Below are 72,089 nucleotides of genomic sequence, written 5' to 3'. Positions count from 1 at the left end.
CCTTGGGATTTATTCAGTGATGGGATTCATTTTTTTTTACTACTGGTTCTGTGGGTGTGGAGTCACATGGAGTGGCTTTGTGGGCATGGCAGGGAAAGGATACTTCAAAATCCCCATTCCCTCCCCACCCCACTAACCTGCTTTCCTGATTCATTCTCCTTTTCAGGGCAAAAAAAGAAGGGAGGCTGGGAAGCAGCAGGGAGGCCTATTTGCCAGTTCTCCGGACTATTGAAATGTTCTGCTACTGGTTCTCCAGAACCTGTCAGAATTGGCTGAATACGACCTCTGGATTTATTTGAGTATAGGAAGTTAAGAGGCTGTAGACTTCTGAAGGAATTAAACAAAGAAAAACAGACTTTGGCCAACTTAAGTGGAAGAACACCATATTCCACTTAAAAATACATTATTTCACAGAATTTCCTTTTCATCGAACTGAGTAATATCTGCTTTTCTAAAAAAGATTTTTTTAAAGAAATATTTGTCACTACATCAAGAAGTGAAAGTGAAGTTTTAATACAAATGGCTAGGCAGCCTTGGAAGAAAAAGGTATTAAATAACCTTTTCTTTTGTTCCTTGGAGGGTAGGTTATTAGCATAGGATCAGTTCGGTTTAAACAATTCATGTCTCATGGAATTTAAAGGCTTTATAGTAGCTGCTTTGGTTAAGCTAACTCTTAATGTTCTGAAACAGTTAAATTATTACTAAAGTTTCAGCATTTTTTTTAAAAAAAAAACTAATTTTGGTGTCTAAAAGATGAAAGTAGGAGGAAAAACCCCTTACTCAATCATTTGAAAATACAGCAGCCAAAGTTTCCAACTTTCTGATAATTTAGTCCAGACACTAATATCAAAAAGAAAGAACGAATGAGCGATAATAATTTATACAAATGTTTTTTTCCTCTGCTAAATGGCCACTGTGTAGCCAACCTTATGTAAACTACCCCCCCAAAAAAAAACCATTATCCAAAGCTTGTTTAAATTTGTGATATAAATTTAAAGTTTAAAAATGTAATGTACAGGCTATTTTGGACACACAATTAAAGGCACTGCATGCTTCATCAGCCCTGCTTTCAGATATGAAAAGACAATTATTTTTTCCTATAAGTAATTGAGGAGTATAGGGGATTTCACTCTTCCAATGATATATTCTTGTGGTGGTTTCAGGTTCTTTTCCAATTTTCTGAACTTTGTCTCAACTTTGTTGCTTTAAAAGATGATTCTGATGATCAACATGAAGTTGAAATAACAATTAAAATGGATTAGTGAAAAAGAAAGAAAACTACTGAATTCTTTACTGAATTATTTCAGGGATGGAGATACATAATGTATTTCAAACCTACTGTATATTGGAATAGAATAGCAAGCTTTGGGGTCAGATTCGCTTTTTTTTTCTTTTGCTAAGTCTACTTTTTGGTCCTATCTTTCTCTGTCTGTCAGTTTTGGATAAAGGGATGGCAGATAGAGCCTGCAACACAACTTAATTATACTCTGCTTTTTAATAATAATTTTAAAAAACCTCACAAAATTCACATTTCATTTTCACTCCCATTGGTAGACCAGACCAGGAAATGAACTCCACAGGTTAGCTAAAAATCCTTGATTGAACTTGGATTTAATAGAATCTTCAAATCTGCTTGGTTATAACTTTTTATTATTATATACTAGCTGATAAACCGGCATTGCTTAGTTATTTATTTATAGGAGGTAAATGTCTGGACCAAACGTAATTTCTAATGTTGGATTTTCCCCCCTACCAGAGGGAGCCCCCTTGTGGAGTACTGTGAAGCTGTTACCATGGCAACTCCACAGCACTGTACAGTAGAATCCATTTTATGGCAGTACAGTAGAAGCCAGTTTAAGGCACAACAAGATGTATCTTAACAGAAAATACACCCTGAGGGGTGTGAGGGGTGTCTTACCCCCCACAGTATTCTTTGTACCAAGTAAGAGTAAGTCATCTTTGTACCAAGTTTGGTTGAAATTGTTTGAGGTGTTCCAGAGTTATGCTGGAACATACACACACACAGCCATTTATAGAGAGAGAGATTAGTAAATTTTGGAGGTCTCTGCCTGAGCCACTTCTGAATGTTATCCCATTGTGCACTTTAAAAAATGCTTCAGCCATTTTTGCCCTGGCATATCTTCAGCAAGGTCATCTTCCTTAATCTCTAGTTTGGGTTTGTTAATTAATCAGAATTAGTCTGTATTTTATATGTTTAGTAATTTGCACATCTTTTTAAGAACACTCAACATTTTATTGATAATAATTTGTATTGTTTGCCGGTTTTAATTGACTGTTGTTTACTGATTATATTCTGAACAGAGTCCAGTCTCCACTCTTAATTCACAATGTAACCTTTAGAGCAAACTGTCTATGGAGATTTTCAGTCATCCAGGTTATGGTTGCTTTCTCAGGGGGCAATTGAACTTTCTTTGTTTTTCTTTGAAGACATTTTGCTTCTCATTCAAGAAGCTTCTTCAGTTCTGACCGAACAGTGGAGAATGGAAGGATTTATGTTCCTTGTAGTCATCTGGTTGTTAGTACTTTGTCTGCTCCTTAGAGCATGGATTAATTTAAATCTTATTAAAATAACTCACCATTACACACCTGCTTTATGCATATACTTTGAGAAGTACGAACATCAAATCCTGGGGACACGTCATTTATTTTTCAAAAGAATCATGTAATTTACATACTTTCCATTGTGGCATCATAATGTATCTTCTACTTGGCTCTTCTGACTATAAGAACTTAATTCTTTCTTTTTCCTTTCTTTCTTTTTTTTTGTTTCTGTTTTTCTTGCTGTCACAGAGGTGATAACCCTAATCTCCAAAGCACCTGAGGGCTGGACAAGAAGTAACAGATGGCAGATGACCAAAGAGATCAGTGGTGGGTTCAAAATTTTTTAGAACCTCTTCTGTAGGTGTGGCCTGCTTTGTGGGAATGGCTTGCCAGCCATGTGACTGAGTGGGAGTGGCTTGGCAGTCATGTGATTGGATGGGTGCGGCTAACTTGTAAAATGTGGTGAAACTCACTTAACAACGCTCTTGCTTAGCAACCAAAACGTTGGCATTTGAAGCACGCAAGTCTTAAAGCTGTCAAGTTACAAGACCCTTGCACCCCTAACCCTTTAGAAAAAAAACCCAGGGGTGTTCAAACTTGATAGCTCTAAGACTTGTGGACTTCCTCCTCTCGCTCTTCATCTTGATGATGTGCGAACAGGTGGTGGGAGGGAGCTGAAACCGGTTCTAAATGGAACGGTAGATTTGTGGAACCTCTTCTATAGAAGTGGTTAGAACTGGCAGGAACCCACCCCTGAAAGAGATCCAATTTAAAGTTAAAAAGAAATTTCCGGATAGTGAGAACAATTAATCAGTGGAATTGCTTACCTCAAAAAGGTTTGGATCCTTCATCACTGAGCACCTTCAAGAATAGATTGCCATTTGTTTGGAATGGTATAGGGCCATGACGGCAACCCATGGAACGTGTACCACAGGTGGCCTGCAGAGCCTTCTCTGTAGGCACATAAACCATTGCCCAGTTCAGCTTCACTGTGCATGCTCCTCCCATTGGGGAGCTGGTTTTTGGGTCTCTGGCGTCCATGCATGGAGTGCACATGCAGGAGTCACATGCGTGCAAGGTGTTTCGCACGCATGCAGGGGTTGCACACACATGCATGGAGGCAGGCACATGTGGGTTGCACACATATTGCATTATGGGTGCATGCACGCGCTTTCATGACAAAAAGGTTGCCCATCACTGGTACAGGGTCCTCCAAGGTACCTTCCAACGTTTTTATCCATTCTGTTATTCTCTTCCTGGTCTTCACCATTTCAGCTGTGCAACAACAACTTCAAACGTCTCCTCTGAAATGTGTTAGTGCTTATTTGGTGCATTGTACTACAAGCCAAGTATGCTATCTTACATGAGATCCACCTGTGGTTCATTAGCTCTGCTGTTCATTAGACTTCCATTCTCTTTGGATTAACAGCTCTGCCTGACCTCCCTTTTCACTGGAGATATTACATGCTTACTTAATTGCTTCACCAGAATACTGGAAAGCATTCACCCTGACAGGAGTGCTTAATGCTGATTAAAAATAAATTTTCCAAACAGGATAAACCTAAGAATACAACTTGTGCTCTGTCATAGTGCATTATTAGTAGCATTCAATTATTTGGCCGGGTGTGCAGACACACTGCAATGCAGTGCACAATGCAAAGAGTAAAGGAGATGTATTGTACATAGTGTCTTTAGCTGCTAGATAAACTTATGGGTTAGATATACATGGATTAGGGATAAACATACTTATGGAAGGGGTCTTGTTGTGGATAGCTTTCTCTGTTCCTTCTACAGAGATTTTGGAATGTATCATTATCTTGAACCATTTTAGGAGCAAGGTCCTCATAAAGAAAGCCTCCATTGTTCTTAAAAACAATGTGGCTATTTAAAGCTAGCATTGGATGCTGAAAATTATTGAAATACAAAAATATAATTTAAAACTCTACAATTGGGAAAACTGTTGAAAATTGCCAATATTTTTTCCATCCTTTATATACTCTTTATCATAGTAAGAATATGCAGCAGTAAAATAGGGGGGAAAATCTAGTAATAAAATAAACATGAAAGAAGGCAAAGGTTCCCCTTGCACATATGTGCTAGTCATTCCTGACTCTGGGGGGTGGGTGCTTATCTCTGTTTCAAAGCCGAAGAGCCAGTGCTGTCCAAGGATGTTTCCGTGGCCATGTGGCCCACATGACTAAACACCGAAGGTGCACGGAGCACTGTTACCTTCCCACCAAAAGTGGTTCGCATTTTTCTACTTGCATTTTTATGTGGTTTCAAACTGCTAGGTTGGCAGAAGGTGTCAAGTAATGGGAGCTCACTTCATTATGTGGCGCTAAGGATTTGAACCGCTGAACTGCCAACCTTCTAATCAACAAGCTCAGCATCTTAGCCATGGAAGAAGACCACCAAGCTAAATACTGTTAACTTTTAAATCTACAAGAATAATGTAACTGTATTTTAAAAGGTATACAGTACTCTTTTTAAAAGTACCATTTTCATTATTCTAATGATTTAAGTTGAGTAGGTATAGGCTACTTATTTCATTCATACCTTTCTCTTTCTAAGTATGGTCAAGAAAACTTTAAAATTGTTCTTATTAGCATGATGTTACTAACTACAAAGTGACCTTTTTCTTTTCTAAAGGCTAATTATTAATTTTATAATATCCTATACTCATGTTCTTGATTAGCAATTTGAGAAAATAGTTTTGAGTGGAAAAATTCCCTTCGTCACTTAAGCAGATTTAGTACAGTTAAGCTGAACTAAGATTTGTGTATATGTTTGTTGCAATAATTGCTCTGGGGGAAGCCCAAGACTGAATTCTGGTATCTTGAATTGGAATTGAGTAAATCCTGACTTTGGAAACTCATGTCTGGTAAGTGTTGACAATACTGGGTCTGAAGCACTTATGGGTTCAGCAGTGTTTTAATTTTTGAGTAGTTATGTGCACTATTGATAAAAGTCTTATTTGTATTTTCCTACAATGTGCAGAAGCTTATTTACTTGGAACCTAATTTTAGTGTTTTCAACATACTGAATAACAAAGCCAACCAGATTTTAGCCTAGCATTTTGTGGGAAGCCAGCTTATAATTCAGTGTGTCAGGTAAATATAGGAAATGATTTAATTTCATAAACCATAGTTAGGCCAAGCATGTTTTGCAAAAACAGGTGCTTTCTCCAAGTAGTTTATTCCAGTTGTCTTCTTTCAGTGGTTAAGAATCATAATAATAAAAAAATACTGATGGCACACTTTAGTGCAATGGAAAAGGAAGAATAAGAAAGTTGGAAGGTTTCCCCAATTGCCATTTATGGCATTTAGAGTTTTCAGGCTTACAGTTCTTTATTGCCAGTTTTTCTGAAAACAAAGAATTTTCCTTAAATCTCGTGCAAATATGGTTACTTTGCATCCTTCGTTTGCACCATATTTTAAGTCTGATTTGTCCCTGGATTTTATTGGATGAAGAAGACAAAAAGAGAAAAGAGGATATCAGCAAGAGAGACAGTTTCAGTGGATCAGTTTTTGGCTCTGGAATGATTCAACATTTGGTATGGTCCTATTCATAATTGGCCTGCAGTGTGGAGCAGAGCAGATGATTCTTGGAAGGATGTTATCTTTGATAGAGAACAGATTGCTCACTGTTCCTCTAATAGAATAGTCTGGCTATTCAGTGGTATGGTATCCTTTTATTTTTATTTTTTTCATATTCTTCCTGTCAATGTTGCCATTCTGCTTCTGTTGTTATAACAGTGTGGATTATTCTTTGGATTGGGTCATACATGTCCATTACAAAATAACTACATCTCACCACTTTTACTTAAACTACATCAGAAATCAAGTTGTTCTAACTGTTGCCCTAAGCATGGTACAATATAGAAATTCCATTTTAACTATTTTCAACCTCCCCCCCCTCAAATGCCTATATGTATTTGTATGTATGCATATATTTTGTGTATGAACAAAAAAGGCAGTAGATATTAAAGTTCTACTTCATATTGGAAGTCTGGAAGTCTTTAAGAAGATGTTGGATAGCTATTTGTCTGAAACGGTATAGGGTTTCCTGCCTAGGCAGGGAGTTGGACTAGAAGATCTCCAAGGTCCCTTCCAACTCTACTATTGTATTGTATTGTATTGTATTGTATTGTATTGTATTGTATATTCTCTCAGCATAATTGAATTAAGTCAGTCAAGACTGAAATGTATAGAAGTTGACTGCTTCAAGCATCTATAGATTTGATTTTCAGATCAGACAAGGTTGATTAGAACACAGTTGCCATGAGTTCAGTCTTTTCAGAATTCAGGGCACAAACTCATTCTTCAATTAACCAAGTGAGAAGGTTTAAGATGGAAAATGTGTCCTATTGTCTTAATCCCAGTTCAGCCACTCCCATCAGAGGAAACACTAAAATACATCTCTGAAACATTCAAAACCAATAGTCCTATAAATTAAAGATAAACAAATAAGCAAGAACAGCAGAATGGGAAGAATATCTTGATGATTTAAATTTATAGATACCAATTATACATTTTCCCCTTTCGAAAAGAAAATATATCTGAACAACAGAGGAAAGAACTGCCAAAAGTCTACAACACAAAATGAATAGAATTTTCTATTCATTTCTATTCTATTCTATTTCTATTTCAGACTTTTCTTTTTATAACTCTCAGAAGACCATTCTTAATTGTTTCATTTCTGTCACAAATTGAATATTAATAAATTCACCTCATGCTAAAAAGTGTCCAAGTTTCAACAATGTTTTTTTTAAAGAATTTTATTGGTTTTTAAACATTTATGGGGAAAGGTAAAAGGGTACATAGAAACTTTGGCAGCTCCCATGCTAGTGGTAGAAATCCCTCCAAATCTCATGATTTTTACAATGTTAAAGACAACGTATAAAAGATAAGCAACACAGAATCTTGTTCTACATTATATTAACCATGTGTTCAATCATCTCTTTTTTGTCACTTTCTAGTATATCAACAATTACAATAATATTTCAAATGGATTTATTTTTGTGACCTGAGCCTTTTCCATATTGTTCCCTCCTCCCTGTCCCCAGATGGAGCCGCAGCCCCTCCCTCCTTCATATCTTGTACATTACTACCTTTTTCACTACCTCCCATATTTTTGTCCTCTAGGAGAGAGCTGTGTTTTTTAATGAAGGCTTCTGCCTCCCCCACTGTATTAATTCTAATTCTATTTTCCTCCCAAAAGATCAACATTCCCTTTGACAATAACCATCTAAACCAAACTCCTTTATTATATAATTTCTTTGATAAGGAGGAGTACTTCCTCCTTTTCTCTCTTATTTTTTTTTTTTTTTTTTGGAATTTGCTTAAGACTGGTAATTTCTTTGTCTTTATATTTTAGTGGTCTCCCCCTTTGAGCCCCTAGCACCTCATCCCTTGTGGTCCTCCTAAGAAATTTAACATGTACTCCCTTGGAACATTATGTGTTCTAGTGTATGCTGAATTAATCCTTTAAACCAGATCCATATCCCACCACAACTGTTCTTTGTCTCTCTTAATATATTCTGCTAAAATTGTACTCATAATATCCTTAAGTCTCTGGTAGGTTCTGGAATCTGAGAAAAAAGAACATTCTTTCAAGTTCTATCTTTGCCATAAAGTTTTCCAATTCTAAATTCCCCTTCCGGACTGCCTTAACCTCCTCCCCCAGCCCAGCTGCCCCCTCCTCCAACACCTTATTTTTTTGTTTGTTTTCTGTTATATGGTGTTGTACACCTCTGAGTTCTTCTTTGAGATCTGTCACCTCCTTTTTCAGCTCATTTTGACCCCTCATAATTTCCTGAAACATTTGGGTAACGGATAAGTCTTTTGAGCTCTCTCCAGACTCTTCTTGTTGCAACAATGAAGTAATTTTCATCTGATGTATATTTGGGCTGGAGGTGGCAGATGTGGGAGCTGAGAATGACTTGCCTGTTGGTGGTTTTTTGGGGCCCATTTATCTGAGTTCAGAGATGGTATAAATCTTTTACAAAAGAAATGGCGTCAGTGGAGTGCGCAGCTGTGCCGATCCAAGGAGGCAGGCAATTCCGAAAGTGAAAAGTTAGTTCTCCATCACAGTTCCAAGACACGGAGGCACACCAGAGAGGGGAAAATCAAATAATCAAGATCCAGGAAGACCATATAACAGGAGAGGTCCAGGGGTCCTTCAGGGGGGTAATAATACAATGCCAGAGATTTTTTTCAAAGGTAGTTTCAAAAGGCAGACTTCATTTGTGAGTACAAAAATAAAGACGGAGGGGAGCCATCTTGGCTCTTCCTTTCAGAGGGAGAAGAACAAAGATTTCCATAAAGTTTTTTTTTCCTTTAAGAAAACTGCTCAGCAATCACCTCTTGCAGTTGTGATATAAATCTTTCTCACATAGTAAATGCAGGTGACAAGTCAGCCTTTATTCTCTCTCCATTCTGATATATAGAGAGATAATTCAAATGCCTCTTTATCCAAGGGGGGTAACGAGAAAAAGGAACCCCCCTCTAATCTTCCAGTTTCAAATAGATTGAATACGAATTTACAATAGTTTGCTGCTTATCCATCAACGATGATTAAGGAGATTAGGACGGATCTCCCACCACCCACATTCCAGCAGCTCCTCCTTAATTAACTCCTTCCTCCCGGAGCCCATTCAGTGAAAGGGCAGACAGCCAAATGCTGTTCCATGCCCCCCCTCTGTTCCCTGTCTACTGGGGCGAGGCTGGAAACACCCCCGCCGGCTGCCGGGTTCCAGCAAGCCACCCTGTGGCAGGTGGCCCCTCCGAGACCCCCTGTGCTCCTGAAAGGAGCCCACCAGAGAGACGAACAGCGGACAACAACGTCTGTCACCTTCAGTGACCGGAAGTGATCCTCCCAAGTTTTAACAATGTTTTAATGTGTATGACTGGTTGTGTTTAAATGAACAGAGAATTAAGATGGTTGGTTCAAATATGCAATTCTTCATTTTGTTTGTAATGGCTTCTGTAAACACTCATTAACCCTAATAGCTCCTGCGTATTATCCAGCCCATAGATCAAAAGCTCCAGTTTAACAAGACTGTACAACTCCAGAATAAGCACTAATAATAAGTTATAACTATATTACTTTCTCTTATGGCTAACTTCCTTATCTGTGACCTTGCAAATTGACTCAGTTCTCATATTTTCTGATCATCTCATCATTTTTTCTAGGTGCTTGCAGTTCAATTGTGCCATTGTCTCTGCTTCACAGAGTTCACATTAACATAAAGCAGCCAGGAGCAGACTCTGTGTCAGTACTTGGACACAAAAGTGTTGATATCCATGATTTTTTAAAAGTGAATGTTCTCATTCTTTAACCATTTGGTGTCCCTCTCATTTTGCTTTTCAGCATTTCTCCCTGTCACCTGGTTTATACATTTTCTTTATTGTGTTTTTTTTTTCATTTGCAGATAAAATTATTGATGAACCTAGTTAAAAATAATTCAGCTTTCTTAAATCACTTTAGATAGCTTCAAAGCAGAGAGGCATATGATTGAACCTCCAGATCCTTCATCATTAAAATAGCATACCTGGAAAGTAACATGAACTCTCCAGTTAAAACCACTAACCCAAACAGAAATTCCCATATAGTTTGAACAATGAGGAAGTTCTTCCAAATAATTACTGTGGAGCTGAACACACCTACACTGTGTGTGGGATGGGTAGAATGGTGATTTTTTTTAATTTCTCCAGAGGAAGAAGAAATTTGACAAACATATCTAAAGGTTTCAATTTCCCCTTAATAACAACAATAGCACCCCTTCTGAATAAACCTATAGAGAGATGCTCCTTCCTTGGGTTTAATGGAAAAATGGGATGCTAGGAAGAGTGGAAAAGAAGTGATGGTGCAATGAAAGACACTTCCCTAGGCCACTTTTTCATAAAATAAATGCGGACATGCCGAATGTCACTCACAAGACTGCTTCTGAAATCCTCTTTTCCTTAGAAAGACTTTCTAGAGAGAATTCTCTTTCATCCAATTGAATAAGAAGTGGTAAGAAATAATGCAGGAAATTTTCTAAGCATTAATGTGATTGGGATCCCTTTGTCCTATTATTTGATTCTTTCTTATCTTTGAAGTAGCTGAAAACCAATTTGCTTTATTATCTTTGTAAAATCCCTTCTGGTGTTGAATGACTATCCGCCAACCATTTAATCTTCTCTGTAGCATGCTAAAATGCCCAACTGGATTTAAGAACTGTACTGGAATCAAGAAGGCTGTTGCATCCATCTGTCTGTTACCTGCCTGCTCATTCACACAAGTGATTCCCCACTTGCACACTGCTTGCTGCTAATCATTGTTTTACGTAGGCAAGTGTACCATGCTTTAAGGGGGACCTTTCTCAGGGCTAGGCCTGACAAAACCTTGAGAACTGTGCTGAAAGAGTTCTTATTACAGAGCAGTTACACAAGGCTCGACCAAACACTTAATAGGAGTAATTCTGTTTTTTTTTTTTTTTTTGATTGCCCTAAGTGGTCCCTATCCTTTTTCTAGTGATGCGTCTTTCCTGGGATTTAATTTTTGACTTCTCTTCTTGGTGTTTCATTCTTTGTTGAAGTCCTTTATGGAGAATGGGACATAGTGATTCATCATTTAGAAACATAGAAAGCTATACTTTGGATAGCTTTATTAATTGATGGTGGCAGTTCAAAGGTTTTTTTTCCCCACAACCATATCTGGAAATTATGGGAATTGAACTCAGGACCATCTTCATGCAAAGTACATGTTCTATAATATGAAGTTTCAATCTGAGGATGAATCAAATTACCAAATGGACTTTATGTATCGCATCAAAATGTGTTTGTTATATAGTTGTATAGTAGGGACGCAGTGGCTCAATGGCTAAGATGCTGAGCTTGTCAGTCAGAAAGGTTGGCAGTTCAGCAATTCAAATCCCTAGTGTTGTGTAACGAAATGAGCTCCCATTACTTGTCTCAGCTTCTGCCATCCTAGCAGTTCGAAAGCATGTAAAAATGCAAGTAAAAAAATAGGAACCACCTTGGTGGAAAGGTAACAGCGTTCCATGCACCTTTGGTGTTTAGTCATGCCGGCCACATGACCAGAGAGATGTCTTCGGACAGTGCTGGCTCTTGGGCTTTGAAATGGAGATGAGCACTGCCCCTTAGAGTCAGGAATGACTAGCACATATATGCGAGGGGAACCTTTACTTTTTATAATTGTATAGATGTTATGTTTTATTGATTTATTGGCTGTATTTAATTTAAACTTGATCTTGATCTTAGTCTTCTTTCTTGCCTATTCATAGATAGCCACACTCTAAAGATGCATGGTTTGGTCATGTACATGTGCCTTCAAGTCAATGTTGACTTTTGGCAACTGCTTGGATAAGTTCCTGCTTTTTTCTTGGCAAGTTTTCAGATGTTATTTGTTGTTGCCTTCTTCCTAGGCCTGAGAGAGAGCAATTGACCCAGCTGGCTTGTGTCTAAGGTAGGTCTAGAGCTCACTGTATATTGGGTTCTGGACTAGTGCCTATTGACAATTGCAGTAGTTTAAAATGCTTCTATTAAATAGAATAGAATAGAATAGAATAGAATAGAATTCTTTATTGGCCAAGTGTGATTGGACATGCAAGGAATTTGTCTTTGGTGCATAGGCTCTCAGTGTACATAAAAAGACAAGATATATACATCAAGAATCATAAGGTACAACACTTAATGATGAACATAGGGTACAAATAAGCAATCAGGAAACATTCAATATCAATATACATTGTTAGGATACAACCAACAAAGTTACAGTCCTGCAGTAATAAGTCATCAATCAGCAATAGGGCAATATAATAAAATATCAACAACAAAATACAACAATAACCACAACTACCTGCCACACTTCCCCCAGTAACTATCTTAAAAAGTAAAGACTCTGAAAAACTGCTTGGTTTTAGCATTTTCCAGAATGTTCAGATAGAGAGAGAATCGCCCCAGCTTAATAGTACACATATACTATTAGGGAGTTTTAAAAATAAAAATGTGTTAATAGAGATTCAAGTTTCCATTTTCCCCATAAATTACCAAGATTTAAATCGAATCTTACATTCAAGCTGTATTAAAGGTACCAACCTGAGTAATGTATGCAACCAACTACTTTGAAAGAAGATGAATGAAAATAACAGATGAGCACATTCCTAAGACATTGACGGCTGCAATAGCCAGACTTTGATAAATGAATCTCATAAGACAGGACATCACCTTTACAAATTTTATATTATTCTATAGCTGGACAGCAATAAAGTTTCCAGCCAGCAGATTGGTAGTATTTGTAATAAATAGTAGTTGCTTGTGCTAAGCAGTAGAATACTTTGCACGTAAGAAGAAATGACAGGAGCAGAGTTTGCAAAATGTAATGTAACTGGAACTGTTTAAGGGGGGGGGGGGCAGAATTGAGGTACCTGAAATATCCTCTGGTTAATATATTGTTTTCTTAGTATTCTAAACTAGAACATGTAGACCCATCACTTCCAAATACTTGTTCAGATTTCTAGAAGCCATTCAGGAATTCACTGTAGGAATTTGAAAGTGCCTTTTTATACATGGGCTCAGATGTAAACCATGTTGAGTCCTATTACTATTATTCATATGCAAATGTATATAATATTGATGCCAGAAACAGGATACGTCCAGTTATGCTCAATAGAACTTACCTGTATGCCAGTGTTTGGCAACTTGAAGATATAAGGTCTTCAACTCAGCATTTCTGGCAATGGAATTCTGGGAGCTGAAGTCCAGATGTTAAATTTGCTAACGTTGAGAAACACAATGCTAAGGAGAGATGTAAAGATTAAGTTGTAAGAATCCTGTTTATGAACAAGTAGCATGTTTTCTTCCCTACTGGCATTTTAAACAAATATTTACCATTGTAATTATTTTTTGACAAATCTATACTCACATATGCTTACACTACAACAATAAACAACATTAATCATAATAAAAGGTTGCTTTTTCTGGTGTGAAAACGCTATGAGTCTTTAACCTTTTTGAGCCAAAATATCCTAATTTTTATAAATGAAATACAGCTCTCCATGGTGCGAAGTCTGGCACATTTAGAATGTGGCAAGAGACAGTGAGCAAACCATACATATGCATCCTAGGTCATGACTTGGCAGGCACATAGCATTGCCTAGCCAGCAATTGGACAAAATTCAAGCCTAGAGAAAGATTTCTTTTGAAACCCGCAGCTGAGGCTCAGGAAATGGGATTTCTGGGCTGTTCTACTGGGTTTTCACACTTCACTGGTTTTGTTTTAGTTAACAACTCACCAAACCCCAGCATTTTATGGTTTCTCCCACCCCCAGAAATGATGTGGACCTTTATCTTTATTTTTATTTATTTTAGATCTTCATTACCATGCTCTTCAGTTTGTAAGAGCTTGTGGAGCAGCTTAGAACAGAATCAATAGAAGCAGTACAAAGTCATCAAGCCAGTTAAAAGTAGAGCAGATCAAGAGTGCAGCTGGGAAGCAGTTCTACAAACTCTCCTCTAACAAACCTAGGGAAAATAAAAATAAAGTTTTCATCTGAAATAAAACAGAAGAATAAATGAACTGGAGTTATTCCAGTTTCTGTAGAGAGAGAGAGAGACACTCAGCTACTCCCTTTGAGAATGGGATAGAGGATAGTTGGAGAGATCTATCAGAAGTCAGAACAACAGAGTTGGAAAGGACTTTGGAGGTCTTCTAATCCAAACCTCTGCTGAAGTGGGAGACCCTATACCATTCCAGACAAGTGGCTGTCCAGTCTTTTCTTAAAAGCCTCCAGTGAAGAAGCACCCACAACTTCTGGAGGCAAGCCGTCCCACTGGTTAATTGTTCTCACTGTTAATAAATTTCTCTTTAGTTCTAAGTTGCTTATCTTCTTAATTAGTTTCCATCTGTTGTTTTTTGTCTTATCTTCATGTGCTTTGGAAAATATTTTTCAGGCACTGGTAGTATTGCCGGCAGGAACCCGGTCGTGTTGTCAGCACAACGAACTTTACCACTAAACTTGGCACATACTTTTATAAAAAACAACAACACCCGGGAACCTTTACTTGACTTTTTGCTCAAAAAGAACCAGTGCTATCTGGATTTGCTGATTAAAACAGGCTGTATTTGGAAAGAAGGACATTACATTATGTAATATATATGGTAGGGACATAAATAGTATTAATTATGTTTGCAACTGCTGCAAAGATCGGATCTCTTTAAACATTGCTTTTTCCTTTCTCTTCTCTTGATCTTGTTCTTGTTTCTTGTTCTCTTTTCTTGTTCACATTTTCTTCTATTTTTCTATCTTTCTGTTTTCCTTTTTTTTAATTTATTTATTTTTAAAAAAAATTGGTAGCTTTTAATTTTATAAAATGATTTTATTCATTAAAAGACACACACAAATATTAACCATACCAGTCAGTTTTGGGTAGTGGTTAACATTTTGTATTGGAGCTTTGGGGAAATCTTGGTTCAACTCTACTCTCAGCAATAAAAGCTTATAGAACAGGGGTGACAAACTTGTGGCCTGCAGGCCAGATGTGTCATGCACTGGCCACGCCCACCCCAGTTTAGTGAAGGGGGGGATCGCGATATGTCACGTAATGACAACGTGACACTGCGAGTTTGACACCCCTGTTGTAGAGTGATATCAAGCCGGACTTCCTCCTTTAACACATCTCATTGGGGTATTACAGTACAGTTAGGAAGAACAGGAAGAAGGACTATGTATCCTTCTTTGATCTCCTAAAGGAAAAACATGATATTTTGATACATGAATAAAAAATAGCAAATATGCACCCAGAAAGCCTTTGTGGAAAATTGTTAACATTGATTTTTTTAAAAAGTCGTCTTGCTAGAATTTCTGCAGGGTTTATTTTTTCTTACCAAATACACAATTTAGACTTTTATTATGGCTCTTATATTTTTATAGCATCTTTCTCTGGGTTGCTTATTAATGCATTTTATTGCTTTTCTTGTTATATTAATATTATAGCTGCTGGATAACTACTAGATGAATTAGAATTATGCTAATTAACCAACAGTATAAAAGAAGCCAGAAGAGATTTTTTATATCAATATTAACTCTTTGCCCCAACAAACCGATTGGCCATTTTTGATTACAACACAGCTTCAAACCAAGGAAATTGAACTATCCACATACTTTATTATGTATCTTAATTAATAAAAATTATATATGGTTAGTCAGCAATCATTAAATAAGTCTCTGCTCTAAGAAACACAATCATTAGCTATAATCCTTCCAAGCAAGATCAGAAGATTTTCAAGCAGACTATTTTCCTCCAGCAACTCTACCCTTGGCTCTTTCTGTTTCTGCCATAATTAATCATTTATAAAGGACATTTATAGGCAAAATGCTTCATTCTCTTTGAGTGCAGTTGTACAGTTTTTATGCAAAGGTTAGAGGGGAGATGCATATGAATAACCAAGAGTTGAATTATAGTCTTCATTTTCATATTTTAAAACAATAATCTGGCCCGTTAAATTTCATTAGGCCAGAAAGCTATATGAAAAATGATGACTTTTCCAAATCCATTCAGTTATCCATGCAATTTTACATGGTTTCAGCTTCTCCTTGTGGCTTTTATGAGTTAGATAAATGACAATGAGATCCTTCAGCATAATTTGGAATAGGCATTGCTTAACTGGCTAATTCAGACTTGATTTAGATCCCATTATTCTGGTTCCACCTTTGTCCAAGCAATATAGGGATCCAAAACGATTCCGAAGACTGTATCCCTCAGGACAAAAACAACAGCATACTTTTCAAATACCTTGTTCAGGGGGAAAAAGTTGTTTCATGCCAAAAACCCAGTTGCAAGTTGAAATCTCAGTTATTGTAGGAAAATAAAACTCCCAATGCTGGACTATTTTGTCTAGATGGACAAACGACTCATGCATAGGGCTTTTTCAGTAAAGAGTTGAAGGATCCATTGTATTAAGGTTGGCCTATCTAGTGTAGTGGTTAAGCTGTCAAGTTCAAGTACACATCATTGTATACAGTGCTCACCACAGAAGAACCATGGTGGCACAGTGGTTAGAATGCAATATGGCAGGCTACTTCTGCTGACTGCTGACTACCTGCAATTTGGCAGTTCGAATGTCACCAGGTTCAAGGTTGACTCAGCCTTCCATCCTTCCAAGGTTGGTAAAATGAGGACCCAGATTGTTGGGGGCAATATGCTGACTCTGTAAACTGCTTAGAGAAGGTTGTAAAACACTGTGAAGTGGTATATAAATCTAAATGCTATTGCTATTGACTTTGGGCCAGTTACTAGGCTAAAGAATTAGGGATAAAGCAAACCCTCATATAAATATGGGTTTGGAGTTTGGAGAAGTAAGTTATCATTCCAACAGCAAACAAATAGTGATTCTTCTATGAATACTGATATAGTATAATGGTTAATATGGTGAAATTGGAGTGGGAAGACCAATACTTTAGACCTTCTTTTGGCACAGAAGCCTGATCAGTGAGCTTGAGCCAGTATCTCCCTCTCAGTCAGAGGTGGTATTCAGCAGGTTCTGACCAGTTCTGGAGATCCAGTAGTGGATATTTTGTGTAGTTCAGAGAACTGGTAAATACCACCTCTGACTGGCTCCTCCCCCATCTATTCTCTGCCTCCTGAGTCCCAGATGATTGGGCGGAATTGGGGATTTTGCAGTAACCTTCCCCTGGAGTGGGGAGGGAATGGAAATTTTACACTATCCTTCACCTGCCATGCCCACCAAGCCACACCCACAGAAGCAGGAGTAAAAAATGTTGAATCCCACCATTGCTCTCAGTCCTAATTAATATCAAACTTTGAAACAAGATGACTGAAAAATAAAACTCTTATAACCCTAACTTCTTCACTACATAAAAACAAGTAAGCACAATGCAAAACATGTGGGTTTTTGTAACCAAGATGGACATACAACCTATTCTACTCATCTAGTATCTTTATAGATTCCATACCTATTCAATTTCCTTCCCCCCCCCCCAAAAAAAAAATGTGGAACAGCCCAGTTTCAATTATCTAATAAAATTCACTTGTATCTCTGGGTATTCTTAGAATTATGTCTACAAAAGTTGCCTGGCTCAAGTAACAGTCATTTTCCCATCTCCACCCCTTTGATTCCTGGATTTGAAGCAGCTTTCTTTATTAGAGAGTTCTTGGCCTATGAAAGCTTGTAAAATCTATGATTAGCCTGATAAAGTTATTGCCTCTGTGGATTTTGGATTATATTCTCATAGCTACTATTATGTTTTCATGGAGACTTGAGTATAAACAGAAGTGTTCTTGAACATCTGATGCTATTAATATTGAGAGGTTTCTCTTTCATGCAGGGCATGATGTCTTTATTGGCAGTCTTTCTTAATAATCCTACTTTACACTTTATTCCTCTTGTCAACAATATTTATGTAATTTGCCCTTGGCAGGTTGACCTTAAAATGGACTCGCTTCTGGATTATTACAATGCAGAGCCAAAAGTGCTCAAACCATGCTTAGTATCTAAGCAGAACTGCAGCAAATTCTTAGAAATTGAGTAAATCCTCAGTTTAGTCCACACCAAGTTGTTAGCCTCAATTAGCACCTAAACCTTTAGATTCTTACATCCCAGAAGTCTTTTTGTTGTCAAGAACCTTGCTTACTCTTTCTCACCAACATCTGCACACACCTTTTTCTCATAAGTACTTTGGTGCAGCAATATGGGAAACTACAAAAAAAGAACACATTTGGGGACCTTTTATCTGGATGTTGTTTACTCCTTTTTTTGTTCCTCTTTCAGGATTATGTAAGATTACAGGAGACAAATATAATATAATGCAAAGATAAAAGTATGCCAGGATAGGTTGGCCACTGCACTGCATTCAATTATTTGGCAATCTTGACTGGAAGAAATTAATCTGGTGTTCAGTATTAGCTAGAAAGTGAATATAGCTAAGTCCAGTTGCAAAGACAAGGTAATTATTAGGACTCTTAAAGAAAAGACTCTCTACCAAATTGATAAAAATGAGGGCCTTTATTCCATCACCTCTTATGACTCCAACCAGGGTGACCTCTCTTCAAGGTGACCTTTGAATGTCAATTGATCACATGGCCTTATGTGACCCCTAACCAACATGATCACATGGCCTCACATGACCTCCAACGAGCATGACTCCCCCCTTGATGATCCTTGCATCACGTGATCTGTCAATCACACGGCTAACCAAACATGTAACCACACAAGACCATATAAAAGCAGAGAACTGAAACAAGATACTTCAACCGAAGGTCTCTTGATGATGTTACCTAGCTTAGTGATGAAACTTTTGGAAGCCAAACAGCAAGTTCGGAGAATAAACCATCATCAACATCAGACTTTATTCCCTCAAAATTCCAGCTTTGTTGAAGGTTCTTAGCTTCCCAGATCTCATTTGGCTCCACGTTCTCTCTGTTTCTGCCATTTGAAACTTTGGATTAGACCTCTCAATATCTTTACCTTTAGGGCTGGACTCTTCAGGACAGCCTTCCAACTTTGGATCTTCCATGATTGGCATTCCATGCTGCATCTTTTTCTGATTCATAATACAGAGCCACAAACCTGTGAAAGCCTGTGCTATTCCCAATTCTAATGCCTTGCCTTGGTGACCTGTAATAAAAAAGAAGTAATTCACAGTCCCATTACCTCCCAATGACCCTTTTTAGACTCCAACGCCTACCCTTCTGCTCTTAAGAGTTATAGCATTCCAATGTGCTTTATATAGATAATGTAAGGTAGCCAAGAAATATAAATAAAACAGCAGAAACTTTTAAGACAATTCTTAAATGTACATATTGCCATTTTATTTTACTAACAGGACTAATCCCTATCAATCAGTATTATTTTTCAGTACCAGGTACAGAAAAAGCAATGAAGATGGTGCATGAAGTTCAAACAGGAGGTAAAGAGTTCAAACATAAATATATTTCAGGCACAAAGTATCCTTGGAAGGAGAAGTTGTTAACCTCTAGATGGTGCTTAATGACAACTCCTACATTCCTCCTCATTGGCCATGGTGACTAGGACTCTTGGCAATAGTAGTTCGGCAATATCTGAGCTAAAAGGATTTGTTCTTCATAAGCCTGACAAAGGATCATATACAAATTTCAGTATAGCTATATCATTTATGTATATGGCACAGATGTTGATTGCTACATACTTTCTTTTTTTCTCTCCATTGAGTTTGTTTGTTGAAGTTTCACAAAGCAGATAAAAGGGTTAGATGGCTTTTGTAGCTTAGACATGGCAATATATGTTATAGAATTCTTTATTGGTCAAGTGTGATTGGACACACAAGGAATCAGTAAACACTTTTGTTAGATATTAGCATACATCGTAGTAAGTCTCCCCTCTGGTCCGCTGTTACAGCGGGAAACAGGTATCGTTCTGATTGGTCGAGGGGCGTACCTGATCCCTATAAAAGGGGAACCCTCCGACCACAGAGCAAGCTGGATCATTACTACTACTAATAAAGAGCTGTTAAGTCACTACGTGTCCGCAGTCTGTCTCTCGTTGCCCAGATCTAACATTGGCGACGAAGGTGGGATCGAGGGGCAGATAGGACGAAGAACGCTACCTCCAGAATCTCCGGATTTGATCCAGCCCAGGAATTCGGCAGAAATTCCGGCAGCTATCTCAGATCACCGCAGCGCAGCAATTTCAAACAGAGAAGATGGCGATGCATGCTCCCCCCGCTCCTTTCGACCCAGCAAACGACGAATGGGAAGCCTTCATGATTCGTTTCGAGTGTTTCCTCGAAGCGAACGAATACACGGGGATCACCGACGCGAGGAAGAAAAACATCTTCCTCGGCTACTGTGGAAAGGAAGTTTTCAATACGGCCAGAGACCTCACCGCGCCTACTCCAATACAGGCAGTATCGTGGACGGCGTTGCAACAGGCCCTGCAAACTCATTACGCGCCAAAACCTTCCCGCCATGTCTGCCGCAAGGAATTCAACATGAGGAACCAGAAGGCGGGGGAATCCATCAATCAATACGTTGCAGCCCTACGAAAGGCAGCAACTCACTGCGAGTACAGGGATCTGGACGAGCACATCTTAGCGCAGCTCATCTGTGGGTTAAGAGACATTTCTCTACAAAAGAAGCTGTTGGCAAACCCGAATTTAACCCTACAGATAGCGCTGAACGAAGCAAGAGCGTCAGAGTCAGCAGAGAACTCATCGGTGACCATACAACGAGGGGCCAACGTAAACCAGCCAGCACCGAGGCAAACCAGAGTACACTACGAGGACACAAGCCCCGACTACGAGAATCCCGAGTTCGAGGACAGTCACATGATGCGGAGCAGTCACATGAGGCCTGGGGGGAGACCCGGATCCCGTTTGCCACCCTGCGCAAGTTGCGGAGGGAATCACCCCAGGTCTACTTGTAGGTTCAGGAACGTTGTTTGTTCGCACTGTAACAAACTTGGGCACATCGCACGAGTGTGCCGGAGCGGAGTCCCTGCCTCAGGGCAGCCACCTATGTACCGCCAACAGAAGCCCAACCCAGGGGCTTGGCGGAATCAGAAAGGGCGCCCAGAGAGAAATCCACAAGTGTATACCCAGAGAGAAAATTCCCAAAGAGCTGAGCGAGCGTATCCCCAGAGAGATTACTCACAAGGAGCTGAGCGAGCGTATCCCCAGAGAGAATACACACAAAGAGCTGAAAGAGCGTTCTATCAAGACGCTCAACGAGAGTATTTTCAGGATGTAGACGATGAGATAGAGTTGACCCAGAGAGAGGAGTTGCGAACGTATCTCACCACAATACATCAGGTCCGCCCTAAGCGACCAAAAAGGCTGAGAGTCACAGTCCTCTTGGAGGGCTCACCCAGCGAGCTAGAAGTTGACACTGGATCAACCCTGACGATTATTTCATGGGCATCCATGAAACAGGCTATCCCTAGCCTCAGAAAGAGCCAACTCCGCGCTCCAGACGTCCTACTGCGCGACTACCAGGGGAACCAAGTCCCCATCGTGGGCCAAGGCACATTCCACATCCGTTTCAAGGACATCGAAGCACAGCTGCCCGTGACCATCGCCAGCGCACCATTACAGAACCTTCTGGGGCTTGATTGGTTTGAAGCCTTGGGGTTAGAAGTCACCGGAATCAACGCCGTGAGAAACAGCAGCGCTGATCAGATTTTTAAGGAGTTCGAGGACGTGTTCAGCCCCGGTCTTGGTAAGTATGTGGGTAAACCAATATCATTCAATTTAGACCCCAAAGTGGCGCCGATCCGACTTAAACCGAGACGAGTGCCTTTTGCACTCCGCCCAAAAATAGATAAGGAAATAGATAAGTTAGTGGAGCAAGGAATCCTTGAGCCGGTGGATCACGCGCGTTGGGAAACACCCATCGTGACCCCAGTCAAACCAGACGGATCAGTCTGCATCTGCGCGGACTATAAATGCACAATTAATGTCGCGCTACAACAGAGCGCATATTCTGTGCCTGTAGTACAGCACTTATTGCACTCGTTGGGGCCAGGAAAGGTATTTGCCAAGTTAGACATGGCACAAGCTTACCAGCAACTGCCAGTTGATAGCGCCACAGCGGAGGCCCAAACTATAGTGACGCATAGAGGAGCATTCAAATGCAACCGGCTACAATTCGGCGTGAGCATTGCCCCAGGATTGTTCCAGAGCGTCATGGAACGACTTTTGCAAGGGATACTGGGAGTCGTCCCCTATTTTGACGACATCTTGGTGTCCGCTGCAAACGAGGAGCAATTAAATAAAAGAGTCAGAACTGTTTTGGCCAGAATCAGAGAAAAGGGTCTCCGCCTTAAAAAGGAAAAATGCCAAATCAACGTGCCTAGCGTAGAATTCCTGGGTTATAGAATCGATGGTCAGGGAATACACCCCACTTCAAAGAAAATTAAGGCGATCCAGGACGCCCCCACACCACGGAATCAGACCGAGTTGCAGGCCTTCCTCGGATTACTTAATTTCTACAGCGTTTTTCTGAGGCAGAAGGCGACCGTTGCTGAGCCACTACACCGTCTACTCCAGAGGAACGCACCATGGAAATGGGGACGAGCCGAAGCTGCAGCTTTTGCCGGGGTAAAGCGCCTGCTCACCACTGACTCACTGCTTGTCCAATACAGCCAGATCCTACCGCTGGTATTGACCTGCGACGCATCACCCTTCGGAGTTGGAGCAGTCCTCAGCCACAGGATGCCCGACGGAAAAGAAGCACCCATCGCCTTCTACTCCAGAACTCTTTCATCGGCCGAAAGGAATTACAGCCAAATGGACCGGGAAGCGCTGGCTGCTGTAGCTGGAGTAAAGCGTTTCCACGAATACCTCTACGGCCGCGATTTTGAACTAATTACAGATCACAAACCGTTGTTGGGACTTTTGGCGGGAAACCGCCCCACCCCGATCTCCCTTTCTCCAAGCATGACCAGGTGGACTGTTTTCCTGGCTGCGTATTCATACAAATTGATTCATCGACCGGGCTCCACTCTAGGACACGCAGACGCACTCAGCCGTTGCCCATTACCTGACATTCTGCCAGACCCCACTCCAGAAGTACCGGTATTACTCATTGACTGTTTGGACTCGGGACCAGTTTCTTCATACGACGTTGCAAGATTCTCCTCTAAAGACAATGTAATAAAGCAAGTTCAAACTTGGGTTTGGAGGGGGTGGCCAAAAGGAAATGTGGGCCCGGAATTCAAAATGTTTTGGTCAAAACGGGACGAACTCTCAGTGTTACAAGGTTGTTTATTGTGGGGGGATCGAGTTGTTATTCCGTATGTTTTACGTAGAAATGTATTAGAGGCTTTACATGTGGGTCATCCGGGGATTGTTAGAATGAAGGCGTTAGCAAGAAGTTACGTTTGGTGGCCAAACATGGACAAAGAAATAGAAGAGTGGGTGGCCACTTGCGACCCATGCCAGGAATCGAGACCAGCACCCCCGGAAGCGCCCGCAACAGAATGGGAGAAACCTAAAGCACCCTGGTCGCGAATACACATCGATTTCGCAGGGCCATTCCAAGGTCAGACTTTCCTTATAGTTGTGGATGCATACTCTAAATGGCTAGATGTAGTCCTAATGACTTCAACCACGGCAGAGGCAGTCATTAAGGTTCTACGGCGACTTTTCCCCACTCATGGCCTGCCCGACCTCCTAGTCTCCGATAATGGGCCCCAATTCACGGCCATGCATTTCGAAACGTTTTTAGCAGGTCAGGGAATTCGGCATGCCCTCGTCGCGCCATTTCATCCAGCATCAAACGGACAGGCAGAGAGAATGGTGCGATTCGCAAAAGAGGCCCTCGCTAGGATGGGTCCAGGTGATTGGCAAACACGCATTGACCATTACCTCCTAATTCAGCATATCACCCCAAGCGCAACGGCGGGTAGGAGTCCTGCTGAACTACTCATGGGCCGCCGTCTACGGTCTCACCTGGACCGTTTTCACCCAAATTACTCTGCCACAGCTCCCCCAGACTCCACAAGTAAAATTCGGTCTTTCAGCGTAGGGGATTCAGTATACGCCCACAACTATGCAGGGGGAACATTGTGGATGCCAGCAAAGGTCATTGGCATCACGGGTCCACGATCGTATTTGCTAGAACTAGAAGATGGGCGGAACTGGAAAAGGCACATCGATCAACTTCGGGGTCGCCTCGCACACTCAGACCTTCGAAACGAAGACGAGAGTTCCCTGCCTACAGAAAGTCAACCTCGCGAGAGCCCCATCATAGAAAACTACGACACCTGCGAACCAAGCTTGGAACAAGAAAACACGCACGAAGCAGAGCAAACCCCAGACAACGCAACCGAGCAGACTCCAGAACGCCCTAGCAACGAAGGCACAAAAACCACTGAACGTGAAACAGGAAAAACACCCGATCCTGCAACCACTTCTAACCAACCCGAACTACGACGCTCCTCCCGAGCAAGACAAACACCCACATACCTAAAGGACTATGTTACCTACCGCAACGTTCCATCTAGGAGGGGAGGGGTGTTAGATATTAGTATACATCGTAGTAAGTCTCCCCTCTGGTCCGCTGTTACAGCGGGAAACAGGTATCGTTCTGATTGGTCGAGAGGCGTACCCGATCCCTATAAAAGGGGAACCCTCCGACCACAGAGCAAGCTGGATCATTACTACTACTAATAAAGAGCTGTTAAGTCACTACGTGTCCGCAGTCTGTCTCTCGTTGCCCAGATCTAACAACTTTGAAATGCAGGGTGCTATCCTTGGAGTTGTGAAACATATCCTTAGGTAGTCTGAGCGCACAAAGAGGAATATTGACTTTCAACATCTAAAATGGGTAATTCTTCAGTTCTTTCACTCTCAATCTGATGAGGTCTTTGCTGCCTGTGCTCGCATGGTTTCAGCCTCCGATTCTACTTCATTCAGCAAGACATCTTGGGAGAAAGCATACATGGTGTAGGCATAGATTCCTGTGGCGGCAACTCCTAGCCTGAGCACTAAGGTGAGTGTTCATCCCTCACTGAACCATCCCCATGCCCACCGCTGGATTAAATCCAATGGGTGCCATACTTTGCAGTTTGGCATTCATTGGTGGCACATGCAAAAACTCTCCTCCTTGTTGCAGCGTAGACATCTTTCCCAGAACCTTGGCAAGAAAATAGATATCAACTCCCGTAAGATAAATCCAGTGACGACCGTGCCGCCATCTTTGGTCAATTGCTATATAATTTCTCACTGGCTATATAGATGATAGATTAGATAGATAGATAGATAGATAGATAGATAGATAGATAGATAGATAGATAGATAGGTAGGTAGGTAGGTAGGTAGGTAGGTAGGTAGGTAGGTAGGTAGGTAGGTAGATGATAGATAGATAGATAGATAGATAGATAGATAGATAGATAGATAGATAGATAGACAGACAGACAGACAGACAGACAGACTACAGAGAGCATGTGCATCGAGATATGAACAGAGAGCACAATTCAAGTGAGCCATTCCACATTCAGGAATAGGTGAGGCATCCTGGTGGAAACCCTCCTGATGAATTCATATAATCCAGACAGAGAAAATCAACTTTCCTTTGGCTTTCTACCTTCAATCTGTGGAAGAAATGATGCTATTGCTGCATGTTGCAAGGCAAACAATTGATGGTCCATTGCCTTTGACTATTTCCACTTCAGGAGTGTCTTTTAAGATTTCTGCAACAAGAACAGATACTAGGAAAAGAGCTTAAGGAGCTATAAATAAAAATTAGTTTCAGTTGTAGGATGTCAGGAGTTGAAGTGCTTCAGCTAAGAACTTGGGAAAAAATGCTCAGTGCTGCAGACAATTAAATGATTATGTTTAAATAAGTAATTGAATAACCTTTTTTTTTTACTTAATCTGTGGTTTCTCTATAGATCTTGTTTGTTTGTGTTTTTAGCATCCTCTCTTGGTGTGAAGGCAAAGAAGAAAGACGAAAAATGAGATTCTGGATTTTGTGAGACATCTTTGCAGAAATGTCAAAGATTGCATAACTTGCTATAATTTGGTGCTGGCAACACCTCATGTGGGAAGGAAGGAAGTGTGGACAGCAAACTGCTTCACACCTTCAAGCATAAAGGGCTTTGGGGAATTCTGCAACTTTTAAAAGATCTTTTGCTTCCATGTTTGCTGAGTGTGTGTGTGTGTGTGTGTGTACGTGTGTGTGGGGGGGGAGAGAGGGAGAAAGAAAGAAAGAAAGAAAGAAAGGAAGGAAGAAAGGAAGGAAGGAAGGAAGGAAGGAAGGAAGAAAAAAGAAAGAAAGAAAGAAAGAAAGAAAGAAAGAAAGAAAGAAAGAAAGAAAGAAAGATTGAAGGCAGAACAACCCCTTAAGAGTAGAGGAGGTAAAATTCTCCATTTCAAGCATTGTCACTAGCTGTTCATAAGCAGTAGACACTTGCTACGTTTTAATTATGTTGTCTGCAAGTCACTTTGAAAAAAATAAGAATGAAAAGATTGTCTCTTCTTTTTGACACAGTGATAAGGCGGTGAATGGGAAAAGAAAAAGAAAAAGAAAGTGCTTTAATGTGAATTTCACCATATATGATCTGAACCAGACACATTTTTTTTCCTGAGCAACTTTCTGATGTTCTTCTTTTCCTTAACTTTTAATTTCCAAAACGTTGTTTCCCATCCAATCCCCACTCCCACACCCCAATACACAATATCATAGAATTATAACTGTTTTAAAGCACTGTGGGATTTTCTAAATGTGAGCTTGATGGATTCATTCTACAATCAATGATGAAAACAAAAGCAAAGCAAAACAAATCAACTTGGGGAAGGATAATTGGGGAAGGAATTGGGTATGTCTAGTTTAATGAAAAGAAGAAATAGGGGTGACAGGATAGCAGTGCTTCAATATCTAAGGGGCTGCCACAAAGAAGAGGGGGACAACCTATTCTCCAAAGTACCTGAAGGCAGGACAAGAAACAATGGATGGAAACTGATCAAGGGGAGAATCAACCTAGAACTAAGGAGAAATTTCCTGATAGTTAGAACAATTAATCATAACCTTAAGAAAGGATCATATGCAAATATCAGTTTATACGTATAGATTTCATCCATAAATATGGCACAGCTGTTGATTACCATATACCTTCTCACTGGTTAAATGGTTGAAGGACTTGCCTCCAGAAGTTGTGAGTGCTCCGACATTGGAGGTTTTTAAGAAGAGATTGGACAACCATTTATCTGAAATGATATAGGGTTTCTACTTGAGCAGGGGGTTGAACTAGAAAATCTCCAAGTTCCCTTCCATCTCTGTTATTCTGATATTCTGTTAATGTTGCTGTCATTACTAATTAAGACCCTTCCTCCAAATGCCAACTCACCATGGGACAACTCACTGCAGGACAAGAGTTACACTAATATCAAAGAAATGGTGGAATAGAATCATTAGAATAGAATCTGGAATGGAATCATCAAATTGTGGAATAGCAGTGCTATAGAGCACTGCACACCAAGACAACTAGACACAAGAACTGTTTTTTCCTGAAAGCCATCACTCTGCTAAACAAATAATTTCCTCAATACTGTCAAACTATTTACTAAGTTTGCATTACTACTAATCTCCTCATCGTTCCTATCACCCCATCTCCTCCCACTTATGATTATATGATTGTAATTTTGTTGCTTGTATCCTTACAATTTATATTGATTGTTTCCTAGTATGATTTGATTGCTTGTTTGTACCCTATAACTATCATTAACTGTTGTACCTTACGATTCTTGACAAATGTGTCTTGTCTTTTATGAACACTGAGAGCATGTTAAACACAATCACAATCATGTCACGCGCACATGGAAATATATGACTAGTTTTTCTTTTTCTTACATTTCTTTTTTCTTTTCCCCTAATTACTTGCATTGAGATTATACTTTATACATATGTTTATGATTATTCTTTATACTTATATTTATGTTGTTTGTATTTGTTGTCATGGATTGCACCAGTGAGGCTAAAACCAATTTCATTGCATTTATTTTGTACAATGACAATAAAGGTTATACTATATATATATGCACCAAGACAAATTCCTAGTGTGTCCAATCACACTTGGCCAATAAAGAATTCTATTCTATTCTATTCTATTCTATTCTATTCTATTCTATTCAGGATGCAAAAGGAAAGACAGAATAAAATGTGAATGGCAAAAAATAAAATATTTTTATTTATTTTAAATAATTAAGTTGTATTGTTAAATTGTCCTGCGAGTTGTCTCATGGTGAGTTTGATGTGGTGAGTTGGCCATGGCAAGTTGGCCACAGTATGTTGACTGTGGTGAGTTGTCCCATTCTGGGTAAGAGATACAGCCTCATCTCTTATGACCACATGGAGGAGAACAACTGCAATGTTTCTTTGCATTCTTTGGGTACCTTTTATGATCATTTAACTTTGCTTTATCAATGCTGGAAAGTAATTATTGTTCTGGCTAAAGTCTATTTACTGTTTGAGGCATTGTACTATGGGGAAACAAAAACTTCTCTCATATTCATTGCTTTCTTTTCTTTTCTTTCTTCTCTACTGAGTCAGCTTGGATCTGCAGCTGTTAGCTATTAAATTTTGCCTCTTGACACAGCCAGAGAGGATTGCCAGAGTGATATCCAGGAAGCACAAATTAAAAAATGGAATATTTTACAAGAATGAATCCAAAGGCATCCATATGCCAAAACATGTTATGCGTCACTAAGGGAAGTATATAAAAGAACCTTGGGTTTTGTTTCCTCTTCAAAAGCTGTGAATGGGCTCTCTCAGGTGAATTAAATCCAGGTGAGCAATCAGTTCTGTATCATCACTGAACTCATAGATCTGCTTGCTCAGTCTTTGCTAGAGATATAAGAAACTTCATTTGGAATAATGTGCTTAGTGCAGATGGAAAAGGAGTTTGGCATATTGTAGTAATATACATTCCTATAATCCAAGGTATACAGGATGCTACTGCTTTGACCTTTCTTTCAGGGGTGAAATTCAGCAGGTTCTGACAGGTTCTGGAGAACTGGTAATAGAATTTTTGAGTAGTTCAGAGAACCAGCAAATACCACTTCTGGCTGGTCCCAGAGTGGGTGGGAATAGAGATTTTGTAATATTCTTCCCCTGGAATAGGGTGGGAATGGAGATTTTGCAGTATCCTTTCTTTGCCATGCCCACCAAGCCACACCCACAGAACCGATAGTGGAAAAAAAATTGAATTTCACCAGTGCTTTCTCTCTTTTTGCCTTCAGATTGCTAAAGGAGGAAGAGAAAAAAGAAGAGACGCTTCTTGCATTTCAAATAAGCAATCCCATATTTAGACAAGGATAACTCATGAGTGTAAACAATGACAGAGCTATTTTTTTTTATCAGAGCCAGAAATTTTAGTGTTCCTCTGTCTTGGATTCCACCTGGGTGCCATCTAAGCCCAGCTAAGTTTGAGTGGCAAACGGGAATCCTAATTTTCTACTCCTGAACAACAAGCAGACCACCCATATGGTTCAGTATACAGCATGAAAGAGATTCTGAAAAAGACAGACACAGGTAGCTTTGCCAACAAGCCCCCCCAGGAGGGTTTTTCTCATGTATCCAGTATACACTTTTAGTTACAGTGAACTATTTAAAGGATAAGAGCAGGATAACAACAGAGTAAAAATGAACAAACAAGAACAATCCATTTGGGGGTGGGTGGGTGGGAAAACAAACAAGAAAAAATATTGACCGACCAAAATGGCTGGGAAAGCCGAAATAAAAATATGACTTGAAGAGAGGCCTGAAACCTATGGGATCAGATGTATCACAGAGAAGAGGTAATTCTATCAGACAGCTGCCACCAGAGGGATTCTCTATGCAAAAGTGCACATAGGTATCTTGCACACCATTGGAATATCTCTAGGTTCTAAGGTAAGCCCTGTGCTACGAAGTGTCCACTGTCTTTGAAGATGAGTGCTGCCAAAACCGGATAGAAAACCCTGAGCAATGTTATAAAACAACATTGGTTATTATAACAATGTATTTCCAGTGGCCCCATTGACTCCTGATTCCAGACCGGGATTGCAGAGTCACTTTTGTGCTTAAAGATGAAGTGCACGTCTTTTCGAACATTAAACATCCTATCGGTCCTAAGGATGATGGGGAAGAATGTTAGAGAACGCAGTTCAGAGAACACACAGTAGTGTATTCATTCCTATTAGAAGCCGGGAGGGAGACAGCAGACCGATGGATTCTTCTTCTTGTGCCATATCCATCATTGGACCTTGGGGTATATCACTAATTTCATGGGTTGCATCAAAAGGATGTCACTGCCTAGTGTTTGATGGCAATTGGCCTAAATCAAGAAATCTATAGGTTTCCAGGAAGGTAAATGCTGCTCAGGATTGTTGGGGTTTTTTTACTCTTCTTTGGCAGAACTAAAGAGAATTTCAGGGATAGTTTCGCCTTCATGTTCTACATGAAAAGGTATAGATTTTTGAATGAGCCTGTTTGGGGATAGAGGAAAATCATTGTGAGGAATATGTTATATATCACAGTAAAGCCCTTAGCAAAAAGAATGAAAAACAACTGAAAGAAAAGCATCCAAACCAGGGAATTATCATGAACAAAAATGGTTTTAAATGCCTGCTTTCTGTACTGTTGTTCCCATCATCGTCTGTGATGTGACAAGGAATGGGTGACAGAAGTAGATGAGCATAAGGTAGCAATGACAAAGGCCTAGAATCAAACATTTTTTCAAGCAAACATGCAATACTGTACTCTGTCAGATCCCACCAAAATACGTACGATTTCTCTGTTTTAAGGAGTTGTTCTTAATGGCAAAGAACTTAAATACTAGTGCTACGTAGGAAAATAAATATCTGGCACTTTTTCAGCTGGTCTACATCCCAATTAATTTCCCAGTGGAAGATATCACAAGGGAGATTCTCCCCTTGGACTTTTTTATACAGGGAAATATGGGAAGGCAGAGAAAGTTCAGTGTTAACACAAGCACCCTCCAGCAATAAATTAAATTTGAAAACCCCATCAAAATACATTTGAAAGACATTCTTAAGCTTTCCGAAAACACAGCACACACACAAAAAAAACCCTGAAGCCTCTTTTGTAGGAGAAAAACACTTTTGAGAAATAGCAAGACAGATGTTGCCACTGCTTGGCAACAATCCTCTAACACATTGCTTAAACTTTCCTCCCTGAAATAGTGTGATTGAAAACCCTGATAAATTATTTCTTGTGAGGAAAATTCAGAATCTTTCTCTTTTCTTCCTCCCCTCCCACAGCAGTTTAACATGGAGGCTTTAGCTACAAATGCCTCAATTTCAGCAGACACATTGCTCACCTCTCTGTTCCTACAAACCTTCAATCCTTTTATGAAACCTTTTGATTTAGTCTGTTTTGGTTCAGACGTCCTGATCATGGACAGGTTGCTGGGACAATAGGTCTCCCTCCCACAACCATGTTCTTCCTAAAATTTGGCTTTGCCAGATTACCAAGAGAAATATTATCTGGCCATATGGGATATCTCCATCAGCAAAATAATCATTCTTCCTCTTCCATTGTCTAGCAACATGGGTCAATATATTCATGATGTATCAGCCTTTAGATGGTTTGAGACAGTGGTGGGTTTCAGGAGGTTCGGCCCAGTATGCGCATACCGGTGCCTGCCAGAAGCAGCAGCCACTGTACCGGAACGGTGCTTTGGAGGGCCCGTCTGCCCGCCCTCATTCCTTACCTGTATTTGAAGGAAACGGGCCATCTGTGCACGTGCATGCAGCCTAGGGCGCCTATGCAACGTTCCGCTGAGCAGCTGGAGCATCACAGGTGGTGGGTGCACATGGGTGCACAGCGCGCATGCCCATGGTGCACACCCAGCCCCATTGCAGTGTACCAGTTGCAACGTGAGCAGAAACCCACCACTGGCTTGAGATCTTGGAATTCAATGGAGTGACCACCTTGTATCGGGCTTCCTAAGTATCAAGATCTGACAAGCGATTCAATGTTGTACTATAGGTAGAATACATTAAGCAGACAAATGAGAAAGGCCTTCTTCTCTTATTATTAAGGTGACCAACTTTTTTACAATGAAAAGGAGGACAAAACACGTTCTATTGTCCAAAATGCTAAGGTGACCAACTTTTTTACAATGAAAAGGAGGACAAATAAATTGGAAAAAATATATCGTAAATAAAAGAAATATTTTATTCATTGCAACAATAATACACTAAAATATGATATATGCATAATAAAAACATTTGCAACATTTTATATTGTAATTATGCTTACATGCCTGTTAATTATTATTTAAATGAGTTAATATTTTTTGTCAATTTTTGTCATTTTTTGTCAATGTATCATCTTCTAACAATATATTGGAAATATCTGAACAAGAAATATACTTCATATTGAATTTTACGGCAAGTGCTGCAGCTAGAGTATCAACATTCAATCTCGATTTCTCACTTGTCGAAAAATCATTGGCAATTGAAAAAAACTCTTTCAACTGCTGCATTAGTTCCAGGGCAGCACAACGTAAATTGAACAAGTATAAATAAATGTTCACATGGAATATGTTCATTTTTGAAATGGCTGAAAATATCCACCCATCTTTTATCAATTTCAACATGTTGATTTTCCCATTGTATTAATTTTTCAGAGTTTAAATATACATTCAGTCTTCTAATTTCTTCAAAGAGACAATTGTCGTCTATTTTAATGTCTAGCATTTCTTTAGATAAAAATTCAACACAAGATTCAATATCTGTTCAATATACTTGCGATGAAGTAAAAAAAACACCATTTAAAAACTGTTTAATAAAATATGTCACATAACACACAACAGATTAGCCTTCAAATATCAAAAGGGAGGACATGTAGGAGGACACTTTTCGAGGGAGGACAGAACTTACAAAAGAAGGACTGTCCTCCCTAAAGGAGGACGGTTGGTCACCTTATTATTATGGAAAGACATTGTCCTGCCAGAGGCTAAGATTATATTTTTATTACATTTAATCTTATTTTATTTTATTACATTTAATACTTTATTACATTTAATCCAGAGAGAGAATGTGACTCTGTCTGCAAATATTTAGGTCTCTGTAAATTTAAATAACTTGTACTTTATTGTTTGTTGTCATATTATATTTATTGGTCATATTTTGTCCTTCATCTATTGCTATAGATCAAAATTCAGGTATTTTTAGTTAGATAAATAAAAAAACATTTATAATAGTATTACAAAAGAGAGCTGTAGAAAGAGCACCAATAAAAGCTGACATTAGAATAAGGGGAATGGGAATCTGGCTGCCACCAGTACAGAGAGATGCTCTTATTGGTCCCCCCAATCTCTCAGACTAAAAGACATGAATATAAGGGCAATTATGCAGCTTGCAAGGAATAGTTTCCTTATATTGACCTGCTTTCTCTAAAACCTTTCCTTCTCCCTCTGTAGACTAGAAAAGGAGCATCGTTGAAAGGGATGCAGGAGGCTCCTTGCTGAGATCCTCACAAGAGAGAAATCTGAGCTTCAGCAACATGCTGGTCTATTTAAGAATGGAGATATCCATTTCCAGGGATTTTCATAGAAAAGTATAGCATAGCAAGAAGAGAGACAGCAGGAATCCAGATAATTGAATTTTCAAACCGCTGTTGTTACTCCATAGCCACATCACTCAGCAGCTGGATACCAATACCAATAACCCAATATCTCTTTTGTGATGCTCAAATGACATCTTAGTTTTTCTGAGGCATTTTGGGAAAGCCAGATTAAAATTTCAGATGATTCAGTCGGAACATGATTGGTATTTTTATGGCCTCCTAGGAGGGACTCACGGATATGCAATAAAGACTTAAAAAGAAAAATGCTACTACGTTCATACCATCATGCTGGTGATACCTTTGAAATTTCTATCCATACTTCTTTCTCAGAGTGTTTGTTGGCACCAGTTTATCCAAGAATTTGTCCCTATTCTTGCTCAGTTCACCTTGTATTAGCATTTGGCAATCTGTGTCTCCCTCACATCCATTCAGCTTATCATTCACAAGTGTTGATTATTTCAGTACAATGCCTGTCATATTGTAAAGTTATTTCATTCATAAAAGAATGTAAAGCAATTGTGTGTGTGTGTGTGTGTGTGTGTGTGTGTGAGTGAGTGGTGGGATTCAGCCAGTTCGTATCTATTCGGGAGAACCAGTTGTTAACTTTCTAAGCAGTTTGGAGAACCGGTTGTTGGAAGAAATCTCATTTTGTTTTTGTTTTTTCACATTACAGGGCTAATCCTATAAGGAAGGCAGGAAGGAAACATTCTGGTGTTGTTTCTAGCTTAATCTTTATTGCCCTGCTTAAAGAAACTGCCTCTCCGATTAACCCTTCATTACATTGTAACAGCTAAGGCAAAGCGCCCATTGATGTGAGTAACATTGAGTTGGCTACGCCCACCCTATCACATGACTACTGAACCCCGCTTACCCAGCTGGTCATTAGAGCAGAGAACCAGTTGTTAAATTATTTGAATCCCACCACTGGTGTGTATGTACATACATATACATATAACAAAAGTGACAAAAACATGTCTAAGGCCTTACAACAAAGCTTATGTTTGGGAATGATTTTCCAAAGATTGGGTGTCATGACATAAGACTCTCTCTTCCTGGGTCCTGTCAGGTGACATTTCTTAATAGATAGAATAACAGAGTTAGCAGGGATTTTAGAGATCTTCTACTCTAACCCGCTGCTCAAGCAGGAAACCCATACCATTTCAGACAAATGATTGTGCAATCTCTTCTTAAAAACCTCCAGTGTTGGAGCATTCACAATTTCTGGAGGCAATCCTTCCACCAATTAATTGTTCTGTCAGGAAATTTCTCCTTCATTTGAGATTGATTCTCTGCTCGATTAGTTTCTATGCATTGCTTCTCCTGCCTTCTGGTGCTTTGGAGAATGTTTTAGCTTCCAGTCCCCTAAACATCTTTGTTCCTTTTTTCTGCACTCTTTTTAGAGTCCTCAACATCTTTTTTATATTGTGGCGACCAAAACTGGATGAAATATTCCAAATGTGGTCTTACCGAGTCACAATACAGTGGTATAACACTTTGCATTAGCTTGATTTTTTTCCTTTGTTAATGCAGTCTAGGATTGCATTGGCTTTTTTTGGCAGCTGCAACACTCTCCTGGTCATATTTAAGTGATTGTTCATTAGGACTCCATGATCCCTCTCACAGTTACTACTATTGAGCTGGATATCACCTATTCAATACCTCTGCATTTGGTTTTTCTTGCCTAAATGTAGAACCTTAATTTTCTCACTATTAAATTTCATTTTCTTAGATAAGGCCTAGTGCTCAAGTCTGTCAAGAGACTTCTTCTTGAGTCTATCTTCTGGAGTGTTGGCTATTCCTGCCAGCTTGGTGTCATGTGCAAATTTAATGAGTTCCTCTTCTACCCCCTCCTCTAAATCATTGATGAATGTATTGATGAGTACTGGGCCTAAGACAGAGTTTTGAGGTACCCCACTGCACACTACCCAAGTAGATAACACCCAGACCCTGCCTCTCCTGCCAGATCTATAATGAGATAGGTAGACAAAACTGAGAAGAGAAAGACCCTCAAATAAATTCAAGAAAAGCTCTTCTCTGGAACTCCAAGATATGCTACTTTATTTGCTACAATCAAACCAATAGGGATTGCTCTTCTGTAGATCTTGAAAAATGAATGCAGCTTCCTTTGTGACCAAGGCTACCATTTCAGTCAAATTACTCCTCTGAGAAACATGAAGATGTCAATTTAGCACCTTGGTGGAAAATAGAGGCCAATATGTGACACACTAGAGTACTATAGAGCCTCTCTTGCTTTGAGACCCTCTGCTCAGGCTTTCTGATGCTGAATCAAACTATAATGCCAATTTTATTCAAGAAGTTAGGAGTCAAAAGGGCAACTGATATTCATTTTAAACAGGGGTCTCCAAACTTGGCAACATTAAGACTTATGGACTTCATCTCCTAGAATTCTTCAGCCAACCATGCTGGCTCAGGAATTCTGGAAGCTGAAGCCTGCAAGTCTGAGTTGCCTGGTTTGGAGACTTCTGCTTAAGAGGCTAATCAGAACTTTTGATTAACCATAGTTCAAATGAGTTCAACGTCATTGACTGCTCAGTGTTCTTTTTCTATATCCCATGACTACCCTTGCATCCATTCCCTCTTGGAAATGAAAGAAAATCTTTCACAGCATTGAATGCATGTGATGGATTTGTTTCAAAATAATTTGAAAAGAATGCTTTGGACTGCCTACAATCAGGGGGCAAAAGACCTCTTTGTTTTTCATCAACACAGTTTTACTTTTTTAAGAGTTCCATGTAAGTAAAGAAGGCACTTTAATATGACTAAATCGATTCCTTAAAGCAATGGCATTTTCCCAAAACAGGAAGTGATGGCTTTTATCAAGCTGTGATTTCCTTTATGCTGATATCATACAAAATTTCTTTGCACTTATGTTCCAAATTGAATCACTAAAAAGTCTCAATTTTACTAAGACTGTTCTTCTTCTCTTCTATTGTTGCTACTAGGAATAATCAACTCCTTTTATATTGGGACTTGGGGGAACATGAATCAGTCTTTTCTTTCCAAAACTAACTGGGATAACCTCTGCAGAAAGCTAAAGCTTCATTAGTTTTTCTGAATTAAATTATCCACTTTGGGCAAATTTCAGCTCATGTGTTATCAAGGGTCAGAAATCTTGGAATAAGTTGATACTACTGTACATCAAAATATCAAATATTGTCATTCTATGTTATGTTCAAAAATGAATAGACCATATTGCTCTTTTATGTATCAGGTTCATATTACACAAATGCCATCCTCTAATGATCAGGTTATTTCAGGATTCAAATCTAGTGATCTCAGATTTTTACCCATCACTTGCCTCCATACCACCTAATTGGCAATGGATGAAACAGACAACTATGCTATCCAAAAAAGATCGCTATATATTTATTTTCCAGAAATTAAGATTTTAATAAGCATGCCCACACCACACATTAATTCCTTAACATTAAGCCAGGGAAATTATTCTGATGTTGCTTATTTTTAATGTGTATTCATTAATTTTACAACATTTCATAGCAAAACGTATCAAAAACTTAATCCTCTCCTCCAACTGATTTACCGATTTCTAATTTCAGTTGTTGAGTATGGAGCTAATATTTTATAACACTCACATGTACAGAAGATATCCTCCCATGTACTTATTTATATGACATTCTTTGGCCTTGAGTCATTAACAGAAGGTATTTGCCCATGACCCCAGTTCAGGGCTGTAATTATTACAATGGCTACAAAAAACATGCCATTCTAATAAAGAACTGGACCTTGAGATACTTAATGTATTCTTCTGTGCCATGTTTTTGTCTCTTCTTGGGAAGACTGAAATTGCATGAGAAAAGATGTTTAAAATGGAGTAATTATACAGTAGGCCAAAGGCAATGTTCCCATTTGCTGCAATGCTGTGAAAAGGGAAAGTTGACTGTTTCATAGGCATTCCTGTCAAGAGCAGCTTTGGAAACAGATGGAATCATTGTTCCAGAGCCCAGAACAGCAAGCTAACAAGAATTATCCCCTACAAACATAAGGTCTGTGGCCTCAGACTTTCACTGAAAGCCATCTCAATTCTTATGGAATAACAACACTGCAAAACAGAATTAAAGGGAAAGGCTCGCTAGTCCAAAATTTTGGGTTAATCTATATATATGGCAGTTGTTTTGGGGTGAAAGCTCAAAGAGTTTTATATACCACTCTGTATCTTGGAATTAAAGTACTAGAAATAACTTCTGTAATTAATTGCTCCCAGGGCTAGATGTCTTGAACTAGGGCCTGAACTTTAGATTGACTTATTGAATACTGATGTGGTTTGTACTTTGTCTTTTTCTTTCCTTGTACTTTCTGAACTAGAACTCTTGAAAGCTACACTAACCTTTCTGCCCATCTCTCTAGTTGCTTGCTGGTTGGCTGGGAGAGTATTAATCTACACAACTATATTTGTTTTCACTTTCCTGTGGTCTCTGGCTAAAAAAGACCAAACATGGGGGAAAAAACCTTGACTTTCACTGAGAATGTTTAGGACTGCAGAGACCTGGATAAGAACATAATCTTCTTACTAACAAACCATAACAAAAATAGCTTTGAATCAATTCTTTATTCTATTCCAATAAAGCACATTTTATTATTTGCTTGTTGTTCACGAGCAATTAACAATAGAACTAATGCAATTGCGTTCTTTTCATTCCTCTTTGTTTTTATATTAAGGCATTGCTAATGGAGTCTAATAGCTCAACGTTTGGAACATTGGGAAGGATTTTTTTTTTGTTATTTGTATGGCCACCTATCTTAATGGACAATTCTGGGCAGTTCACAACAACAATAAAACTACAAAGCCATAACACCATTAAATTAAAATTAGAAATCCAATGCTTCAGTCGTCTTAATAGGATGCTGAACAACTGTCCATAGACTCACATCACTTCCACCCAAGCTCCTATGTGAAAAGTCATCTCTTTATGGTCTTCAGAGAAGCTGAAGGGTGGGACCTGCCAGATGGGCAGAGGGAGGGTGTTCCACAAGATAGAAGCAGCCATGGTAAATACATGCTTCATAGGTTACACTAGATGGCAACATTTAAGGGATGGGATACAGAGTGTGCCTGCCTTATTCACCCTGGTGAGCTGGGCAGATACTCTCAAGGAAAGATAGTCCTGCAAATAACCTAATATGTAGATCTGTAAATGGGATAACCAATATCTTGAATTACACCTGGAAGGAAACTTGAAGCCAGTGAAACTCATGCAACAGGTGTGTAAACCTAGAAGTGCCCAACACTCTGGACTAGTTGTAGCTTGCAGGTGGTCTCCAAGAATAGTCCCATGTAGAGTGCATTGCAGTAGTCCAAATAGAAAGTGATCAAGGCATGAGTGATTCTGAGCAATGCACTTCCAGGAAAGGGAGTAATTTGTGCACAAGATGAATCTATGTAAAGTTCCCCTGTGCGTAGCTGTTATCTGCACCTCAAGCCAAAGCAATAATTCTAGGAGGACCTCCAAATTGCTCACCCATTCAGCCAGAGGGAGTGCAATAATATCACCTGCCCAACCCAGACTGAAGATGTATAACTGAGTAAGATATTCAAATCACTTCCTTAAATTTAAAAAAGTAACCCTAATATTGTAAAATATAATCAGATTCATTTACAAAATAAAATTATGCAAATAGACTTATTCCTACAGCAGTTTCATTAAAGCAGTGAAGAAAATGAGACATCTGTTGGCCATTGAACTCCAGCAAAGAAGCATTAAAATGTGCCTCTTGAAGTAGTTCCATAGTCTCAATCCCATAATAACAAGGGTTGTTCTAGTGAGCTGCTCATTAGAGGTTGAAATAAAAAGATTCCCTCGGTTGACTTTCAGCTTTGCAATAAGGATTCATGAAGGTGCAAGGAAAGACTAACTTTAAGTACAGTATTGTAAAGCTCCTAAACTATCCAGGGTTTAAGATGTTATTGCGCAGCTACATCCTATCCATTAAAGCAGGGAGAATGATGATGAGCTTGGGAATGTAGGGAAAAATGAAAACAGAACACAGAATTTCATTAGAGTTGGAAGGGACCTTGGAGGTCATCTAGTCCAACTTCCTAGCCAGGCAAGATGCCCTATACCATTTCAGACAAATCGCTGTCCAGTCTCTTCTAAAAAGCTCCAGTGAAGCACACCCACAACTTCAGAAGATAAGCACTTCCACTGGTTGATTGTTCTTACTGTCAGAAAATCTCTTCTTATTTCTTCTTGTTTTGCCTTCTGGTGCTTTGGGAAATAAGTTGTTTGTTGCAGTCCTTTACAAGTGCATTAATGGTACAGAGAAGAACCAATTTGGTGTTAAGACACCAGGAGCATAAAGCCTGCTGGGTAAATTTGAGTCACCTGTTCTGTCTTGCAGCCCTATGAAGAAGGCAAGGGCAAGTGTTCTGTCCCGTGATTCTAATGAATATGCAGACCCAGGCTTGGCTGTCTGCCATGACTAATTACATAGATAAAGCCACCCTTTGGCTGGGAGCCTAGAAAGTTATCTTCACAAACCCAAGATAAAACTTACAGAAGGCTTTCGCAATGGTTCAAGTATGGGCAGTTGTTTCCTGCAAAGATTCCCCTCCCGTCGCTCCACTTATAAACTCTTTGGGAGGGGCCACACCCTTAACCAGATGTCCTTACTTTCTTCTATGACGTCTTCTCCACAGCTGTTCCTTTCTCTTATCAATGCGACGCCTACGCACATCAGGGACAACCTCCCTCTGTCCCTCCTCACTGCTCCCTGACTCAGATGCCACCTCGTGGCCAACAGGCTTCTCTAGTTCCTGCTCTGACTCCAAACACCCTCCAGAGTCTTCCTCATCCTCCAGAGCAGTCCCTTAATGGTCTGAGCTGTCAGAGTCCACCAACAGCTCAGCCGGCCGTTGCTGGGCCACAACAGGCAACCATCTGAAATTTTGCCAGGAAAACTTCAGAAATAGTCCAGGTGTTTGCCAAGAGTCAAGACTGATGTGGCACACACAAAAAAGTGATACAGAGGGACTCCTGCTGCACTTGACACAGACTGGCTAGTTAAGAATCTTCAGTGGACAATAGATTGAAATTATTTCAAATAATTAATTACCCTCTGAAAACATGAATGTGATATGATAGCTTTATTGATTAGCCTATAGACCATATCAGAGCACCAAGGTTCAAACACCAATAAAATCTTATACAAACAATTTAAAATAAGAGTAAGGTAAAATACAATAGTTATAGGATAAGCTACAATATAATTTAATACATAAATATATAAAATAGAATAAAATAACATAACATTATATTTCAGTGTTATCCTTACAATCTACCCCAATCAGTCCCACGTATGCAGATCTCACCCAAACCATTTTGTTTAAGTACTGTGCTGTGTTAAATGTTATTTTCAGGTTCTGGCTGCACATAAAGTGTTCTGATATGGGGATCCCAATGGGTCATTTGTTTGGTTTATGGACCAAGGTACCTGTCTCTCATTTATTATTTTGACTTCTTAGTTGCCCCCTCTCCCCCAAGGGACTCGGGGCGACGTACACCAGCAGCGGTTACAACGATACAATATGGAGGAGGTGGAACAATAAATAAATAAATTACAATAATTTAAAACAATTAAAAACCCCAATGATAGTTAAAGTTAAAAATTAAAATTAAAAATGCCCAAGAGGTGGAGAAGCTCTAAATTAAATTAAATCTCTAAATTAGATAAAATTATATTTAGATTCCTTATAGTTAAAGGACTCTTTTCATCAACTTAAGTGCATTTTAAAAATCTCACAATATTTATACAATAACATTTGATAGAAACTTTAGGAAAAAAGCACTTTTTACCACACCATGTCTCATTTTCTATGCAACACATATTCACAGAAAAGGACTCCCAATAGCTGTTCCACATAAAACTTCAGCCACTAAAAACTATTTCATTTGAAGATAAGGAGGTAATATAAATTCTTGTTATACCTAATTAGTTATACATCTCTATCCTTAACTATTGACTTCCTTACTCTCTGTTATCTGCCACAATGACATAAAACACTTTGACAAATAGTTGTCAAAGTGTTTCTGGCTGTCAGTGGTTCTAGATTTAACTTTTTAACTCCCCTTATGCAAGCAACAATCAAGTAGGATGTGAGCCATGTCTTCTACCTCTGCCACTCCACAAATGCAGAGACACTCACTGTAGGGTATAGAATAGAATTTCCCATATCTGACCATTGTGTCAAGCTGTTCAAATCTCACTCACGTAAATATCTCCCTAAGATGTTTTGGCAGTTGTAACTTCAATTAGCTGTCTACTTGAAAAGTATGTTTGTATTTGCTCAGCCATTTCAGGTTACCCACCTTACTAAGGATAGCTATATCATTTTGTGCTTCTATATTCTTAATTCTTTGGGCAGCTCTTTTTTTAAATTGTTCTCCTGTTACACAAGAGACAGGAAGGCCACAGCTTCTTACAAAATGTGTTAGCTTGATGATCCAGGAGATTTGCGATTGTAATTTTATTTGCTCTAGTAGATATAACTTGGGGAGCCTATCAGTCTCCATTTCAATGACTTTGCATCAGTAGTTATATGCTCTAATTTTGGATAGTGCATGAATTGTATGAATTCCCATGAATGTGCATTCCTACCCTCACCAAGTTAAACTTAGTAGTAAGATATTTTGCTTAGGCTGAGATAAAACAAATAACCAGCAGAGGAGGAAATCCAAATACAGGTTTTATATTAGTCCATCAAACAAACATTCTAGGAAAAAGATGTTCCAAAATTTAAAATATACCCCACCTTACGAAAATTACCAAAAAAAGAAGGCTGGAGGAATCTGATTACAGTTTTCAAGAGTTTATGTTGTACCCCAATTCTTGGCATTCAAATTCATTAAAGAAAGTCCATTTGATTCTTGCTTCCCTAATCATGTTGTGCAATTAAAGCATCTGATAGTATTTCTTCTTTGTTGATTCTTTTCATGGCTTAACAAATATCTTGTTTTGTCTTCCTCATCCATAGTGCAAGGTGGAAATTATATAGTCATATATAATTGGTACTCCTATCCTGGGGAATTATTCTTGATGTTTCTCCCACACCAGGAAAGGAGGTGGTGGCCATACTTTTAACTGCACATTTATATGAGTTTTAAATGTTCTGTCTATTTTTGTGTTCCTACTACACACCCACACTAAGAACATACAAATCTTAATGAAAAATAGAAATAATTTACAAGCAAATATTAATTACTCTATCATGATTGCTTTAATTGTTTAAGCCAAGTCTGGGGAAAATAAATTGTGGAACAATATTAAATTTAATTCATTTGCTTCTTCTTCAGAAGTTCATATTTCTGTTCAGATAATATAGAAACCAGAGTTCAGCATGTAGGAAGTTAATTAGTTCATCACTCTTGGCTGGAAAACACTAGGGCAATTTCAATTTTACTCATACAAGATTCTCATTAATGAAAGTACCTGCTTGGGTCATCACTTTGGAGCTTCTGATTTAAAATTAAAAGCTAGAGTTAAGAAGAACATTGATACGTTTCATTCTGTCTATGATAAGAAATGATCCTCGAACCAATTAGACGTTATTAATGAAAGAGAATATGAAACGAAATCAATGCAAGGTTGATTGTTTCCGTTTTATTTACTAATACTTGAAATGCTACTCTATGAAATTGAATAATCTGTTCTAAGCTTTTTGGGGGACTTGAATTTTCAATTATTCAAGAGGAACTTCCACATATTTAAAACTAGAATCAGAATAGTAAATATATCTTCTAGATGTAATATCCCAGAGTGTTCCAGGAATTGAAGGCTGGAGATCTTTTGTAAGAATCCCACAACACTCTTTATCTAAATAGCTAAGAGGCACAGAAGAAAATAGCATAGAAATCATTCTCCCATGATCTAAGCACTTTCTCCAGCAGTGAAAGAGAACTGGTCCAGTTGGATGTAGATCTACTCTCTATCCAGGAGGGGAGGAAGGAAGGAAGGAAGGAAGGAAGGAAGGAAGGAAGGAAGGAAGGAAGGAAGGAAGGAAAGAAGAGGGAGGGAGGAAGTAGGTTTCTGATGCTCACTACCAGCTTCCCACAAGGAAATACAATGGGGAAGCATAAAGGAAGTTGGAAGTCACTCCCACTCCTATTGTCTTCTTGTTCATCCAGGGTCATTCTGTTTTTCAGGAAGTATCTCTGAAACAATAACTCAGTGAGTTATTAATGGAATATAATTGTATATGAGTGAATCTCTCCTATTGTATATGAGTGAATCTCTCCTATTTATTATGTTGGTATTTATTATATATTATTATGTTGGTATTTAATCATCTTGTTCTGTCTCCTGCTCCATTCCATCCAAATTAAAATACTTTCATCTTTCATCTTTATTTCATGGGAACATTGTTAGAGTTTCCCCTTCAAAAAGTGTAATTAATTTCTTTAAGATAATTTCATCCCATTTGGGAAGTGCAATTCTTTACACATATTCACTCACCTGGAAGAACATTTCTACCTAGAAGTTTATAATCCAAAGTGCAAACCCACACAAGCATTTCAGGAGGGATCTGTTCTCTGAGCTTTCTGTTCAGCTCCCAGACATTTCATTACCAAACTAGGTAATTCAGTGGGGGTTTTGTGGTGAAGTCTTGTTCGTTTATGGGTCTTGTGACTGGTTGAATCACAAGACTGATTGAGTCACAAGGCTGACTGAATCACAACACTGATTCTGAACTTGTGACTTTTTGACTTCTGATTGGTTGCTATGAAGGGCAGAATTCAACTGGTGAGGGAATAGAAGGTTCTGTCATTGGTTGGTGGTTCAGATGGTCCACTTCATTATTGGTTGATATGCTGGTTCAATGTCAGTGTATTTGTTGATGGACCCATTGGAAAAATGCAGGGTTTCAAAAAAGTCATGTGTCAAGTGGGTTTTGGCATGGCCGATGACTTTGGTTTCATCCCAGTCCAACATTTATTTGTTGTTGGTGTGACTGGTGATCAGGAACTTCAGATCATACCATTTGACAGCCAGCTGGTGTTCATGGATTCTGTTTTTTAACTGTCTGCCCAAGGTAGAACTGGTTACAGTTGTTGCAACTGATTCTGTATATTACTATTGGTGCTATGTTTTTTCTGTCTTCTGTCTTTGATATTTCTGCCTGAGTGTAAACATGGGTTTGTGGGCTATTGTTATTCCTAGGGGATGCAGTAACGAGACAGCCACTTCTGATGTGCCTTTGATGTTTGGCACTCTGTCTCACTGTGTGGTTTTTCAGGATTGGGTACTATGCATCATAATATAAAGTTTTTGGGATAACCATTGTGGAGGAAAATGTTGAAAAGATAGCTTCTCCTCTGCTTCTCTTAGGGCTTTGGTGTTGCAGAGTATTCACTGTACAAGCACACACACACATATAAGGAAAAGTAAATGAGATGAAAGAGAAACACAAGAGAAAAACTCAGGTGCCTATTGCAACAATTGTGGAGTTCTTACACATATTATTTTGAATGGCATCAATTCAGGGGATATAATAATAAAAATGAACATTTTAACGCAACCAGTGATAAAACACCTTTTTTGGTAGGCTCCTATTTAATTGCTTTATTTTAACTGTCTTTTGTTGTTTTGGAGTTTTTAACACTTCAACTCCCAGAATTTCCCAACAGCAGGGACACTCCTGCTGTAGAATATATTTAAGGGAAGGGACTTCCTTCTTCTTGCAGTTTCTATTGCATCATTCAAAACCTAAGTGCAATTCAGCATGGTAAAAAAATGTACAGGATTATACAGTTGTTCAAATTAAGTAGAAGTATAAATTTGGTTCAACAATATAAAGCATTTTATCCAAGAATTCTTTTCTTTTAGACTGTCAAAGTTTCTTTCCATCAACTGTTACATATTTAATAGATATAAATGAAGACTTCATTTGAACTTTCTGTGGCTGGTGATTGGAGCTGCTGGCTGCTGGCTGGAAGGTGGGGGAAGGAGAGAGAAAAAGAGGAACAGGTAGTGGCCTTTTAACTCCATTTCATGTGAACTGTCTGTGGCTGGTGATTGGAGCTGTGGCTGGAAGGTGGGGGAAGGAGAGAGAGAAAGAGGAGCAGATACTGGCCTTTTAATTCCATTTCATTTGAACTTTCTGTGGCTGGTGATTGGAGCTGCTGGCTGGAAGGTGGGGGAAGGAGAGAGAAAAAGAGGAGCAGGTAGTGGCCCTTTAACTCCATTTCATTTGAACTTTCTGTGGCTGGTGATTGGAGCTGCTGGCTGGAAGGTGGGGGAAGGAGAGAGAAAAAGAGGAGCAGGTAGTGGCCCTTTAACTCCATTTCATTTGAACTTTCTGTGGCTGGTGATTGGAGCTGCTGGCTGGAAGGTGGGGGAAGGAGAGAGAAAAAGAGGAGCAGGTAGTGGCCCTTTAACTCCATAGAAGGATTTAAATTATTTAAAAGAAATAGACCAAATAAAAGAGGAGGTGGAGTTGCAATATATATAAGAAATAATTACCCCTCTACAGAAATAGAGCACAACAATGATGAGAACTATTTTGAATGCATTTGGATCAATATTAAAGGTTGTGGGGGGGGGATGACATTGTCATAAGTCTATACTACAGGCCAACCAAGCAGAGGAAGTAGATGAACTTTTTGCTAGTCAACTAACTAAGGTATGTAGGAAGCACACCACAATAGTAGTGGGGGGATTTTAACTACCCTGACATCAACTGGGAAACAAACTCTGCACCAAGTGGAAGATCCAACAGGTTCCTAATAAACCTAGCAGACAACTTTGTTTCCCAAAAAGTAGAGAAGGGAACAAGGGGATCAGCCATATTGGACTTAATTCTCACTAACAGAGAGGAAATGATAGAAGGGGTTGAAGCCACAGGAACCCTGGGGGCAAGTGACCATGCAATATTGGAATTCAACATTATGCAAACACATGTCGTAGAACAAAGTGAAACCAGAGTCTTGGACTTTAAGAGAGTGTCAGGCCTGTAGTTATGTTTCTTTTTAGGATCTTTGGCCTGCCACATGTTTTATTAATTTCCTATGCTGTTTCATTAGTGTAGTAGTTGGGAGAGGGGAATAGAAAGGAGTAGGATTGTGGAATGTATTGTTGACATTCTTTTATAGAAGCTCAAGGTCATCTTTTGTCTCCGCACCTCGACACCTGACCGGAAGCAGAAGGGTGTTGATGCCAGCGTGGAAGATGATGATTGGAACATGTGATGGATTTGTGGGTGTGGGGATAGATCATGAGTTTTCAACTGGGTGGAATTCCAGGAAGAACAATAGAGTTGGAATTCCATAGACGTGCTAACTTGCCTGTATGATTAAAAGGGAATTTTAAGGATGATTCTGCCTGGTCTCTGATGATTTCATACATGGTATTTAGAACGCCTGACAGAGAGCTAATTTCAATAAACTTAGAGAGAGCTTGGAAAAAATTCCATGGATGAGAATCCTCAAGGGAAAAACAATTCAAGAAGCTTGGGAAATTTTGAAAAATGAGATTACAAAAGCCCAGTCTAGCACAATACCAATGAAGAAGAAAAATAACAGCTCCCAAAAGAAACCAGCATGGCTGCATAAATAACTCTCTGGCAAATTGAAAGACAAAAGAGATAAGTACAAAAAGTAGAAAGGGGGGGGGGGACATATCTAAGGCAGAATATCAGCAAATAGCCCGAGCATGTAAAAATGAAGTGAGGAAAGCTAAGGCTCACAATAAAGAAAGGCTTGCCACAAAAGTAAAAGAAAAAAAACAAAAAAAAGCTTCTTCCAACATGTTAAAAACAAGAAAAGAGTTAAGGAAACAATTGGTTCATTGCTGGGAGAAAGTGGCAAGAAGGTGACAAGCAACAGGGAGAAAGCAGAACTATTTAACTCATCTTTTGTATCTGTCTTTACACAAAGGGATAAAACAGCCCAACCTATCAAAAACAACCACAAAAATCAGATTAGGAACACAAGTTGAAATAGGGAAGAAAATGTTGGTGAGCATCTGTCTACCCTAGATGAGTTCAAATCACCAAGACCGGATGGATTACACCGCAGGGTTCTGAAGGAACTGGCAGATGAGATCTCAGAACCACTGAACTATATCTCTCAGAGATCCTGGAGCACCGGGGAACTACCAGAGGACTGGAAAAGAGCTGATGTGGTTCACATCTTCAAAAAAGGGAAAAAAACAGATCCAGGAAACTACAGACCTATCAGCCTGACCTCAATACCAGGAAAGATTCTGGAAAAGATAAGCAAGCAACGAATTGGCGAACACCTAGAAGCAAACAAAGCAATAGCCAAAAGCCAACATGGGGTTGTCAAAAACAGATCATGCCAGACTAATCTTATTGCATTCTTTGACAAAGTGACAAAATTAGTGGACCAGAGGAATGCCGTCGATATAGTTTACTTGGACTTCAGTAAGGCATTTGATAAGGTAGACCATAACCTACTACTAGATAAAGTAGAAGAATGTGGGTTGGACAGCATCACCACCAGATGGATTTGTAACTGGCTGACCAACCGCACTCAATGTGTAGTCCTCAATGGAACTGCATCTACATGGAGGCAGGTATGAAGTGGAGTACCCCAAGGCTCTGTTTTGGGCCCAGTACTCTTCAACATCTTCAACAATGATTTGGATGAGGGAATAAATGGGGAACTCATCAAATTTGCAGACGACACCAAGCTGGCAGGAATAGCCAACATTCCAGAAGATAGGCTAAAGATACAGAAGGATCTTGACAAACTTGAACATTGGGCACTATCTAATAAAATGAAATCCAATGGTGAAAAGAGTAAGGTTCTACATTTAGGCAACAAAAATGAAATGCACAGGTACAGTATAGGTGGTACCTTGCTCAACAGTAGTAATTGTGAAAGGGATCTTGGCGTCATAGTGGACAACCATTTAAATATGAACCAGCAGTGTGCAGCAGCTGCCATAAAAAACAACACAATTCTAGGCTGCATCAACAGAGGGATAGAATCAAGATCACATGAAGTGTTAATACCACTTTATAATGCCTTGGTAAGGCCACACTTGGAATACTGCATTCAGTTTTGGTCACCACGATGTAGAAAAGATGTGGAGACTCTAGAAAGAGTGCAGAGAAGAGCAACAAAGATGATTAGGGGACTGTAGACTAAAACATATGAAGAACGGTTGCAGGAACTGGGTATGTCTAGTTTAATGAAAAGAAGGACTAGGGGAGACATGATATCAGTGCTCCAATATCTCAGGGATTGCCACAAAGAATAGGGAGTCAAACTATTTTCCAAGGCACCTGAGGATAGAACAAGAAGCAATGGGTGGAAACTAATCAAGGAGAGAAGCAACTTAGAACTGAGAAGAAACTTCCTGACAGTTAGAACAATTAATCAGTGGAACAGCTTGCCTCCAGAAGTTGTGAATGCCCCAACACTGGAAGTCTTTAAGAAGATGTTGGATAGCCATTTGTCTGAAACGGTATAGTTTCCTGCCTAGGCAGGGGGTTGGACTAGAAGACCTCCAAGGTCCCTTCCAACTCTGCTATTGTATTGTAACTATAAGACCTATATTTAGATTTAATTGAAAGAGCCAAATATGTTTCAGTCCTGTCATACTATATTTTTTTATGAATAAAAAGCTACCAAGATGAGATCCATGGGCAGTAAAGTATATTTCCTTCCTCTTCCTATCTTCATGGGTAGTTATTGAAATTTTGCAATTTAAATGGGAACATAGTCTTAAGGAAAAAAAATACCCTCATAATACTTCCATTTTATTAGGATCAAATCCCCAAATGTGCAAGTATATTTATTAAATTACATTATGTGTGAGAGAGAAAGGGACAGAAATCAAACAACACATTTATTATTAAGGCTGAATATAAGAACCTTAAACCTAAAAAAAGCTCTATTTAAAAACATAGTTATGCAAGTGAATGATAGATTAAACCAAAGTTACTTTTGCTTTTTTGTAAATTAGATCAAACCATGCAATTTTGGAAAAATCAAAAGGCTTCTTTGAAATATATATCTAATAACCTGATCATTCAAAAATGTTCAGGCAGCTCTGTATTTACAAGATCAGGCAGACAGTCCTGTATAACATGAAGAAACATTACTCTTGATGTGTATTGATGAATGATTATAGAATATATACTTCTAAATTATGTATTTAGCCCGTGAAATGACTCTTTTAAGTCTTTACAAAGCAGAATGAAGGGAACTTTTGCCTAAACATGTCATTCAGTAGATTGCTCTCCCATAAGCATGTACTGATACATATCTTGAATGGTTTATTACTGGGAAGGTAAGGCAACATGACTGCCAAGGTACTATGGCTCCCAACCAAAAACCTGAGTTTGGGAGTACAAAGGAAGGCAGTTGCAATCTTTGCTTTGCAATCTTTATCCAACTTATTGCATCCATTGGTATCTGAGATACAGAGAACAAGCACCAGGATGGTGCTTAAAGGGATCATACTGGGAAAATAGCTCTAAAGGGACTGTGACTCCCATTTTGATTTATTGGCACCAATCTCAGTGTCAGGGTTCCAAATAACATCCAAAATTAAATCAGAGTCCAAGGCAAAGTATTGCTCAAAGTTCCAATTTATTAAGAGAGTCATGTTGGCACATCTGGGAAAACCCGAATCTCAGCTTCCTGAGTTTCCCCCACCCAGTTGAGAGTTCATGATCTTGCCCCATACCCACAAGTCCATCACACGGTCCAATCTTCCACTGCCATGCTGGCAGTTCACCCAGTTCCGGTCAGGTGCAGAGGTGTAGAGACAAAGGATGACCTTGAATTCTAGAAAGGAATTTTATTTTGACAACATCACATTCTACTCCTTACTATTCTCCCTCCCAATTCCCCACTAATAAAACAGCATAGTAGAATAGAATATTAGTGTGGCAGGCCAAAGCTCCCAAAAGGAACTGGCTGCAGACCTGACACACAGTTCTTTTAAAAAGGAAAACCTGAGTAATGCTAAAGTTAAATTCCATCTTGATTGTGTCTTCGTTTTTTACTTTCTATATGATTGTCCAGAGATTGCTACATTTTTAATGGATCACAAAAGTGGACTGTTGGTTATAATGGGGAGATATGAAGAATGGAGAGGAGTGGGAAACTGGTACCAACTCTCCCCCAAAATAAGACCCAGTCTTATTTTTTTTCAGGCCCAAAATAAACACCAGGTATGATTTTGGGGGAAGTTTGACCCGCTTACATTAGGGCCACCACAGCAACACCTCTCATGCCCCGACATCTATTGCACCGCTGCCTGACCACAGAGGACTGACAGGCTCTAAATTAGTCAGTGAGTTTCTATGCTTGAGAATGGATCATAACCTGACCAAAATGTTGATCTTTGGTATCCAAAACCAACATTTTAACCAATATATGATAATGGCAGGTCAGTCTGGGTAAAGTATTAATAAAACATTATTTAATCCTGGAAAGTCTGGTTTTAGTAATAGCGCTTAGACTGCTTTAAAGCACTCTCTAAGTGGTTTACAAGTCAGCATATTGCCCCCATTAATCTGGGTCCTCATTTTACCAACCTTGGAAAGACAGAAGGCTGAATCAACCTTGAACCCATCAAGGTCAAACTGCTGGCAGTGGGCAGAGTTACCTGCAATGCTGCATTGTAACTACTTTGCCACCACGGCTCATACATGGTCTAGTGTCTATCACAACAGCTGACTGAGAGAGTGGAGAAAGTAAGAAGCATTTATAGGTCTTCTGTCTTGCTGACTAGATTCTTCGTTTAGCATTTCACTAAATGTGAGTGTCTGCTGTTGTGTTTTAATGGTACTGGTATTACAGGAATACTTTTAATGTATACTTCAGATACATTAATTACTCCTTAAAATCACCCGAATCTTTAAAATCACTAAAAATTAGACTCTTAAAGCAGTGAAACTTCTTCAAAAGAAAAATCAAGAAAGTCCAGTTGTCTCCTGGAAAAGCACCTTTGGGATTTCATTGGATTTGCCACTCATATTAGAGCTCAGATATTTCTTAATATCATCTATGGTCTCTGGAAGTCTGAACCTGAAACCTCCGGCATGTAACATATGTACTCCTTCATTATGATGTAACTCACCCCTACCCCCCATCTCTCTTCCTCAAGCATTTGCATTGAAGATCATCTGGAAATGCCTTGGAGATCTTTTCTGCACTATTATTTCAGAGAACCAATGCTAATTCAATCAAATCTTTAAATGGAATCAACTCTCTGGATTGAATTGGAAAGCTGAATGCCTTTGAATTGATCCAACAATTTAGAAAGGAAAAAGGCATTTGCTTCAATATCAGTTTGGAAAATTGAATTGACCTGATTTAATTCTTCAATTTAACTCTGCTTTTAGAATTTAGTCAAAACACTGAATCAGATGAAATCAATCAAAGATCAAACTGAACCCGATCTGCATTTTCATGGCATGCAATCTTTCTGAAATCCCAACGTTACCATTTCCTCTAGAAGCAAGAACATTGTATGGTAAATGCTTCCACTATTGTGTGAATAGGGGGGAAAAACCAAGTGGTTTTTCCTATCCCTCTGATAATCACTGGCAGGCAGTAACCATCTTTGGAAAATAGGACAATAAACCCATCATAGGATGAGGTATTAAAAGTACAATCAGCTCACCATCTACATGCAGAATATCATATTTCCATTTCAATTGTGAATCAGTTTGAACCTTTCATATTTTGACACATTGCCTTGGAGATTGTGCTACCCCCAGGAACCATGATCAGTATTCTCCTTGAGACTATATCTTCAGGATCAGCAATTTGATGTTTAAGGAAATTGGGCACTGGGGCTTTTGTTGAAAACTAGATATGGCATCTAATGTTCCTGTTTTGATCACTGCTCCAGTAAACACAGAGATTGTTTTCTTTCTCGTTCTGAAAAATACAGAATGAAATGCTGTACTCTATTTGCAAAACACCACAACAAACCTTTTTTTAAAAAATGAGTTAAATTAATGAGATACTTAGTATCATTCAACTGCAAGGCATTGTCAATGGAGTAAGTATTAATTAAAAATGACAGAGGAGGGTCCATATTTGAATCCCTGTTAACATATAGAGCAGAGTATTAAAGATTTTGGAACTTGACAATGAAAAGTGGAGCCATTTGTATGTGTGTTCTGTCTTTGTTTAAAAAATGTACCAAGTGTTCTGTTCTTTTTAAACTCTATTTGGGAGAATAACAACTAAGAACATCTGAAAGGAGATTAGATTAGAAATTGTGTATTAGAGGAAGAGAAGTTACATTTGGAGGAATGGGAACTGCTATGGGCTTGACTAGGATAATCTCAGGTCTAATTCACACAAATGTCCATATGCTAGATCTAGTCTTTACATGCAATTAGTTGATATTGGCAGATGTTAGACTGCCAATATCAACTGATTGTTTCACCATAATTGAACCATTCCATAGTTTCAATGAGGATCATATCTCCCACAACCTCCATAGGGGGAGAAGAGGACCAGTTATGTCAATCTGTCATAGGCAACTAATGGATCTAGATCAGTGGTTCCCAATGTGGAGCCTATGCTCCACGGAGGGGCAATTTGATTTTTAATGGGGGGGCAATTTGAACCTTGTTTAAACCAAATTAATGTCCCTTTAGGCTTCCTCGTGTGAGTAGAGTTCACTTTTTGAGTAACATAAGAATTATATGTCATGGGGGGGGGCAATCAGGATTTTAAAGATGCTTAGGTGGGCCATGGCCAAAAAAGGTTGGGAACCACTGATCTAGATAGATGTCTAAGGTCACTTGGGATTTTTCATTTCCAACTATTTGTGCAGAAATTATTTATGCAACAACGTTGGAAGAGGAAATCACCCTTTTCCCCTCCTATTGCCAGTATATTTCACTAAGAAAACAATTCCTCAACCATTTTCTAATGAACCAGCTGGGTGGAGCACTTGAATTTCATGGAAAGCAGCCTCACTGCTATGGAGTTCTCTGCTAAGAAATGTGTAAAAACACAGCACACTGGCTTGGACATAGCAGCAACCATGCTTAGATAACAACATGGACAGGAGTCACTTGAATGAAGACTTGAGCAAAGCCTACCCAGGAGTCACTGCTTCCAGGAAACTTTTTGAAATCACCTCATATAATTATCTCTGCTTGCATATTTGACAGGAAGACCAGAAACTGCCCTTGAAATTAATATAAGAGGAAAAAAGCAGTCACAGACACAAGGAAAATATGTGATATCTGTGATACTCACCCACTCCATTTTTGCTTCAACATGGGCAAGATCATTATTCTTTTAATTGGTATAGAATTCACTTAGAATTTAAAGCACAGGTTGAATGAAGTGGGATGAAGTATCAAGGCTGGCTAATAGCTTTAACCATACAAGATTTCATTATTTTACTTCCTCGGAGTGCTCATGATTCTTCTTGTAAAATTTTCATTTAAGAAATAAAAAGTACTTCTTCTCTTATGCATTTAATCTTTTCTTCATATTTTTAAGACATCAATATTGTTCAGCCAAAAGAAAATCTCATTCAAGATCTCACATGGCTTTCCTGTTGGATACCTTATTCCTTAATACTGAGCCACCAAAAGTGGAGATTAGAAAAAGAAGCACTGTCATTTTTTTAACTTGGCCCGACTAGGTTTTTTTTTTTTAATTCAAATCAAAACTACCAGAAGGTATGAATACTGACAGGTACGTTCACAATCATTCTGGAAACAAGAGGAATCTTGGTTCTTTCGTCAACTCTCTGTCAACCAGCTGTTAAAAGGAGCTCCCGCTGAAACAAATAAGAGGTAGTCAGGGTTTTTGCTGGATTCGTTATGTGCACATGTATCTAGAAACTCCAGTTTTACTGAAGATAAGAAAGAAAGGAGGAGATGACAACGGTGAAGAGGAATGTTGAGAAGAAAAGAAAACAAATAGAGGCAGTGGTCAGCCCACTGGAGGAAAATGGAAGAGTTTTGCAACAAATAAGAGTCACAAGTAAAATAGAAACAGTTTGACAAAGAGTTAACGATTGACTTAACCCATCAGTCAGCTAGAAAAGAAATCTTCAGAGTAAAATAGATCCATGGCAGAGTACTGAGACAGGAAAAAGACTTAAAGTGAAAGGAATCTTCATAAAGTGCCCCCCCCCAACTAGACAATAAATGCAATAAATGGGAAGTTTTCTCTGTGTTTTTAATCTACTTCCAATAAGAGCAGCTAACTTATTGTTAAGAAATCATTCCTATAGTTCCTTCTGAATCTGTCTTCCTGCATCCTTATGAGATTATTGAGCATCCTACTCTCTATGAACAAAAATAGGTTGCGGCATTGAACAGAGTTCCCACCTCAGAGCTAAACACACTCATTTACTCAGTCTATTTTTTTTAATCTGGAGATCATGTTAATACTCACTGCCTTTCCCTGAATCTATTCTGATGTTTCTGAACATTCTAAAAGTATAATCTAGAGAACTGAGATAACAGTATTCAAGATGTGACTTGTCCAGTGCAAAATATAGTGATTTTTTCCCTCAAGCTTTTAAAATTATACTTTTATTTAGGCAATGTAAAGTTATTTGTCTTTTTAATAACTACATTAAATTGCTGATCAGGGCCAGCTATGGAAGAGTTGAAAAAGTCAAGGTGGCAGTCACAGTTGTGTGATTGTCCTAAACTGATGCATATATGAACATCAATTCATATATAAAGGGATGAGCCACAACTGTCATCTTGATTTTTTTTTTACAAACACACAGTCTGACACCAGTGCTGCTGATTCATCACACCTCAAAAACTGCTACTTTTTTTAAAATTTATTGGCAAATAAATTGTCAAATAAATAACTCATTATCCATTTTATATATGTTATTCCCAAGCAAGATTTATCTCACTGTTCTTATTCAATTCAATTACATTTCATTTTATTATTTTCAGCTTCTTTTTCTATCTGATCAACTTCATTTTGAATTTTGTGAAGTACTTTTGTCCTTCTGATTCCAAAGTGTTGAGCAGTGTTATTATGCATTTTATGCTTCTCTCCTGCCACATGATCTAGATATCTCATAATAACATATAGTTCTGCGTTTTGGAGGAAAATTAGAGCAGAAACCTATATGATATTGTGGACTAGACTAAAATGGACTAGGGAGTATGGCATTCAAATTCAAAATACTCAACCATGGATGCTGAATAATTGATTTAGGGTCAGTTCCTTCACCAATCTCAGAAGACTGGTGCTGTGGGAAAAATGAAAAAAAGTTATATTAAATATGTTGTCCTGAGCTGCTAGAGAAGGGGAGGAGAATGTAATTGTAATAGAGCAGGGATGTCGAACTGGCAGCCCATGGGCCAGATGTGTCATGTGTAGCCATGCCCACCCCAGCTCCGTGAAGGGAAAAAAGGTTGTGATGGCAATATGATGTGATGAGTTTGACACCTATGTAACAGATAAACAAATAGGAATAAGTCAATAAATCCCCTCATCCAGGTAGATCCCTCAGCACATAAATAACTTGTCCTCTCTTGACAACTTAATGAAACAGCCCATAGAGACAAAGGAACTAGAAGATGACAAGACATTATTATGAGATTTCTAGTTCAACAGCTTGATTCAGAGTTAGTCTACAATCTCCAAGAATCTCAATCAATAGGGATGCTGTAAGACTCATTTGATGAAATATCTTTTCCAACAAAACATCACATAATGAAGGCTGGTAGGCTGAAAAATCTCATGTTCTCAGCAAAACTCAATTGCAGGCCATCAGATGGAGGTCCTTGTAGAGTGCCAACACATGAGAAAGATGTTACAAAAAGTTTTTAAAAGAAGGTAAAAACTATCAAACACTAATACAGAATAAAGAAACAATGAAAGAGAAGGAGAAAAATATTTTAAATCTAATCTAATTTCCATTCATTTTTAAGCATAAAGGCAGCTTCAGTGTCACTATCTGGCTCTATTTGTATATAGAACTCATTACTAAACACCAGATATTGAATATTGAATACTAAATACTGATCTCATTACTAAACACTGGCGTCCAAATGGAGCAGGAGTGAATTAGTTTTAACTCAAAGGAGCTCTGAAGTTGTTTGAAATGGTCTTATCCTTATTCTCCAAAAGATGACCAGTGAACACACCAGTGAGTAGTAGGTTCCAAAGCTTGCCAATTTATCCTCCAAGAGAAAGAATTGGCAATATAGAATGGCTGAAAAAACTTTGTTGTATAACTTACTGCCAAGAAGTATTTGTGTAGTTGCAGAATTTGGTGTGGAAAACTCTCCCATCTGGGTCAAATAAATCCATCTCATTGGGATTTTTTCATAGCCAACAATTCACACACCTCACACCCAAGGTTCCACAATCTACATGACTTGCTAATTAATGTAGATGTATACATGTATTCAAATGTATATAAACATACTGTATGTATATTTCTAGAGTATGTCACTTACTTAAAACTGGAAAGCTTATTTAAAAGAAGTGCTTAAATTTAGGCTGCCAATTCACAGTAAGATTCTTGATATTTTGCCACAAGCATCTGACACAAGGATTAAAATGAGCCACTACTGAATTGTTCCTTTATTAGTGCTATGCAAAATGAGTCTTGAAGAACCAATTTAGGTTGAAGCATATGCATGTACTTTTTATTGCTGGAAATGAATAATAAAACAAATTATGTACTTGCAGTTGCTCCTAACTTATCTATTCCTATTATGTACAACTGCTCAACTATACAGAGTGACCAGTCCTGGAGATGAGTGAAGAAAGAAAATTTAACCAGTTGGTGACAGGGCTGATGAATGAGTGAAACAGAACATTAAGAAGACTGATGATGTTTTGTGATGATGGAAGTGTATTTGCCACTTGCTTCTCTGATGAAATATTTATACATCTTCCTTCTCACCATTTTTGAATCTTTTAGAAGACATTGCTTCCAGAATTGATGTCTCTGCTAATGCACACAGTACAAAGATTATACTGAGCAGCTGTCAGCTGTCTTCCTGACTGGTTTTCTATCTTAATCCATGGGGTGATCATGTGTTGATCTGCAGAACATATTTTTCTAGGAACCAATTATCCTTTAAATCCAGAATCTAGATAGTCTAAAATCCATGAGGTTTTTTTTTAAGTTTCACCATCGTCATTGCAATTGTTAACATAATCTAATAACAATCATCCTACCATAAGAATAAAAATTGGGAAGAAACAAAAAGCATTGGCCATTCCAGCATCTGCCACACACGTGAATTTATTGAAGCCTGGTATTCTACCAAAGAAGCAATTAACAAACATATTGATCTAGATTCAGCATATGAATACATAAGAAACCAGACCATTCAAATGACCAATCAACAAGAGAACCAATCAGTTGCTCAGAATTTAAATATAGCTCCAAATAAATAACCAATCACATGACCAACTGACCAAATTGTTACACAAAACATTCATAAATTAAGGAGAGTAGGACAACAAAAACCTTTTGATGATGTTACCTAATCTGGTAATAAAACATTCAGAAACAAAATTGAAACAAACTTAAAGAACAAACCACTGCCAAAATCTAAAACCCGAGCTACAAATATTTTCTATTATTTCAACAATCACTTTTATTTGTTCTGCTGTTAACATTTTATTCTTAACAATTTCCATCTAGCCTGCTTTTTATCACACCATTTCCATTTAGTATCTAGCACAAGTTCAATCCTCTAAGTCAAGAATAATAATTGCAAAGCAAAACAATGATAATTATTTGAAGAAAAATCTCTATACAATAATAAAATAATGTAATCAAAAGGTTACATTACTGCATTATGGTCCCATGCATTTTATGTATAAATCTCCATCACCATATGTAAGAGTATGCAAACATTTTCAGTTCTCATAAAATTCCTCTGGGAAGATCTTTCACTTTCTTTTCCTCCTAATTGAGCTTTACCACCTAAATAGGATAATTATGAGAGTAATTGAGCAAAAATGATAACTCATAGGCTTTTAATACTCTTGAGAGAAAACCTCCTGCTCTGATGATTCAAATTATTCTTATAAGCAGAGTTGCAACATAGTTGTCTTCAAAGCCCTATTAGACAGATAATGACCTGAGGTTCCCCATTCATAATTCTATCTGCATTGCAGACTTTGGTGTTTTTGAAGGAGAATGAGAACATAGAGTGAAACCCGGTAACCCTGTAGGATAGAAGACATGACTTATTGAGAAATTGACTATTGCTTTCTTTGAAGTTGCTCTGTGTTTTTTAAATTGAGGTACATCATCTGAAAAATATAAAGTGGGTCTTTGATCTTTTATTATTTATCTATTTATGTAATGCACTTGTACTTGGCTCTTCAGCAGGAAAGCCTTGCAGAATTGCTTCCAGATCAATAAAAACAAGATGGTCCTTGCCCCCAGGCTTACAAATGTACAATACAAAAGGGGGATGAAATATTTCACAGAATTTATTTGATGAGCACTTTAAACACCTCCTGCAATGAGGGAAAAAACACATTGTCCTTCCAGCTGCAATTGTGAGCGAAAAAAGATTCTTTCCTTTACCTCAATTGAAAAAAATAATAATCTGCAAAACCCAATGCATAGATTTTACTTTTTTTGCCAAAAATACTAGTCATATAACTTCACAAATGTTTATTGTTATTGTTAATTAGCAGTAATAGAAATATTACTACAATAATATCTTCTCAGTGGGAAAATCCAAAATAAACTAATATAATTAATTGGTAGGAATTAAATGATATGGAATACAAAATTGTAATTGCTAAACCAAAGCAAGGGTCTGTTTCAGAAACATACTGCATTATTTATTATTGAAAAGACCCCATGGAAGTGGAAGCTAAGGAAACCACAATGTTGCAAAATTAATTTAAATGAGATCTAGCTCAAATCGTCATGAATGCAGCGTTAGGACTACTTCAGTACAGAATAGGATAACTCCACCACAGCCAACTCACCACAGCCAACTCACCACAGCCAACTCACCACAGCCAACTTACTGCAGCCAGCTAAGCACAGCAAATTCACCCTGGTACAACATGTCATGGCCAACGCACCACAGGACAACTCATTGCAGGAGAATTCAATAAATACAAAAGTTATATTAATATCAGCAGAATTGTGCCAAATAATAATAAAACAAAGAAAGTCAATCCAGAAGTACAATAATTTTGACAAAAAACATGGTCACTGCGTTAATTTGTTTGTCAATTTGAGCTTATATTCTGAGTTATACAGTAGAATTGTTTCTTATCTGACAATGATTAATGTGCATGTCTCATAATACGTCACACATTCTTTCACTTTCCTTCTGATCTTCCGTTCGCCTGCCGAAGGAGGTGGGCAACATAGCTCTTGCCAAAATGTAAGATTTAGATAGTAAGATTTGTATTATTATTTTATTTTATATTAAAGTTGTTTATTAGAATATGTTCTCGGGTTTTATTTTCTGCTTATCTGGAAATATGCTGCTTGGAAAGCCGACGATTCACACCTCATTAATTCAAGGGGGGGAACTCCCCCTCCTTCACAAACATGGTCATCAATAATAAAATATAACTGAATGAAACAATACAGCACTGAATTGTCCTGCAGCAAGTTGGTCATGGCGAGTTTGTCCCACGGTGAGTTGGCTGTGGCAAATTATCCTAGACTCACTTCATTAGCCCAAGAGTTGAAGCATTGCTATATATCGTTGTTGTTGTTTTTTTTGAAAGACTGTAATGTGTTGAAAACAAAGGATATTACGTTAGGCCATTACACATACATTTAACTTTAAAAAAAAAACACCTACTGTGAAACATGCTACTTCTGAAACCAAGTTCTGAAATGTTCGTTCACTCTGACCACTGAGTTATCAGTGTTTTTGATTAACCACAGCCACTGTCTGTAGTTTTATTGATAGTTAGATATTTCATAACTTTTTTTTTCTTCCATTCAGTTACGTCTGTTTCTTAGAGACTGCCTGGCAGGGCCCTGCAGTTTTCTTGGCAAGGTTTTTTTTTGAGAATGGTTTCCCATTGCCTCCTTCCTAGGGCTGAGAGAATGTTACTGGCCCAAAGTCACCCAGCTGGCCTTAAAGCAGAAAATAAAAATACATAAATTAGTGAACACAATATGCATATAAGGAAAAATGTATATTGTAAGAAGATATAAAAAAACCCATTAAAGTACACAAAGATTAGGGACATTTACATTTACTTTTAGAAAAGCAAGTACAAGTTATAAAGATAATCTCAGACAGATATTGAAATAGGATGAATGGGATAGAAATAAGATGTTCACACCTAAAAAATGGAGGAAAGATAAAAGATAAAAATGATAAATCCTAACCCACGTACATATATTAAAGAAACCCTGTCTCAGAATGGTGGAGGGAAGTAATAGAAAAATGGACTATATTGCATAAACTAATCCTAAAAAACTAGGTCCCATCCATTGTGCTCTATTGGCCTTACCTTCATGAACATTTGCCCAATAGAAATAGAAGATTTACAACTCTCTGTATGTTGCTGAACATGGCAATCCCAACTAGCATGACTAAGAGTATGCTGGGGAGCTATGATTGACTTGGTTGGCCACCTTATATATAAGATAGCAGGCCAAAACTGTTTAAACACAATAATAAAATAAGTTGTCCAAAATGTGTAGAGGGGCTTACAAATGCCAATTGCAGGAAATGAAATCTTGCAAAAACATTGTAATGCTATCTCTGTATATGTGAGATACAGTACGTTAGATAAATAGATGATAAAGAGAAAGAGAGATATGATAGAGGACAGTTGATAAATGACAGATAGACAAGCAGGCAGGCAGGCAGGCAGATAAAGATATATCAATTTCAATAATAGCTTAGCAGAATTAGGCTATTATGACTTTTAATCATTCAGTAGAACTGGACCTTCCTGAGCAAATTATGTTTCTTTGTCTGGAAACTTTTAGATTTTTTATTCTTGTAATTTTAACATGCCCAAGGCATGCCTTCAGCACAGATCCGTTTAGCCTATTTACAATGAATGGTCAATTCATCTCCATCACTCACATAAGCCTGAGAGCTGGACCTCATGTCTCTGAATCCCAAGTCTCTGAAGTTTGGAAACAAACAATAATTTTTCATCCAGACATGTCTTGGATATCCATCCTCCTCTGTTAGAAGCTTTGCTCTCATGACACAACAGGTTATTATTTATTAATTGTACTTTTTTGTAACACTGCTGGGGGATAGACTTACATAAAAATTAACTCACTAACTTAAAATGGCTCATATCTACCACTATTAGATATTTTTATCTGACTTTCCCCATTTTTCCTGCTGATCAAAGGATTTTAAGGTGGCATAAATGAAATTAATATTATTTACTAACCTTTGCCATCAAAAATATAGAAGCAAGACCAGTGGAGTTTGTAAACTGTTACCACATTTCTATTATTTTTGCTATCAGATGAACCCTAGGTACTGAGGATACAGCACCCAAACAGCTGAAGCAGCCATAAAAGTTTACTGATATGTAGCAAACTATGTGTAGGATAGGTAATAAACATAGCATGGGAAGGAAGAACTCCCATGTCACCTTGTCTCCCACACCACTTACCAAATTGGACCTGTCAGTGAACCTCAAGCAATTTGATAAAAACATTTAAACTTTTCTGCTCATATTAGTACATTAGACTAAAACTAACCAAACACATATCCTTCTATGAAATTGGCAAATATCAGAAAATCAATGGAAGATCCCCTCAAAATATGAAAATCCCTTGCCCAAACAATAAAACTCCCAAGACCCAAGACCCAAGGTCAGCACCTGGGCACCCAAAAAGGTAGAAATTATTACAACCCTCAAGGAGAGATAACTGCATTTCAGTGGTGGGTTTCAAAAAAAAATTGGAACCTCTTCTGTAGGTGTGGCCTGCTTTGTGGAAGTGGTTTGCCGGCCATGTGACCGGGTGGGAGTGGCTTGCTAGCCATGTGACCAGGTTGGAGTGGCCAAGACAATGTCACTAAATTCTTTGTCCCAATGGATGATCTACAAAAATATATAAAAAAGGAAATTTATTATTTTGTGTACTTACTATTTAAATAAGATTAAAATAAGTACACAAAACAATAAAAGAGCTACTTACAGAAGGAAGATGACTGTCCTTGCCAGTCTTCCATATCACTGACTCCAATGAATAGCCTGCACAAAAAAGGGACACAGAAATGAACTATTTCATTGTATGCACTGCAATGATGAAACCAGCACACAAAATAATAGAAAAGGAAGATTACTGTCCTTTTGTGTGTTGAAGTCACCCACTGACCACCTTGCTCCAATGAATGGCCTGCACAAAGAAATACAGAAAGGAAGAGTTTGCCTGCACTACTATATTAAGGATGAAACAAGCACACAAAGCAATAAAACAGCTACTTACATAGGAAAGATGACTGTCCTAGTGGTCATACTCTGTTGCCTCTTCATCCTGTTAAATAATACTAACTGCAGAAGAAATAAAACAATATTGCACTCAATTGTGGTTGTAAGCTGAGGACTACACTACAGGTAACAGAAGGGACCTCTGTTTTCACCCAACAATGTACAGTCTTTTCAGGAAGGATTCCCCCAAAGAAAGATATAGTTTTTCATCTAAGAAGTTAGATCAAGAATGAATGTCATAGGTAGATTCACAGAGCAATACAGATTTCTTTTTCTGAAATTTATCCCCAGGACAACATGACCATCATAAATACATGCCACTTGCCAAGTGTCTGAATTTTATCAGGTAATCACAAGGATTCTGCAATGGTCATAAGTGTGAAAAATGATACACTCCCTTTTTTTCAGTGCAAGTAAACAGTCTTTAAACAAATGGTCATAAGTCTAGGACTCTACCTATATTCCAGTCAGGATCCACACAGTTTTACTCTCAGTCCAAAATTAAAAACAAGGCGACTTCTTCCCTTTCACAACAAGAGGAGGAGGTTGAAAAAACAGCTGCGGTGGAAAAAAAACAAAAGGCAACTGCTGGAAATCCTGTTCCATTTATTATTGTCCCACCACATTGTGAGGGAAAGCTCTTTCTCAAGAGAAATGCTTACCCACTCCTGTGTGAACTTTAAGCAGCTTATCAGGAGTCTATAAATCTCCCTTTTCTTCAAATTATGCACAGATAATACAGGGAAGTGTCTTTGAAAGCATTGCTGTGCTCTGACCCCCTTTTTTCACTTTAAACCAGGGGTGTCCAACCTTGGCATTTTAAAACTGGTGGACTTCAATTCCTAGAATTTCCCAGCCAACATTCCTGGGAGTTGAAGCCCATACATCTTAAAGTTTCCAAAGTTAGACACCCCTGCTTTAAATCAGACCTGGCTGGAGCTTAGAGTTACATTTGTGAACAAGGGACATTTTTAACATGAAACTCCAAAAGAGTCCAATCAAAGAAAGGAATATAAACCTAATGTTTATTTATTTATTTTTCAATTTCTCTGGCCACCCATCTCAAACAAGTTTATATAATGCTAATAACCCTAACATAAAATTAAGCATAGAAGCTTCACGCACTTCTCCAGGTGTGCCGAGAACCTTTCTGCCTCCACTGGACATCGTCTTGATGATGTCGCCACAGCTGCCGGGCGTGGAAGGACGGAGGTAGCCAGAGCCATGCCGAGGCAGCCCGGAGGGCAAGCGAATGAGGATCAGGCAGCCTGATCCTTCACCGCTCGCTCGTTGGCTTGCCCACCGGGCTGCCTCTGTGCCACTCTGGCTACCTCCATCCTTCCATGCCCGGCAGCTGCGGCAACATCATCAAGACGAAGTCCAGCAGAGGCAGAAAGATTTTCGGCACTCCTGGACTTCATCTTGATGATGTCACTGCAGCTGCCGGGCGCAGAAGGATGGAGGGAGCCAGAGCCACGCCAAGGCAGCCCGGCGGGTGAGCGAACATGCAAGGATCAGGCAGCCTGATCCTCCCTCCCTCACTCTCCAGGAAGTGCGAAGTCCAGAGGAGGCAGGAAGGTTCTCGCCACTCTGGGAAGCCGCAAAAATGACTGGGGAGTGCGGAGAACCTTCCTGCCTCCACTGGACTTTGCACTCTTCTCCGTGCGCTCCTTGTGATGCAATAGATGTCCAGAAGTGGATTTTGTGGCTAATGGAGTTTGGGCTTCCAGTCCAACAGCCCCCGCCACTTCTAGACATCTATTGCAGTTTCAAGGAGTGCACGAAGTCCAGTGGAGGTAGGAAGGTTCTCGGCACTCCCCAGTTGCTTTCGCGGCTTCCCAGAGCTCAGAGGAGCGTGCGGGGAAGAGCATGGTGCTCTGGGAAGCCATGAAAGTGACTGGGAAGTGCTAAGAACCTTCCTGCCTCCGCTGGTTGCCGTTGCCCAGCTGGCATGGCCCTGTATGAGTGCCTGTGCCTCCTCCTCCCTCCTCCTCTTCACTCCCCAAACGCTCTTCTCCTCCTTAGCAGAGCCAGCGGGAGCCAGGCACAAGGGATGGGAGAAAAACTACACCTTGGAAAACTTCGCCAGGAAGGGAGGTGGGGATGCCCTGGAACGCCCCCATGCTTTTCTAGCAGCCACCCTTCCTAGGCAAGTTCGAGGAGGCCCTAGGAGGCCAGCCACGCTGTACAAGCTACCGCCCGCAAGCAGCGATTTAATTTAATTTAATTAGCACTTCTAGACCGCCCCCTCTCCCAAAAGGGACTCGGGGCGGTGTACAGTCCATATCAAAAACATCATACATAATAACAATTAAAAATTATTAAATGGATAAATACATAAATAAGAGGAGGATAAAATAGACAGAACTGTAATTGCTAAATAAATAATTTAAAATATACAAAGTTTAAAACCCCAGTGTCTTATAAAATTAAGTCCCCTAAAAAACCAGTAGGAAATATATATGCAAGGAGGTAGATGTTAAGAATTATGCCAGACCAGCCAGTCGGAACAGGTGAGTCTTCAGTTTCTGCCGGAAGGAGCGGAAGTCAGTGGTGGTTCTAATGTCGAGGGGGGAGGTCATTCCAGAGGGTTGGGCCCATCACAGAGAAGGCCCTACTCCTTGGTGTCGCCTGTTGGCATTGCCTAGTGGACGGCACCAGGAGCCATGGAGCGCTTTAAAGATGGTGGTCAAAACCTTGAAACGCACCTGAAAGACCACAGGTAGCCAGTGCAGCTCGCACAGGAGCGGTGTTACGTGGGAGTACCTAGTACTCCCCATGACTGCCCGCGCGGCTGCGTTCTGGACTAGCTGCAGTCTTCGTGCGTGTCCCAAGGGAAGCCCCATGTAGAGAGCATTACAGAGAGCAGTACAGTAGCGATGGAATGGGTGGGGCAAGCAAGCAAGGGGGGCAGGGCAGGTGCTCCGTGATGAACTTCTTCTAACCGGTATGGTAGATTTCTGGAAGCTCTTCTACCAAACCGGTTAGAACCTGCATTTCCTCCTTACCAGATTCAGCCCGACCCCTTGAGGTAAACATTTCCTATAAATATTTCCACACTTGCCTTTCAATGTGTGGCCACCTTCAATTGCTAAGCTTCCTATTTTATTGTTGAATGAATTCTACCTCTGCTTCAAGCAAGTGTCTGTGCTCATTGACCCAACCTGGAATGGACCAACAATTTTCTTCCAACAATAGAAAATCATTGAGTTTTGTAAAGATGCATTATTTCTTTCTGAAATGTTTTACAGGATGCTAATTGTCATGAGGCTTTGGGGCAAATGGGATCTCAGGATCAACTAACATGCAAGCCATTATTGTGACCTTATCTTTCGGCCTTATTGGTAGTACAAATAGAAAAGTCTTGATAAAATTGATAAATGCAGACTATAGCTAATTCAGACAAATAAATCATGTTTTGCTCCCCTCCCCTGAATAGCTTTGGTCATAAAAGACTCTAGTATGTAATAAAAAGCAGTAAATTGATTTATTGCTTGTTCTATAATTTCCAGGTTAACTAATTCTCCACCTATCATGTAATGTTTCTGCTAATGAGGCAATGCATAATTTAAACATGTGCAGTTGTTGCTTTTCGTTGACAGCATGTGGATCTTCTTTTTTCTGATTCACCTTTCTGTGTTCACGTAGGCATGATCCCTTGAAATCTGACATTCCCCATCTTTAATCATCTTCCATTCACCATAGAACTCTTTAATGGTCTTGATCTAGCACAGAACTAAAAAAAATCAGCAATGGTCAACATCCAGTTGGGCTTGCTTTGATATCTTCCTTTCCAAAACTCCAACTTACTTCCTGCCATGTCAACAGACTAAGTTTGCTTTTTTTTTTCTTGGCCCTCTCATGAGAAAATTCCTCTGTGTACATATTTGCTCATTCACTTTGCTCTATTATTCCAGATAGGGTTTATCACAGGGGTGTCCAAACTTGGGAACTTTAAGACTTGTGGACTTCAACTCCCAGAATTCCCCAGCCAGCCATGCTGGCTGGGGAATTCTGGGAGTTCAAGTCCACAAGTCTTAAAGTTCTCAAGTTTGGACACCCCTGGTTTATTATCTCCAAGTATAGTTTATATATATGAGAGGGGCATGACAGATGACAGAAGGGCTGACAGTGCTTAGCTACTTCATTCTGTTGTAATAGTAATACCACACCCTAATTCTGCCTTGTAGATTTTTAATTTTGAATGGCATGTGTCATTCAAAAGATAATGCTCTCATTGTTTACAGAAACAAATGCCAGTTTCAAGGGTTTGCTTTAAAGTAATTAATCAAAATGGATTATTTTATTATAATTGTATTGTTTTTGATTATACACAGAGATTGAGGTTTATAAATCTACTTGACAAAGATGGGGTCATGATGTGAACCAAACTTTAACTGAACCACATATTATTTCTCTTTTTATTCTCTATGGTTCTGTGAATGGTTTACAAGTCATGTAATCTTTTATTTCCTTCAAAGAAACTGGATTATTTCTGAGCAATTGATTTACTGTTTCATTCTTCATGAATAAAAGTGCTTTTTACACTTACATGTAATCCCAAAGAAACTTTTTAGAGTTCCTGCCAGAGGTTCACTGCCAAGAAGCAAGCTAGAATTCTGACTCATCTGAAGCTCCCATAATTGAACGGAAGAAACTCCACCCCTGAAGAGAAAAACATTGTTGTTTTGAGCAAAATGTTGGCACTGCTGCAAGCTGAACGTAGACATGAGGTGAATAGCAAAATAGTTTAGCCAAATCAAAACACTTAGCTGTCAATGGCTAGATATTGCTCACTTGTGCCCCAGTGTTGGGTTTCCATTATTTTTATTAGTGGTTTGTGAGCACATAAGCGTGATGTTCTGTGCATGCACAGAAGCATCTAGGCGGGTGGGAAGAGCCTCTCACCACCACCACTACCAGTTTGCCCAATCTGGGCCAAACCAGGAGCAAACCAGCTATGTTGTGCCCCCATTGTCTTATGGATTAGGGCAAAACTAGCTAATCCAATGAAATACATATGAAATTATGTTCTTTCTGGTACTTGAGAATTCTTAGAAGTAATAAATAGGGATGGAAATTAATTTTTTTGTTATACCTGCAATCAAGGGAGCATGCAAAGGAGAAATGAAAGAAATATATGCAAGGCATTTTATATCATTAGCTTTCAAAAAACTCTTCAATTGTCCTAGGTATTTTCAGAGATGAAACAGCAGTATATCTGGCAGTAATAAACACCTGCATTCATAGTTTTGGAAATAAAATAAAACACCTTTATAGAATATAACATCATTTCAGATATTGGCTTGTGAGATCATTTTAATTTATTACTTGGATGGAATAGGAAACCGAAAGAATTTTCAGTTAAGAGAGTAGAGTTACAGTACAGAGATTAGTAGGAAACTGCCATTTTTTTCTTTCCCTCTTTTTTAAAAAATACACGTAAATTATGGATTAATTCCTTTTAGACTCAGTTCAGTGCTGATTCATCTAAAGCCGCTCTCCCATTGAGAAAACTGACCCAGCCCTATGAAGTCTAATTCAGACTAGAGTGGTTTGCAAGTAGGCAGAAAAAAAGTTATTTCACACATTAGCACTTGAAAGTTCTTGATTCAGCCTGAGAGGAGTCTGTTCTATTATAAAACTTGTAAATGAGATTATAACTTTATGAACAAAACTCTTACTTATGATTGTAATATAAAATATTTTAACTGCCCAAAAAGTGGCATAAATCAACTAATCAATTAATCCATCAGTAACAGAATACTATCTAATTTGGAAGTTATTTGCATGAAGTTACTAATGCTCTTCTTTTAAAGAAAAAAAGACTATATTGTAATTAATCCAAAAGTTTTATTTACTCTGGACAGATCATGAACTGCTCGTGTATAAGTTCCAAGTTAAGTTAAGGAAAAAGAAACCCATATAGATTATACAATTTGTTTTTGTACATATGTCCACCAGGAACACCAGGAATCATTTTAAAGTCCTAAATCTTGGGTAATCTTATGGAATGAACTTAAAGATGTTGTTCAAGATGAATATGAAAAGAGATATCTAAAAATGAAGAAAGAGAAGAAAATAACAAAAAGGGGGAAATGATCTAGATAAAAAATTGATGCATAGGTATTTCCGTATTTTTCATTAGTTCTAAAGAGGACATTTATTTTTCTCATATTAATTGAAAAAGAAAAATTATAGATATTGATTATTCATCAAAAATATCTCCTTTGCTTTTGTTTTCGGGCCATTAACACAGAGAGAGAGAAACATTTAAAAGAGGGCTATATGATTCATAACTAGACAGTATAATAAACTGGATAATAATGTTTCAAACCACCCAGATTTGGGCAATGAGATTATCTGTTTGGAAAGAAATACACAGATATATAATTTTCAATCCTCTCTGTTGAGGAAGTGCAAGGCTTACCAGAGATGTTTAAGTGGAAAAAATTGGCAAGAGATCAGCAAGTATCTTTTGAAGCTTTTTCAAATTTCTTGAGTAAATGTGTTCTGTTAGGATTTTGGTTTTTGGGGAAAAAATGCAATAAAGAACTATAAAGCTGGCAAAACTCCAGTGCCATTTTATCATGCAAATATGTAATTAGTTGGTGTGTGTGCGTGTGTGTGCGTGTGTGTGTGTGTATGTATGTGTGTGTATGTATGTAATCTATATATATATATAGTCATTACTATTCTCTCCTCTCAACCCCAGCCAAGCAGAAGAGCAATTTTGATTCATCCTGGGTTCCTCAATCAAGACTATTCAACAGCAGGTTCTAATTAGTTATATGCATTTTCTGTGGACTTGTAGATGATGAAATTGATTGGGTGGAAGATCTATGGTTAGATTTCACTTTGAAATTCAAGAATTGAATGTAGTGTCTTCCACCTTCAGAACTAATTGGTTTGGCTTTTGAAAGCAGTTTTCTTTCATACTTCTTTTTTGACAAGGTCTTGTAAAAATCCAGGCAGAGAAGTGTTGGTAAAAGGTAGCATTTCTGCGTCCATCTCCTTGGCAGCTCTTCCAAAACTATAATGATATCCTGAACGGGATTGTGAGTGAAACATTGATAGAAGCTGCATTGAAGGCTTCATCATCATTCACTTATGTGAAGCCTATCCCATTTAGGTAGCCATATCCCACAAGTTAGGGTAGGGAGAACTGGAAAAAGGGAGACATTTTAGGGAGAAACTACAGTCAGGGTAATGATCAATTCCTGTCATTTATAGGGAAATGGCTTCTTGTAGCTGAAGAACAGTTGACAGCTGAATATATTCCTGCCTCACAAGAGAAAGTAATAGAGAATGTAACACAGAAAATTATATAGATTAGCCTATCATTTTATATTTTATTAGCTAGGCCTAATCCTCCTCTTTCCTTTGCATCTTGGAACAACTTATATTTAACTTGCAGATCTTTTTTCCTCTGTCACGCAAATTTAGATATAACCTACTGCCACTGTTTAAATGGTGCATCAATTGTCAAGACAGGTATTGTCTCAAATAAACACACCATTCTAGGCAAGACATCCATTTTTAGCACATAAATTCTTTTCAACAAGGACAGATGTAGTTTCTCACTTCTTAACATGTCTGTTAAGCTGCATTCCATGTCTTAACACAGTTATTTTGAAATAACATACCAATCATATTTGTCATAGTGATGCCCTGATATTTTACCATCTCAATCTAAAAACCTATTATATTCATAAATTCTATTTGACTTTCTATTTTCATGTTTTTGTTAACTTTTTTGTTTTTTATTAATTGATCTTGAAACCTACTAATACACCAAATTCTTTTAATTTGCCCATTAATATTTGAATTCCTTTAAAGGATCTTCCAGAACTGACACGAAGTCATTTGCAAAATTTATTTTCAATTTCTTATTTAATCTTACTTCCTCAATTGTTTCATCTTGTCTTATATTTCTATTCAGTACATTAAGTGCCAAAATAAACAGGTGAGGGGGAGAGTCGACATTCCTGTCTTGTTCCTTTTTGTATCTTATTTGTTAGATCTCCATTAATAATTGTTGTACTTTCTATGAAGTGTAAATTGTTCTTACTTATTTTATAAAGTTGCTTTTTGTTTTGCTTTTCTGTTTTGCTTTGTATATTCACATTGTCTATTAATGCAGAAACTTCCTTTTGTAATTTCAGTATCATTTCTTTTCTTTTTCTAATTTATATGGCAGCAACTTCGCCTGTTCATTTGAAAACCCTTTTTCCCCTTTATTTAATTCATTTTTAGTTTTTATTTATCTTAGAGTTAACACACCTGTTCCGACTGGCTGGTTTGGCATAATTTATAACGTCTACCTCCTGGCATACACATTCCTACCGGTTTTTAGAGGGATAGTGTTTTAAATTTAATCTGATATTTTAAACTTTTGTATTGATTTATTTATTAGCAGTACAGTTTGGCATATTTTATCCTCCTCTTATACATGTATTTCTGTAGTTATTTCTATGTTTTAATCTGTTGTATTTTAATACGGACTGTACACCGCCCCGAGTCCCTTTCGGGAGAGGGGGCGGTATATAAACGCTAAACGCTAACGCTAAACATAAATAATTAGAGTTATAAAATCTTAATTTGTTGAGAAATACTTCTCTGGAAATTTCTTTAATTCTATTTTCTTCTTTATCACATCCCAAATGCCTTTTATTTTCTCTTGACTCTTTTTAAGTTCACTGTTATGTTTTATAAAATAACTTCTGATAAAAACTTTACTTGTATCCCAAACCAGTCTTAAATCAGTGGCTTTACCTAAATTATTTATTAAAAATTCATTTAATTCCTTTTTACAGTCCTCCACTATTGCTTTTTTCCATAGCAGTATTTCATTTAGTCTCCAACAAAAAGAACCAGATTTTCTTTTATAAATCAAACTTACAGAATAATGATCCAAAAAAGTATTTGGTAATATCTCTTCTTTAGAAACCTTAGTAGTCAAATTCTTTGAAATCTAAATCATGTCTATTTTTGAAAAGGATGTACATCTGTCAGAAAAATTAGATGTGCTCTCTTGAATTGCCATTTT

Source organism: Natrix helvetica (assembly GCF_964273705.1).
Source record: "Natrix helvetica genome assembly, chromosome: 2".
NCBI classification, from domain to species: domain Eukaryota; kingdom Metazoa; phylum Chordata; class Lepidosauria; order Squamata; family Natricidae; genus Natrix; species Natrix helvetica.
The sequence above is the reverse complement of the archived record's forward strand: the minus strand, read 5'-3'. Positions refer to the sequence as shown.